This window comes from Pinus tabuliformis, chromosome 5_2 (genome assembly GCF_031772625.1).
Source record: "Pinus tabuliformis cultivar Carrire ecotype Pingquan chromosome 5_2, CPIR1, whole genome shotgun sequence".
NCBI classification, from domain to species: domain Eukaryota; kingdom Viridiplantae; phylum Streptophyta; class Pinopsida; order Pinales; family Pinaceae; genus Pinus; species Pinus tabuliformis.
The window spans coordinates 433867411-433939499 of record NC_142306.1 but is presented as its reverse complement, the minus strand read 5'-3'; the positions used below and the strand labels follow the sequence as shown (position 1 = coordinate 433939499).

The 72089-nt window shown below is 36.1% G+C and overlaps 2 protein-coding genes across 15 annotated transcripts; both read right to left on the bottom strand.

Moving 5' to 3' along the window:
• Positions 1-45106: 45106 nt before the first annotated feature.
• LOC149159515 (heparanase-like protein 3) lies at positions 45107-51051 on the bottom strand. Of its 14 annotated transcripts, XR_016261746.1 has the most exons (4): positions 50117-51051; positions 49731-49911; positions 48586-48777; positions 45107-48380 (listed from the first exon to the last, which is right to left on the bottom strand). XR_016261746.1 is itself a non-coding variant. In XM_089436484.1 (3 exons), exons 2-3 carry the CDS (start codon positions 48787-48789, stop codon positions 48021-48023), a joined length of 564 nt encoding a protein of 187 aa, XP_089292610.1. In that variant the 5' UTR covers positions 48790-49227; positions 49343-51051; the 3' UTR covers positions 45107-48020. The 14 variants fall into 14 exon arrangements, 12 of the variants coding, with proteins under 12 accessions (XP_089292610.1, XP_089292609.1, XP_089292612.1 ...); XR_016261745.1 differs by having other exon boundaries at positions 45107-47687; positions 47812-48380; positions 48586-51051; XM_089436484.1 differs by having other exon boundaries at positions 48586-49227; positions 49343-51051.
• LOC149159514 (uncharacterized) lies at positions 50786-56536 on the bottom strand. The gene is made up of 5 exons (XM_089434333.1): positions 56410-56536; positions 53822-56204; positions 52395-52485; positions 51475-51739; positions 50786-51391 (listed from the first exon to the last, which is right to left on the bottom strand). The coding sequence occupies exons 2-5, from the start codon at positions 53916-53918 to the stop codon at positions 50786-50788; spliced, it is 1059 nt and encodes a 352-aa protein (XP_089290459.1). The 5' UTR covers positions 53919-56204; positions 56410-56536.
• Between the last annotated feature and the right edge of the window lie 15553 nt (positions 56537-72089).

Genomic DNA, 72089 nt, shown 5'->3' with positions numbered 1-72089 from the left:
GTTTCCTTTATTTTCCTGCAGTAGTCTGGCAAACTTGGCATTTCCTTACGTGATTGTATGAGTCTTTGAACAGCGTGGGCCAATAATATCCTGCACGCAAGATTTTATGTGCAGTCGCATCTCCGGCATAGTGTCCACCTGCTGGTCCATCATGAAGTTCCTGCAAAACCTTTTCAGCTTCAGTTTTCTCAAGACACCTAAGAAGTACAGAATCATAATTCCTTTTAAACAGGACATCATTTATGAGCTGGTATTGTTTAGCTTTTAATCTCAGAGCTCTTTTCTTGGTATGATCCAGACGTGATGGAGCATACCCGTTCTTAAGAAAATAAATTGTGTCAGCATATAATGATTCCACGTCGTTTAGGCTTACCTCATACGTGTGTACCTCTTCAGACGAGTTCTCAGGAATTTGCGATGCTCCAGCTAACATCTTGCAGAAGCCTTGACCTCTTACGATGTGTGCCGGCTTGATCTCAAGGTCGTATTCTTGTAAGGCGGTGATCCAATTCGCTCTCTTCTCGCCCACATCCTTTTGTATCAGGAGGTTTCTTACCACTGGAAACAGTACTATGACTTTGGTATGGGTTTTTAGCAAGAAAGGTCTGAAATATTTGATTGCTTTGAAAACGGCATATGCCTGTTTCTCGACGTCGGAATAATTGAGTTCAGCACCTTGTAAGTTCGAGCTAAAGAATGCGATTGGGGCTTCTACCTTTTCTTGATTTGCTTGAGTTAAAATCGTAGCATAGGATTTTTCTGAGGCAAATGTGTATAAGATAAAAGACTCTGAAAATTTTGGGGTAGCCAAAGATGGAGCATTGATGATGGCTTGTTTAATTAAGTTTAATGCTTCGTGCTCGCCTAGACCCCATTTGAAATTTGAATTCTTTTTTATCATATTTTGTAAGGGAGAAATAATACGTGAAAAATCCGGGACAAATCTTTTGACAAAATTGATCTGTCCAAGGAAGGATTGCATGGCTTTCTTGTTATGAGGTATGGATTTTTCGGAAATTTCCTTGATTCTGTCGGGTTCTATGTGAATACCAGATTTCGACACTATGAATCCGAGCAATTTCCCTTCGCTTAATGGAAAGAAATATTTCTTTAGATTGAGTGAAATCCCATACCTCAAGCATCTTTGAAATATTTGCTTCAAATCTTTGAGATGGTTGTTTCGTTTTTTGGAGTACATTGTTATATCATCCAGGTAAATCACTACTGATTTATTGACTAACCCTTTAAACGCGATGTCCATGGCTCTCTGAAAGGTAGCTCCGGCGTTGATCAGACCAAATGGCATCTTTCGATATGCATAAGTGCCCCATTTGGTTCGGAATGTAGTCTTTAACTGATCATCGGGATGCACCAGTACTTGATTGTATCCTGAAAATCCGTCCAGGAATGACATTAATTCTGAGCCTGCTACTGCCTGTAGAATTTGCTCCATAGGTGGGAGGGGAAATTATCTTTCTGACAGGCTTTGTTGAGATTTCGGAAATCGATACAGATTCTAATGTCTCCGTTTTTCTTCCTAACGGGCACCATATTGGATACCCATTTGGAATTCCTGACGGGGAAGATTATTCTAGCTCTCAACAACTTATTAAGCTCAGTTTTTATCTAGTTTTCTAGTTTAGGGTGTATTTTTCTGAGCTTCTGCTGGACAGGTTTCTCGTTGTTAATCATAGGGATAGTGTGCTGAATGATAGAAGTGTTGTAAGTCTTCAGCTCATCGTAATTCTAGGCAAAAACGTTTTTGTACTATCTCAGAAGGCGGATATATGCTGATTTTTCTTCAGGGGCTAGGCCCTGGCCTAGATTAACGTTTTGCGGATTTTCGTCAGTTCCTAGGTTGATTGATTCATAGTTCAGAGTTGAACTGTAAAGCTTGGCATTAGCCGACCTTTTGAACCGACTTTTCAAGTCATATAAGTCTTCTAATTTGACCACCGATTTGGGTATAGCATTATCAGTGCTACTTTGTTGTATTTGGTGATCATGACAGTCTTCGTCAATTATCTGGTTTGTGTAGGATCCTTCAGAGGTGAGGAAACTTATGATGTTTGGATCATCGTTGAACACTCTCCAGTTGGTGATATTGTCAGGGATGGATGGTCTAAAGATTAATTCTATTGAAAACCTATCAGGACTAAAATCTTCGGAAGGGATAAGTCTAGAGGCTATGTTAGCTAACAGGTCTGCGCTTGCGTTTTCAATTCTTGGAATAGACGAGATGTTGAATGCTATGAAATGTGCAGTGAGATCTTGAACTAACGATTGATAATGCTTCAAATGACTTGACAGGCAATGTATGGTGTTAGTACCTGTTTTACGACGATCTCCGAATCTCCAAAGACTTGAAGATACTTAACATTCAATCCGGTTGCTTTGTATAGGCCTTGAACCAAGGCTTCGTACTCCGCTGTGTTGTTCGTGCAATCAAACTCAAGTCTGCATGTGAGCATAATCTTGTTCGCGTCTGGGTTAATCAAAACGCATCCTGCTCCTGTCCCCTCATTGGATTTAGATCCGTCAAAATATAATTTCCAAAATAAAGACGTATTTACAGAATTATCTAAAAAACTAAAACATTTTGAGTCATCAGTTTGGGAGAAGTTTTCAACTTGGGATAAAACTAAATTCTCTAAGTATGGTGAAAAATGAGCACTGAAATTGCCTAGGAAAGAATCTATCGCGTAATTGCCTACAATGCTTCTATTGTATGTGATGGCTTCATTTTCTCCTTCCAGTTCTGTCACTATGTATTTTTTGTGCAACTCTCGTTCAACCTTTATCTGATTTGGTTTACCATTGTATGGTAACCACATGTGTGACCAGCCGGTTGAGAAATATCCATGGAGTTTCTCCAACCAATCCCTGCTAAGAATCAAGCCATAGAACTCAGGGATATCAGCTACCAGAATGTCGATAACCTGACACACTTTTGGGTCAGACGACAATCTTATGGTCACCTGATTAAGTTCACCAATCACTTCGACTTGGGATCAATCAAGTTGAACTATACGTACTGCAGATTTTTGAGGTTGCACATTCAATTTGGCACATATTGACCTGGGTAAAATATTCGTTGAAGCACCAGAATCGACCAAGAAATTGTGCACGTTTTTGTTGAAGATTTCATATGTGAGAAGAAAAGGAGGAGTATGAGATCTTCATCTTCCTCCAATCAAGGCGATGTCATTTGGATCAATTTTATTGATCGTGTTGGTTGGAGGCTTTCCTAGATTGTGGGAAGCTACAGCTGTAGGTAAAGATGTAGTAGGCACAGCATGTAATTCTTTCATCATGATTTTATGCTGGTGTTTCAGTTTACTCAATTCATACAGAGTGATATTAGCCCTAGTCTTCTTCATGTCATCAATGATGTTATACTCCATTTCATCCGACACTATTAGTGTTCTTGATGGAGGTGTTTGATCAGATTGGACTGGGCTAAGCTGGGTCGCTTTAGCAGTTGTCTTTTTGGTTACGACCTTTTCTTTTGTTGCAGGGCTTGCGCCCTTTTGTTTTGGGGTAGTTTGGGGAGGATCAAGTTGATTTTTGCTTCTCGTGCTAACAGGAAATGCTTCTTGATCCTCTTCTTGTGGGAGGATGAAGTCCTACATTCCTTGAAGTTCTACAACTTCTTCCTCGTCGGTCTGCCCTTCAGTGGTATTCTCTTCTTCTTCGTCTTCTTCAGATTCAATGTTTGAGACAACACTGGGTGGTTTTACCTCCATGGGAGGATTTCTTTTAAAAGTCCTAAAGGGCTTTTTCGAAGAAGTCTCTGCTACTTGTTTCTTGATATCAATCATCTCATTGGACATGGCTTTCAACACTTTTTGTAATCCTTCCAAATCGAAAGGATCTTTCGTTTGCTTCTTCTTGGTGTCTTCTTTGAAAGAGATCTTCTTTGATTTGCGTTCTTCTATAGCAGATCTCTTTTCTAGGGCTATCACGTGTTTTTCCACTGCTAACGCTTCTGTCAAGTTGTCAACTAATGTGGTCTTGTTTGCCCTATCTACGAAGATAGCCAAGTTTGGAGGTAAAGCCGTGATGTACCATTCACATCTTACTTCCTCGCTGGGTTGTGAAGCAGCGGGGATTTTGTTGAGGATCTTATTGAACCGTAAGTTAAAATCTTTAATGGGTTCTCTAGCCTTAGCCTTAAGATTAGATAGGTCATTAATCAATGTCGTCGTGGATCGGTCATCACCAAACTTGGTAAGGAACTGACTTTGAAAAATGTCCCAGCTTGTGATGGATCCGGAAGGTAACGAAAACTACCATGACCCGGCTGTTCCTTGCATTGTATAAGGGAAAATCCTAACAACAGCGTCTTCATTAGTAACTCCGTTGAGATTAACAGAAAGCATGAAATTATTGATATGTTCTTCGGCTAGCATACCTGCTTCTGGATTGAATTTAGGTAGCCATTTCTCGGGATGGGCCGGTATAGGGCTCAAGGGTGGAGACATTAAAACTACCCCAAGATTATTCCATGGAGACTGGGCCATCATGGAGCTGCTAGCTAATGGAAGTGCAGAAACTGATCCCTGATGCTGAGAAGGTGAAGAAATTAAGATCTTTGATGTTTGAAGAGGAAGGTTTGTGGAAGATGGGTGAGTGAGTTGGAATGGAAAAGTGGGTGGTTGACTCTGCGGTGAGGGAGTTGATATGGACGAAGTGGATGAAGGAGTCTTACTGTCAGACTCTGGAGGTGTTTTCCTTGCTCTTTTTCTGTTAGGAAGAGGGAGTTCACTTGGTTTCATGCCAAAATTTTCACTCTTTAATCTGGTAAGGGGATGAGCAGGGTTGTACTGCGAAGTCACGCTGCTTTAGATTTATCAGACTTCTGGTTAAAAATGGAGAATCCCTGGAGTTTACGAATCAAAGTTTGAATTTCAGGGGGTTCAGTAATAGATTGGTCTGATATATTCGAATATGTAGCAGTGGTGGATACTCGAGCGACTTCAAATTCCGGGTTTAACCGTGTTGGAGAAGTCGAGGGAGTTGATGAGGGTGTATTACTCTCAGAATGGTATTCGGATATTGCCTTAGGTGCCATTCATAGTTCGTGCCCTCCTTCTAGCGCCAAATATGTTGAGGGCCCTTAAATCGGGTCAACAACAAGGGGGATACCCACCCGGTCAGGAACCTGGTTGGCGGCTCCGTGCCCGTTTGGTGTAGCGGGTCCGACTGGGGATGACGGGACTAGCTTCCCGTTCTAAAGGGTGTGTGTGCGTGTAGAAAATGGTGATGTGTGTGTGTAGAAAATGATAATAGAAAATCTGTAATTATTCCTTAACTAATCTAATTCTAAACTCTGAGATGATTTTATACTACTTTAATCTAACAAAAACAATACATCTAATCTACACTAACCCGGGGAAGAATTTTTCCATTATGCGATCTAGAAAGATTTCACACAATAACTGGTAATGAAGATTATTCAGCTATTATGAGAATATAAATCAATTAAGATGAACTATCTTGCGTAAAAAGTTAAGCAAAATGGTTGTGAACAGCATATCGCATAATCAGTTATTCATGTATTAAGCACAAATCAATGACTCCACCGTACAAAAGTGCCAAATGGTAGTCCACTCATTCATAAATTAACATATAAATAACATCAGCTGTATATTACTCTAAGAATGCAAGTAGAAATTAGTCAAGAGATAAAAGTATCATTTATGACTGATTTTAAAACTTATAGACCTTAAGCAATAATGATCTATTTCTACTTGATTCTAATGCCTACTAAGAGTATAGAAGTGCAACATCAGTAGCAGGTATTAAAATGCAAACATAAATAAATCTTGATCTGTCCATTCATCAAAAACCCCCTCCGAGGGTACAAAAGTGCATGTTCTGAGGACAAGTTTTTTCACAAAATTTCGGACCCTTCTCCAATGCAACGAGAAGGGTTAAATACTAGTAACCGACTAATTTTAATTTACACAAATTCAGGGAACGGCTTCAAATGACCGCCCTTTTACTAAAAACAAATTTATTTCTAAAAACTGAATCTAATTTCTAACCGTTTCTGTATCTACTCCTTAGTGCTCTAAGCAATGCGCTGTTCGCCCTGAAAGAGTCGGCTGGTTGTCCTTTCCTTTTGTTCGAGCTTGATAATTGGAAATGACAAGAGCTAGCACCTCTTTCTGACAGACTAGAAGATATTTTCGAAAACCTTTCTCTGGCTGGGTGTATTCGCTGTGCGCACACTTAGTACAACCCAGTTTCTTTTCGAACTGATTTTGCTGTTGCTATTTCGGTTTCCAGTCATGCGAATGACTCAATGAGTTAGAAGTCGTGCTGTATGGACAATCCCATGTTTCAAGAATTTTTTCCATTCTTTGTTCCAGGCTTTTCTGGAGCGTCTTCCTTCTCTTGCGCTTCTTTCTCTGCTTTACCAAGTCTAAGCTTCAGGATCTTTTGTAAACACGCTGCTTTTGTGCGTCTTTGACTCTGAGTCTTGGACAATCTATTTTCATCAGTGCCTATTGGGCGATACTCTGGAATCCATGGTTCTGCTGCATGCGGCATCCATTTGCGGAGGCATCTTCTCTCTGTTGTCTTATTGGCGCTCTTCCCTTTTCCTTAGATGTTTCCTGCATATAGATTTATATCAGTCGCATGTCTTGCAGTTTACGCAAAGAAGAAGGGAAATGACGAAAAGATTGACATGAAAGCATTAAATTCTAATGAATGCGTAATTCTGACATTTATCATGACTTGACCCTTCGATAAATGCGATGCAATCATTTCTGGATACTCAAGCATGTGGTCATTAATTTCCCTTAAGGCGCGCGTTCAAATTTGGGTCTAACGTGTATGTCGGAGAATTCTTGCGATGAGTCTTTTTTGCGATTGGTATCGTAGTATCTAAGGCTGCGACGTCATTAAGTGTTATCGCAGATCACTAATATCGCAGATTTGCATGGTCGCAGATCGCATATCGCAACATCTCAAGGTTTTCGCTTTGTCACTTTGCGCTGCTCATGCGACATTGCGACGTGCGACGTCGCATATCGGCCGTCGGCGATTCTTTAGGTTCTCCCTTTTCAAGCGCTTTTAATGCGCGCGATGCGATGGGTTCTCGCGTCGCTCCTTTTCAGTGCATTTATGCGCTTTGGGCAAGCGCTCCTTTTTCCATTGCGACGCGATATAGCTTTTAGGGAGTTGATACAAAAGATTTTTCAAACAAAAATATTTTTTGGATTTTTGGCTAAGGGTCCCCCTTTGCTTGATGTTATTACTAATATCAAATGAAGAGGGGGGTTGTTGATGACCACAACACAACCTAACCTCATCCAACATTCCTGAACTATGCACTTTGCATCTGCAACCCTCAAGATTTTCCCTTGTCTGTTGGAACTATTAAATGCACAGAAATAACAACATCCCTGGGCATCCAGAACTATGTAGTGGCTTGCTCCAGTGTCCTTCATTCAACTGAAACCCACTGTCTCCAAAAAGTGAAAAATTTTGTCCCTTAGGCATCTCAGCTTCCCAGTCTACCTTGCATCCTAAAACTGCACATATGTGTCACATCACGAGTGAATTGTAGGAACAGGTACACTTTTAGATCATGTTGAGTTGATGAAGAAGGAAAATAAGGATCGGACATGCTAGAAGAATCACGTGCAGCTAGATGGACAAAGAAGCCTATCAAGTACAAGCAAAGGGAAGAAATGCATGCAACCAACTCCCAAGACCAAAGATCATAGAAGAACCCACATCTTCAAGCTATGAAGAGGACAAGAAGAAGTGCATCCACGAGCACATCTATCATTCAACAGTAACAACTACTTGACATCACCACCTTAGCAAGTTAGTAATGTCAGCAGTGTCATGTCAAATCATGTCACGAGTTGTCAAAGGCCACATCACTATTATGGGCCATGTCTATTGTAAATAAAATGTAATGTAAAGTGGAAGTCCAATGGACACACATGAATATGAAAAGTCCTGTTAGTTGAAAAGTCATAGTAAGTTGAACAGTCATAAGGGTATTCAAATAGTCACAAGGGTCAAGCATCAAGCTTGGTTATATATACCCCCTCATTGTGTGAGCAAAGGACTTTTCACCTTGGCTCCTCCCATGAAGCATAGAGAGTTTCAGTCAGTTCTTTGAGGAGTGAGGAGTGGCTCCAACATCCCACTATTGGGGCTAGTGATGTATGATGTACATATGTGTCTTGGAACTTTTTCTTAACAGAGAAGCCTGTTTAGGCCAACACGTTTTCATGCATGTCTTGTGGATGTTTGTAAGACTATTCTTTCAGAATTTGTAATTCATGTTTGTTTCAGATGTGCTAAGATAGTTGAACTATTTCGGTTGTTTTAGTGCTTACCTTGTTGTGAATGTGTTGTATTTGTTATCACAAATTTCTCATCCTTGTGGACTACTCCATAGGATACTAGATAGACCTTCCTTTCTTACTAGCTATAACGACTGTCACATCTGTTGTGGACTACTCTATTGGATGGTGTATGAGTCTTCCATTGTACTTTGGTTTTAACGATTATTGTATCCATTGTGGACTATTTCGCTGGACGCTAGAGAAACCTTCCTGGTTCGCATGTGTCTCTTCCTGCATGGTACTATTACCTCTCACTTAGAGGCTCACTTTTCTCCCCCCTTTTCCAGTAAGAGAACCTTGAAACAGTTACATTACACACTCACCAAGTATGCCTACCTTGTTGTTTGAAGATAATATTGTAACACTCATCTGGTGATAGCTAGAGCCAAGGAATATCACTAAGTATATGGAAATCAATCCTTTATACTGGATGGGACTCCTACACCAAACAGTGTGAGGTCTAGTTGGGACTTCATATCGAGGAGATCCCCTTGGTTGACATATTTCCAGCACCGTCAACAAAATAGTGCTAGAAGGAGGGCTAGACGATAGACTGTTCCCATAGAGTCTAGTTTGAATCTCTTATTTAAAATGGCTCTTCCTGAAATCATAATCCCATGATGTTTTTCTAAAGAGCTTAATTGTACCATCCCTATAGAATTTATTCATGACCAATCCAAGTTGAAGTTCAATGGTGAGGGTGAATCATCATTTCGTGTACATCTTCTTCAAGTTATGACTTTTGTTCAGTTTCACCAAATAGAGTCCGAAGATGTATTGTCTATATTTCTCACCATCACATTCGAAGGTTGTGTTAAACAATGGTTTCATACATTACACATTTCTTCTATCACTTTATTCGGTTAGCTTGCTCAGATGATGGTTAAAGCTTTCAATAAGTATAGCTACCGAGATTTCTATGAAATAATCTTTCATTTAAGAATGGATCTTGATGAATCAGTTGAGGACTTTGTTGATCGCTTCCTTCGCCACTATTGTGAAATTCCTGGAAAAAAATTGAACCCGGAATTCTTGAGACAAGACTTTAAATGCTTGGTTCATGTCTCCCAATACATTGAACCTCCTGTTTTCCTTCCTCCCCAACTCTTGTGGATCATGAGGCACCTTAGATTGCATAGGAGGAGCCCACTAACTCGTTTGTTCCTTTTCCTCCTCCCTTTCCAGTCCCGATGTGGGTTCCTCCTTGCGGTGATCATGAAACTTGGAAATCTGCGAATCAAATCTCCAGCCCATCTTCTCATCTGTCTCCTGCTTCAATGGAGGAAATTCTAAAACAGCTCACGGAGCCTGTGATGAAGACTCACTCCTCCATTCCTCAAGTGGATTTCATTGTTCATAACTCTAATCTTAACATTGATCTAGATTTATGTTGTCCTCCATCTTCTTCACATCCTGACTCTTTGTACCATGACTAGCTTTATCAATCTGCTTCACCAGCCAGTTTTTCACATTCTCTTGATTCTCAAGCTTCTAGTTCAAATTTCGATCAAGTACAAAGCAGTCAAATCGTGAAGGTAAAGGATCTGAAAGATGAAGACACTTTCAATTTTTCCTCTCTATTTCAAAATTTTCCACATCAAAACAATGAGTTTCCATTCTCGAATGACTCTCAATCTTCTAATCTCCGTGGAAAATTCAGTACAATCAATTATTTCAATCAACCCCCAGCCTTAGGCAGTAATCATTCTAATGCTTCCATATGTCGTGATGGATGCCCAACCAGATCAGATGATCTTTTGGTTTCTCATGAAGATTCTAATTTAGATCTAGAATATGCTTCGATCAAAGAAGATGTCCATATTGAAACTTCCTCTTCACCTCACTTTCCCTTATGTCCTACCATTCACAACGCATCTACATATGCCAAGATAATCCATGCTCTCTTTTTTTTTTCATTTGATGAGGTATTTCCTGAATAGGCGGTGAGGCTACCCATGATGAAATTGAAAACAACCTAATCATAGAGTATCCTTCCCATTCCCTGTCATCTATTCTTTTGCATGAAGAGAACTCTTAAAATCAGATTTATCATGAGATATCACCAATGCATTTATCTTTGAATGTACTATCAGAAGAGCCTCTTCAGCTAAGTAATTTGATTGTTGTTGAAGTTGTAAATTATGGTGAAACTTGTGACAGAGATGGCTTCCATCTGAAGAAAAATTTTGAAATTAGCAACAACAACCACCCTCAAACCACGTATGATATGGTTCAAGCTTAAAAATGTGATTCTACAATTATGGAAAGCTTCCAAACTTGCCAGGGAGTCGGGGAAATTCAACTTCTGTTGATGGTTATGTTAGCACCTTGCGCCTCTGGTAAGCCCCCCGAACTAAATCAGATCTTCTTTCTCTCACACAATTCATCTATATTCATGGTTTCATTTGATGTGGATTCTCGTGTAAAAAATGTTTGGTATTCTGGATGTTATCTCTCAAATTTTGAAAATTTCACTTATGGTCGAATTAAATAATTTGTTACAGTTCATTCGTCTTCATGAAAATATCTCATATCAAACTCGGGTGGGGAATGTTTGTCTCGCATGAAGTCATGGAATTGTGAATTTGATAATCTCAAAAACTATCTTTTCCCGCAATAATCATACTTATTGAATTTCTCCCTTAATGGTTAGCTACTCAGTCTTCTTGCGAATATTGTATTACAATTTTTTCCTCTCATCGCACCATAAATCTCCTTGGATGATAATGAAGGTACAAGTTGTCACACAAATCAAGTTCTTCTCCATTCACTATGCCTCAACTAGTTTCATGTCTTCACAGTGCTTATACAAGTGGTCACCAATTGTAGGAAGGTGGTATGTCATATCTAGATCGCAACGAACTTTGTTCGATCATTCAGAGCATTCACAAGATTGTTCAATTGTATTTTCCTTCGTTTATTGCAAACTAGGAATCTAATGCTTCAACTAGCCCATCTGATCATTTCTCTATCTGGGGTGATTTTCATTCATCTTATCATTTTCCCATCATCATATCCAATGAAATTTTCTTCACGATCTTTGATTTTCATTGTTCAACATCTCTCTATTCATATTTCTGTCAAGCATGTGAGACACTTTAGCCTTTGCTAATGGTTATGGAAGGTTCTCACTGTCTTGGCATGACTGCTGAGAATGATCAGATCCATTTTTGCATACAAGATTCCCATCTTGATCCTAATTCTCGAATAAAAAATTTACCTTTTCAAATATCACAAGCTTTTCAAGATGGCCATCATGAATTTTAAGATCCAATCGTTGAATGTCTAGAACAATCTTACTTGGAAAGATTTGTTGTAGGCATTAAGTTTTAATCCTTCCCCGCACTTACTAAGAAGCTCTGTGCAGATGAGCACACACTTGCAAGAGGCTTTCGAGGTTTAATGAATAACGGTATTCATCAAAAAGGTAAGCATGTGGATTGGGTGAAAGTAGTGGTTGTGACCCATCTTTCTTCCCATAGGAAAGACCTTCCTTTCCATGTGCAAATGTTGCAAGTTTTTGTATCTTATGTTGCACATCACTTTTTATTTGTTTTAATCATTCAAATCTTTGTGGGTAAAGGTTGGGAGCATCTATGGTGGCTTCATTGGAAATTTTATTACACATAACCTAGACCCTCTAGCTATTAGGATAGGAGTAAGATTAGCTACATCTTAGTTTTCCTTCCTGGTACTCATTCATTGTAGTTTGTCAAGGTTTTCTTACTCTTCATCTACATCATGTTTTCTTATTCATTTTGTTGTCTTGTCTTTTGATTTTTTTGGTCCTAGTTCTGTGTCTTTTTTTTTCTTTGTTTCCTTCCTTGTTGAGTTTTCCTTTCTTTTTCACTACTCGAATAAGTGTTGTTCCTAGACTTGTTTTGGCTTCCTAGTGTGTATGTGGTTGAATTTCAAGGAGTCTTGTGACACTTCAACATTTGGTGGTCATGTGTTTGACTTCCTTGTAATTGGTTGTATCTTTCAACCGATGAAGTTCTAACGGAAAATACAATCTATTCATAAGGAGAGCTTTGGTCCAACCATGAACCTGTATCTAGCCTAGGAACCTCATGCCTATACTCATTTTTTTTGTTGTTGGTGTTTTCAAGTGTATCCAACTAGTAGAAATGGAGAAGGGGAAGAATCTAAATGAGAAAACCTAAATCAGAGGTCTTTATGTGCTTCTCTCAAGGAACAACCTCTCCTTCTCTCAATAAGTCAGGATCCCCCCTCATGGAGATTCACAGTTATCTTTCAAAAATAATTAAAGGCGAAATAAGAGAAAGGCTTCCTATGCAGAGAGTTAAAGCAGGAAACTCCAACGGGGTAATTTCTAGGCTCACTAGCAGCGGAGCAATGATTGTGTTCCTGCATGACTCTGTCGAGGTACTGTCCAAGCCTGCTGATAGTGGAGAAACACGAGAGATGAAAAAATATACTCTGAAAATCTTAAGCTTGCGAGATAAACTACCCTTCCCAATTCGAAACATTGTGATTTGGCTAAATATTATGTTGTATTCAACTTAGAAGGCACAAAGGGGACCATGTCTGCCCATGGGGTAAGTGGGAAGCCAAAGTAAACTACATGATGAATCAATACTCCCTAAAGGACCAAGGCCCTGGACTAAAATGAACCAAGACAGAGAAGCTGGTGTTGAACCAATGTGTCACCAAGTATTGTAGCGGGTGCAACACCCTCCAAAATTTTCACCTGCACCCAAATTTTAGAGCCTACTATGGATCTTGTGATCCATCATTCCCTAGTCACTTATTTATAAAATAACAATCTCAAGATCCCCTCTTCGATCTTAAGAGTAGTTCACGCTTTTATCTTTATATAGGATGTGTCATCTTTGGGCATGGGGATTATCGCTTGTCATTCAAAGGGATGTTTTTTTTACTTCAAGGGGAAATCTTTATGAGAATGGGTTTTCCTCACCACATAAACATGTCTTGCCCTCATTTCATACACTCTTGCACAAGTGTCTCCTTTATCCTCTCAAATTCTATCATCGAAGCCGCACTTGTCATAAGTTCCCACAAGAGTTGTTAAATTAGGCATAGTATGTTTATATGTTCTGGATGGTCTATGTTGTATCACTAATTTTTCAAGTGTGTGATTGTAGTTAAGTTCTATAATTGTTCACATAACTCCCATTGATCCCACACTTAACCAAATTCTGGAGTTCCCCTAAAAACCTAGCTTCATCTAGCGTTACTAAACTACGCACTTCACATCTGCAACCCTCAGGTTTTTCCCTTGCCTGTTGGAATTGCACAATCCACAAAATGTGCAGCCTCCCAAGGCATCAAAAACTATGCAGTGGCTTCATTCGATGTCCTACCCTCAACCAAAACCCACTATCTCATAAAAATGCGTAGTTTTTTCCCTCAGGCATCTTAGTTGCCCAGTCTACCTTGCATCTCGAAACTACGTAGACGTGTCCTCCCACGACCTCATCTCGTAGTAGTCACTACTCACTTAAACTACACAATTGTGTCACTTAATGGTCATGAAGAACGATAACATGCTAGAAGATTCTCAAGGAGATGAGGATAAAGATATGGAGACCAAGGAACCCAATGTATGATAGAAGATCAGGACTGCATGAAGCCTCCATCTGATGCATAACCCTTTGGAGGGTAGGTATGGAAAACAAAGAATATGTTTTGAGATACACCTCTTAGTGTAGCATGAAGGACTGCTTATCATTGTCATATCATTATGTCTTTAATGACATGCATGGTTGCAAGCACTGACAGTCATTCTGTGTGTTTCCTCTAAGTGTCTTGCCCCTTTTTGGTTGTTGGATCAATTGTCATATTTTAGCATGTGTGGTTGTTATGTCATGTTTGTGAACATTTCTGGTGAAATCAAAGGTTGATATTTGTGTATAAAAATTATCCTAGCCATGTAAAAACCTATTGCACTCATACATGAAGTCTTAAGAAATGTCGCACAAGTGTCATCACGGTCGTCCCAAGGCTTATCTCAAGTGTCACACTTGTCTCTTTTTGTTCTAGACAGTCTTAGAGAGGGTAATGCTTTATCTTTTTGTCCTGGTGGTCTATGTTATCATTTCATTGAAGTATGCTAAGTGTGTGATCACAATGTCAAGTTCCTCACAAGTTCACTTGCCTCCCATACTTAGCTATTTTCCTGAAAATCCTTTTGACCAGACAACTCCCTTTTACCGGATTCTGACTAAGATGCACACTACACAGTCTTATACCTTAGTGATGCTCCTCTACTTCTTGGAACTACACAGTGTGCAATCATTGTCCTCCAACAAATTTTCACTGCGCAATCCCAGAGTTGAGAAAAGATGATGGGTCCCTATAATACTAGTGATTACCCCATTACTATTGTAGTTATATCCCTTATTAATATTGTTGTGCCCTTATTTCCCCCATATTGTTATTACTGTGCCCCATAGAATCCCTCTATTGTTATTTTTGTGGCTTTATATTATTATTGTTAGGTCGGCTGGATTATATTGTGACTCCTTAGACTCCTATATATAGAAAGGAGGTTTTGTCATTTGAATCATCGAAGAATTGTTCATTTATGTAATGTAAAGGAGGTTTCCCCCTCGAAGTGTCTGAATTCTAAGGCGTTGATCTATCTTTTCTATCTTTTCTTGAGCTGGTTTCATAACATTTGGTATCAGAGCTTTGGATTCTAGGGTTTCGCTGCTCCAAACAGGTCATCGTGGAATTTTCACTATAACTTTTTTCTGTGACGTTTCAGAAGTCGCAAAAAAAACCCATTTGAGAAGAAATCGTGTTGAACCTTGGATCTGAATTTCAGATCTTTTCACGCTATATTTGCGGAGATATGATCTGAGGAACTTGGTCTTTTTGCAGACTCCTGAATTACATTCTAAACAGGTGACCTGGGGAAAATTGTCATAACTTTCTCTCTGAAGATCGGATTGAAATTTCGTAAGAAGGTACAGAAAGAGGATGGACTGTAGTTTCTTTTATGCATTTTTCAGATCCATAGGTCAAAACAGTGACTTGTGGCACGTCGTACAAGTTTGCTCTACTGAACTAGTATAAAATCAAGTCACTGTGGGAGATTTCGCATAACGCTTCCTTGGGGAATCCAATTTGGGTCAGACTTGTGGCATTGGGAAGAGGACATAGAAGGCTACTACAGATCACAATTTCATAACTGAATGATCCAAAATTACAGAGATACATCAGATTCAATATCAGTCTCCTACAAAGTGAAAAAATGTGTGTAGTTTTTTTTAAATTTTTGCGTAAGCTTGGTTTGAAGGAATTCAAAGGGCATAGTAAAGCATTATTATCGGTAATTGATGCCCCGAGGAAAGAAAATGCAAACACCGAGTAAGGAACCTAAAAGCTCTAGCATGACTCATGAAGAAGAGGAAGAAATGCTACATGATATATCAAAATTACAAGAACAAGTGCAACAAATGTCACACTCACAAAAGCTAACAGAAGCTAAGATAAATGGCGTGGAATCTAAGATAAAGGGCATGGAAGCTAAGATGGATGATTCGAAGAGAGATTTGAAGAGAGACATGGCAGATTTGAAGACAGACATGGACGAATTGAAGATAAATATGAATAAGTTGCTATAAGAAATGGGCACTAAGGGTGAAAGGGTACTAAAGAAAACTCATGATGAGAATAAAAGAAATGTTAATCATGATTCCATAGACGCTAATGTTGGATTAAAGACTCACCATATTCCAAAAATCGATATGAGGAATTTTGATGGCAAGGATCCTGCCACATGTATATTACAGATGGAGCAATTCTTCGATCTCAATAATGTGCAAAACACACAAAAGGTACGTATGACAACTTTATATTTGGAACCAAATCAATTTGTATGGTATCAATGGCTTTGATCTCGTAAACAATTTATCACTTGGGAAATTTTTACAGAAGAATTGATAGCACATTATGAGGATACAAAAAGCAACACTTTTTTTAGCCAATTGATAAGTCTCAAAAAAAAGGGTTCAATAATGGAGCACATTGAGGATTTCCAAAAATTGAACATAAGGGTAAAAGATATCCTAGACGAGCATAGGATTGATGTGTTCATAGGGTCTTTAAAGAATAATATCCAACATGATGTTTTCCTTTGGGAATCTGATTCATTAGAGAAGGAATTCAGGTTAGCAAGAAAAATGGAAAGCAAAATTATGGCAACTAGGAAGCATACCACTCACAACTATAAAGACGGAAGTGTTGTTGCCCCTAGTCTTCCACAACCTATAAGGTTGACACCAAAAAAATTGGAAGAAAAAAGAGCAAAAGGGCTTTGTTACAGTTGTGATAGCAAATACACTAAAGGTCATAAGTGTGCTGAGAAGAAATTATTCTACATAGATTGTGAAGAGGAAGAAGGAAGGGAGCAAGAAAGGTCAAAAGAAGAGGATATACTCTAGGAACAAAGCCTAGATGAAGAACAAATAAATCCAACCATATCTTGTAATGCATTAGTGGGAATTACCACTCCTCAAACCATCAAGATAAAAGGACAAATCAAGAAGAAAAAGGTAATAGTGTTGATTGATTCAGGAAGCACCCACAATTTTATTCATTGTAAGGTAGCAAAAGAATTGAATTGCTTCCTATATCCAGCACCAGAGTGTCAAGTGATGATTGCAAATGGAGGAACAATAAATTGCTCTAGAAAGTGCCATAATATCAAGCTATCCATGGGAGAATATGTATTGACTAGCCCAATGCTTTCCATTCCAATGGGAGGTGTTGATGTTGTACTAGGAGTCCAATGGCTACAATCCCTGGGTACAATAGCTTTTAATTTTCAAGAACTTTTCATGAAATTTTCTACGGAAGGAAAGGAAGTTGAATTAAGGGGTATTGCAGGGAAACCAGGAAAGATAATCAGCTCTAATGGTATGACAAAGCTTCTAAAAAAGGAGCAAAGAGGTGTAATTGCACAATTATGCTCGCTAGATGTTTCCACATCGGAATCATCTATTTCTCCAGATCTCCAAAAAGTCCTGGACAATCATTCCCAGGTATTTGAGACTCCCAAAGGTCTCCCACCTATGCGTGATCATGATCATGCTATTCATCTGATTCCAGGAAGTGTTCCTCCAAACATCAGGCCGTACAGATATCCCTATGTCCAAAAGAGTGAAATTGAACGTATGGTTGCAGAAATGCTAGAGGCTGGTATAATTCAACCGAGTCAAAGTTCTTTCTCTGCTCCAGTAGTATTGGTGCACAAGAAGGATGGATCATGGCGCATGTGTCTGAATTATAGGGAGCTCAACAAGCTCACTATTAAAGATAAGTTCCCCATTCCTGTCATTGATGAATTACTGGATGAATTGCATGGATCAATTTACTTCACCAAGTTGGATCTTCGTTCAGGATATCATCAAATCAGAATGAAGATTGAAGACATTCCGAAAACAACATTTAGAACTCATGAGGGTCATTATGAATTTTTGGTCATGCCTTTTGGCCTTACCAATGCACCTTCAACATTTCAAGGTTTGATGAATTCAATTTTCAAACCATTCCTTAGAAAATTTGTGTTAGTATTTTTTGATGATATACTAATCTACAGCAAGTCTTGGAAGGATCATGTTGAACATGTTGACAGGGTGCTACAACTATTGGAGGAGAAACAATTATATGCAAAAAGATCCAAATGTTTCTTTGGAGTCCAGGAGGTGGAATATTTGGGTCATATTGTATCTCATGAAGGAGTTAAGGTAGACCCTAGCAAAATTAAAGCCATTAAGGAATGGAAAATCCCCACATCCATAAAGCATCTGCGAGGATTTCTCGGGTTGACAGGGTATTATCGCAAGTTTGTTAAGAATTATGGGAGAATAGCAGCACCTCTAACAACATTATTGAAGAAAGATGCATTTTCATGGACTCCGGAAGCAACAAAGGCCTTTGAACATCTTAAAGAGGCAATGTGCCAAGCACCGGTCTTAGCTACACCGGACTTCACAAAAACCTTTATTGTGGAATGTGATGCTTCAGGAAATGGAATTGGTGTTGTTCTAATGCAAGATGAAAGACCCATTGCTTTTGAAAGTCGTCCAATCAAGGGAAAGTTTTTAAGCAAAGCTATTTATGAGAAGGAAATGTTGGCAATACTCCATGCACTTAAGAAATGGCGACCCTACCTAATGGGAAGACACTTCAAGGTAAAAACGGATCATGATAGCCTTAAATACTTTTTAGAACAAAGATTATCCTCTGAAGAGCAACAAAAGTGGGTCACAAAGATGTTGGGTTATGACTTTGAAATCATCTACAAAAAAGGGAAGCAAAATGTGGTGGCAGATGCACTCTCAAGAAAGGATGAGGATGTGGAAGCATTGTTGTGCGCCATTTCTATTATCCAACCAGATTGGATAAACGAAGCAAGGGAGGAATGGAAGAATGACGAAGAAGTGTGGGCACTTATTCGAAAGTTACAACAAGATTCCAGTACGTCTGATACATTTAGCTGGCAAAATGATTCATTATGGTACAAAGATCGCTTATACCTCTGTAAGAATTCCCAGCTAAAACAAAAGATTCTTATGGAATTGCACACTTCTCCCTTAGGAGGGCACTCAGGATTTTTAAAAACTTACCACAGGGTTAAGAAGGAATTTTTTTGGGATGGCCTTAAATCAGATATTCAAAAGTTTGTGGCAGAATGTTTGGTTTGCCAACAAAATAAAGTTGAAACAATTAAGACACCGGGTCTATTACAACCTTTATCCATTCCAAGCCAACGTTGGGAGGAGGTTTCAATGGATTTTATCACAGGTTTACCCAAGTCTGAGGGAAAGAGTGTCATCATGGTGGTAGTTGACAGACTTACCAAGTATGCACACTTTTGTGCATTATCACATCCATTTAAAGCCAGTACATTTTCTACTGCATTTATGGAAACAATTCAAAAGCTACATGGAAACCCAAAGATTATTGTAAGTGACAGAGATCCCATTTTCACTGGAAATTTTTGGACAGAATTATTTTCTTGTCTTGGTACTCAGTTAGCTCATAGCTCATCTTATCATCCTCAATCTGATGGGCAAACTGAGATAGTAAACAAATGTTTGGAAGGATATCTTCGTTGCTTTGTATCTGATAAACAGACACAATGGGTCAAATGGTTGCCTCTGGCTGAATGGTGGTATAACACTTCCTTCCATACAGCAACAAAAATGACCCCATTTATGGCACTTTATGGGTATCAACCACCATCCATCACATCATATTTAAGAGAAAATTCTAAGGTTCAGGCAGTGGAACATCACATCGAACATCAACAACAAGTCCTCCAACTCTTAAAGGATAACCTCGTGTTGGCACAAAATAGAATGAAACAACAGGCAGATCAACATCGCAGTGAAAGAAGTTTTGATGTAGGTGATTGGGTATTCCTACGGCTACAACCATATAAGCAAATGTCCCTCAAGCAAGCTAAGAAGGATAATAAATTATCACCAAAGTATTATGGTTCGTACAAGGTGTTGCAAAAGATTGGTACTATGGCATACAAATTGGAGCTTCCTGCAGCTTCTCGATTGCACCCAGTTTTCCATGTTTCATGTTTAAAAAAGGTTATAGGCGACAAGCTCCCAGTTCAAACAATATTGCCAGAACTTGACGAGGAAGGAAAAATTATATTGGAACCGGAAGCAGTCACAGAAACAAGAACTCGACAGCTACGAAATCGATCAATTTCAGAGTATCTTATCAAGTGGAAGAACTTATCCGCTGAAGATTCCACATGGGAGGATGAGAATTTTATGCAAAAGTATCCAGAACTACTCAAGTGTTGAGGACAACACTTTTTTGAAGGAGAGGGGCATGTTGGGTCCCTATAATACTAGTGATTACCCCATTACTATTGTAGTTATACCCCTTATTAATATTGTTGTGCCCCTATTGCCCCCATATTGTTATTATTGTTCCCCATAGAATCCCTCTATTGTTATTTTTGTGGCTTTATATTATTATTGTTAGGTCGGCTGGATTATATTGTGACTCCTTAGACTCCTATATATAGAAAGGAGGTTTTGTCATTTGAATCATCGAAGAATTGTTCATTTATGTAATGTAAAGGAGGTTTCCCCCTCGAAGAGGCTGAATTCTAAGGTGTTGATCTATATTTTCTATCTTTTCTTGAGTTGGTTCCATAACAAAATCCTTTTGACCAAAAAACTCTCTTTTACCGGATTATGACTAAGATGCACACTACACAGTCTTATACCTCAATGATGCTCCTCTACTTCTTGGAACTACACAGTGTGCAACCATTGTCCTCCAACAAATTTTCACTACGCAATCCCAGAGTTGAGAAACTTGCCTTCCTTCCCAAAATTGTGCAGAAGTTGCCTCAAGCCTAACCTGAACTACAAATTTCACAAGATCAGTCATCAAGCCTCCTTCCTTCTTGCTAGAACCCCACAATGTGTAGGGAACCTTGCCTACCCTTCCATCCAAAACTACACAGAAGTGCCCTTCCTCAGTCGAGACTTATTAATCTCAAAAACTATGCATATCTATCCTCTAGGCCCCTCTGTTGCCCAGTCTTTCCTTGCCTCTAAAAACTACACAGATTTTCCTCCCACAGTCCCATCTTGTAGCAACCACTCATGGTCTCAACTACACAATATTATCTCCTAGTGGTCTCTGTTAAATTTTTCCCGGTAGTGAAGACTATGCTCATGAGATTCCTAAGCCAAACCTGAGTTGTGCTCTATGCAATCTCAGTGACCAGTATCCCTCCCTGTCACCTAGAACTAGACAATGCATAGTTATTGGGCCCTATTTCCCAGCCTATAACCTATTCTAGGCTCAGTGCATGGATAACACTGCATCATCTTAGACACGAGAGTTCTTGGATTTGATGTCATCTCATCATGAGTGAATTGTAGGAATAGGTACACTATTATATCATAGCAAGATGATGAAGAGGAGAAGAAGGAGTGGACATGCTATAAGACTCATTTGCAGCCAGACAGACAAATAAACTTATTAGGTACAGAAAAAGGGAACACATGCATGCAACCACCTCCCAAGACCAAATATCATTGAAGACCCCACATCATCAAGCTATGTGGAGGAGAAGAGGAAGTGCATCCAAGAGCACATCTATCATTTAGTAGCAACAATGAATTGACATCGACACCTCAGGAACCTAGTAATGTTAGCAGTGTCATGTCAAGTTGTGTCATGGGTTTTCAAAGGCCACATCACTATTATGGGCTATGTCTATTTTAAATCAAATGTAATGTAAAGTGGAAATCCAATGGACACAAATGAATATGAAGAGTCATGTCAGTTGAAAAGTAATAGAAAGTTGAATAGTCATGAGGGTAGTTGAAGAGTCACAAGGGTCAAGCATCACCCTTGGTTATATAAACCCCCTTATTATATGAGCAAAGAACTTTTCACCTTGGCTCCTCCCACGAAGCATAGAGAGTTTTAGTCAGTTATTTGAGGAATGAGGAGTGGCTCCAATGTCCCACTACAGTGGCTAGTGATGTATGATTTACATATGTGTCTTGGAACTTTTTGTTAACATAGAAGCCTTTTCAGGCTATCACGTTTTCATGCATGTCTTGTGGATGTTTGTAATACTATTCTTTCGGCATTGATAATCCACGTTTGTTTCACATGTACTAAGATAGTTGAACTATTTCAGCTGTTTAAGTACTTACCTTATTGGGAATGTATTGTATTGGTTATGACTTCTATCTTATGCTTGTGGACTACTCCATGGGATACTAGACATACCTTCCTCTCTTACTGGTTATAATGACCATCACATCCACTGTGGACTACTCTGGTGGATGGTGTGTGAGTCTTTCCTTGTACTTTGGTTTTAACAATCGTCACGTCTGTTATGGACTATTCCCCTGGATGTTGGACAAACCTTCCTGATTCACGTGTGTCTCTTCCTGGGTGGTACAAGTACTTCTCACTTAGAGGCTCACTTTTCTTCCCCCTTTTACAGTAAGAGAACCTCGACATAGTTACATTACACGCTCACCAGGCACAATTACCTTTTTGTTTGAAGATACCAACGTAACACTCTCATGTTTTGATGGCTAGATCCAAGGAAAATCTCTAGGTATATGGAAATTGAACCTTTATACCAGATGGGACTTCTACACCAAACAATGTGAGGTCTAGTTGGGACTTCATATCAGGGATATCCCCTTGGTTGACAGATTTCCAGAGCCGCCAATAGTTTCCAAACTTGTTTTTGCAACTTTCCATTAACCTTATTGATGCACTATTGTCAATCATCTTCCTTTTGCTACTGACTAACTTTTTTACATCAATATTCCTTCTCTTAGGCACTTTCATTACAAATTTCTGTAGATTTTCAGCCTCATCATCCAATATAATTTTCAACTGAAATTTTCTATCTTCATACCTCCTTTGCATAAGAATATAAAAACTATTATTTTGTTCATTTTCAACTTAAGTTGTCTCATAGATTTTTAAGACATTTGAATGTCTTTTCCCTGTATTCCTTAGAACAGAAACATTGTTGTCTACTTTATAATTTTTCAATCTGATTTCCTCTTTTATCTCAACAATATTTGGTTGCATGAGATTTCAATGCCTTCGGTGAAAAATTATGCTGCTTCTATCCACGATTTGTTGCATTTGTTTCTCCTCTATGCCACTATTGTTTGGCACTTTATTATACTCCTATAAATAAACTAAGTCTAAAAACTCAATGTAGTTGTCACTACATGTATCCTTTTTCATCCATTCCTCTAAGTAACATATATCCTTCTCAAAATCTCAAAATATTTGCTTTGAATGTTGTACTTGAGGCTAAATTTAATCTTCAGGAAATAGTTCATATTATGTTTCTCTAATCACATATTCATGTTCATCAACCCTTCCTGCAACCTAATAATCAATATGAAATTTAAAATTTACCTCTGGTTCTTTAGATGTTGTAAGAATCCCTTCATTTCTAGACAGTTGGGAACATGTTTCACCTCTGTAGCTAATACCTTCTCTTGGTTCAAGTCCCCTTATCAAATTTTCCATCAACTCTAACTCGTCATCATACCTCTTAAGTATTTAATCCAAATGCATCTCCTTATTTGTTCTCCCTTTTCTTATCTCCATGAATCAAGTTTTTCATGTTCTCTTCACAAACAAATTCTTGTAATAGTCCTCCAATAATTACATTACACAACTTTGTGTGGGTCTCCATTTATTTACCCTTATGAAACAATGTGGTCTCATCCTCCTTCCTCTCTATGACAACTTCAAATTATTTTATCCCTTTTTCTAAACCTGCAATAATACACAAATCATCAGTTTAAAAAGCACAAGGATTTTCATCCCCATTTGATGTCTCTATAATCAAATCCTGAAGTTATTTTGAACTTTTCACAGAGTTCACGAGACTCTTAATAGGTCTCTTATTAGGATCATCTATAATGAATAAAGTTTACTCTAGTTCACAAAATTGAACTCTCTCTTTAGTCATTATCCTCTGCTTAAGCTTAATTCCTCTGAGCTTCTCATTCCTTAACCAAGTATTCATCCTTTGCTTCATCTTTACCTGCAACATATTCCTCTTCACCTTTTTCTGCATAATCCATCTACGCGTCTAGTCTTCCTTGCTTTCCTATAGCGATTACATCAACACATAAAGTTGTACCTTAATCATAGCTATATCTCTATAAAATTTATCATAACTTAACTCTCTATGGCTTTACTCTAAAACTTTACTATGACTATCACTAGTCATAATATGCCTTCCTATATGAGCCTCCTCTCACTTATTGTGAGCTGCAATCAAGCCTCTGTAACAAACTGACTCGATCAACTTGTTACCAAATACCTTACTAAGATTCCACATGTCTTAGTCTTCTGTTATTGTTATGTTTCTCTCACCTATAAATTCCTTCTTCTAATAACTCCTTACTCTTCTAGCTTCTACATTGATCTAGCTCACTTCTTCCGAGAAATTTTCCTTGTCCACTTATAGACTACATCCAAGCCTCTGTAATAAAAATTTACTTCTAGAACCCTGAGCTTCTATGCTCCTTTTAGGCTTCTACAGGTCTTCACTTCCAACTGTCCTCCTCCTTCCAACTATAGCTAGATCTAGTAAAGTTTCTTTCCAAAAAACTTCAAGAACTTCCTTTGTACTTCGTTAAAGTATTTATGTAATCATCCTCATCATTTCTATCTATAATCAACCAATACCTTTCACAAATTAGCTGAAAACAAAAGACAAATTTCACTTCTTGTTTGGCCTCATTGAACATGCATTGTTACTACAATTTTCTCCCAATATTTCTATTCGCTATATTGTTGCAACTATTCACTATTCTTCCTCATCCAAAGAACCTTCTTCTCCATATTTTCTTTTAAAGCCAAATCCATTCTACTTTCTTCCAAAATTAGTTATCGATTCTTTAACCTCAAAGAACTTCAATTTTCTTTATCAACCTTCCTTTAAGAGCTTAATCCATGCATTCATAAATTCTCTATCTCAATATAAATTTAAAATAAAAACATATTTACCTCAATAATATTTCCAAACATAAACTAGTGTGATCCCTAAACATCACCATTTCATTTGGGAAAAACATGCTTTGACTTCCTTTTCCAAAGAGAATAATTTCTTGTAAGTTGAATTAAGCTACTAGAAATGAATTACTTGTCAAATATCTTCCCTTCTTAACTATGAGAACTACAAATATTCATCTTCCAATTTAATACTTTGCTCGTAGTTCATTGCATATGCAACCATAAATTCTATAATGACCATTCTAACTAAGATATGGATATAATTCGTCAACTAAATTTATGATGTGTTGTAGCATCATCATATTGAAAATTTTAATACCAATAGTAAAAACTTCCACTATCCACATTCGATCTTTAGACGTATGAGATTCACATCAATTTATCACATTTAATGCATTGTCAAAAAGGGAAACTCACATATCTTATTAGTATCCTCTCCATGGAACATCAACTGGGTTTAAGCTTGCCAATGATATCTCTGCACCATTTCTCAAGAACTAATGTCTTCAATGGGATTTCGAAATAGATTACTATAGTTTGGATACACAACAAATTGAAATGTCAAATTTGACAAATAACCCAATCAATTTATTCATTAAACCTCATAAGGATAAGCTCCTTAACACAACTACAATGTTGATTCCTCATTTTTTATTTGACCATGACATGGGTGTAAATATGGTTGAGAAATGGCAACAAGAAATCCCAGTTTAATTTGTCCTTGAATTAAAATAAGAATTAAAATCGAATTATATTCTCATAGCAACTTGTAAATAGTTAATTAAGTTTAATTAACTTAATTAGCTTAGTAAATTCAAGTTGGAAGTCTTTTTGTAGTCATGTATATGTTCTCCCTAAATTTTAGGGGTCCAAGATTAGTTTATTTGAGTTGTAATTATATTAACTTAGTTTACTGAGTTATGGTTAGTTAAATTATTTCTAACTGTTTGTGGAAGTAATAGAGAACTAACAGTCATTTAGGGCATTGGTGCATCCACAAGTGTTACTCCAATTAACTGAAGATTCCCTCATGAGAAACTCATGCATGTCAGTTCAGAGAAAGACCCAGTTGAGACTAGAGTGCAGGGATAGTGTACTATCAAATGTATGATTTAATGAATTATAAATATCATGCATGAAATCAGAGAAGGACCTATGTTTGGATTGCGCAATTTTGGAAGCATGAATTCCCTTTAAATATAGGCTATTCATACTAGGAATTGCACAAGGAAATAGGGGCTTGGGAGGCAATGGAAATTGGCTAAGTGTTGGCTAATAGTGGGCTTGTAAGGTAGAGAGTTGAATATAATTGTGCAGAATTATTCTAGTTAGAAAAATATTTGTATTTTCACTCATATTTCTGATTAATACAATATAGAAAGGTGGGGTTTTGAGCAGTGGCTTTCCTCGGGAAAACTTACTGTGTTATATGTCATTGATTTATCTTCTTCTTTCTCATATTGTTCTCATCCATCTATTGTCTTCCGCTAGTTGAAAGTAGAAGTATATTCTTGTCCTATGCTTTAGTAAATTGCATGAGCTTGTGAATATATAGGAAATTCCACATGGTATCAAAACTCATTTCAATATACTAGAGGATATTTCAAAGTTTTGAGCTTGTGAATTTATAGGAAAATCTACGTGGTATCAAAGCTAGATTTGTAGAAATTTTCTACATGGTATCGGAGCTAAAGACAATATAGAAGAGAAGAATTTGAAGTTTTCCTTGCAGATTGATGGAGCTCTAGTTCAGGGCAGATCCATAGTACCCTACATCCAGACTTCTTAATGGAGCTAGAAGGTTGCTAGTGGGTATATTGAGCACAATTTTTTTGGGAGGTGTGTTTGCAGAGAAGATCTGAAATTTTTTATTGATATTTTTGAAAAAAAATAGAATATCTTGATTCCTTGCGACAAAATACCCAAATTCAAAAAAAAAATAGTCTGAGTCAGAGTTCAGATGAGGGAGATATCACTGATTTAAAATCAACTCTTATTTTCAAAACAAATTATGATGGCAGGAGAGATGAAATAGATTTGTGTGAGCCATATGCACTTGAGGTACAAGATACATGTAAATCCTTGAGGAGAAAGGAAGTGATTAGAGACTTGGTGGTTGAGGGGGAGAGTGAATTATCTTTCAACATGCAACCCTAGAAGAAGTCTCAGACAATTGTGGAGAAGCCATAATTGGAGAAGCAAAGAGGACACCGAGTGGAGACATCCACTCAAGCAAAGACCTCTAGTAGGGGGAAATGTCGATCCAATTGGGCAGAGGGAGCACATGCAGTGATACCTCCAGGTGTGAGGTGGGGTGATGTGAAGTGATAGTCCTAAGAGGGTTGAAATTGGGTAGGATCCAGTGTAGTCAAAGATTAGAATGACAAATGCTAGATCGGTTAGATACTAAAGAGCACATAGAAGAGTTAATAAAAGTGCAGAAAGGTAGAGTCAATAGAAGCGCTGTGTTTTTAGTCGAGTAGAGGCTATTTTAGACCGAGTCCATTAATATGTGTGTGGACCATTCTCAACAACATCCATGGCCAAACACAAGTATCATGCTATATTTGTTGATGAATTTTCTCGGGCTGGATATTTTTCATGCATAAAAATGATCAAACCTTCACAAAGTTTTGTGAGTTTAAAGCATTGGTGGAGAAAGAGTTGAGCAAGAAGGTTAAATCTCGATGGAGTAACAAAATTGGTGAGTATGTCTTAAATGAGTTTAAGGACTTATGTACAGTAGAAGGGATTAAACGAGAGTTGACAGCACCCTATAACCCTCAGCCAAATGCGGTGGCCGAGAAGAAGAACAAAAGAATAGTAGGGGTAGCGAGGGTGATTTTGCATGATCAGGGTCTCCCAGTACACTTGTGGGTTGAGGCATGCAACACAACGGTCTATGTTCAGAACCATAGCCCCCATCGAATACTTGGGATGGAGACACCAGAGGAGGCTTATTCTGGTAAGAGGTCAGATGTTGGTCACTTCAGGATTTTGGGTTCATTGGTATATTTCCATGTGATCAAAGATGCTCGTAAGAAGCTTGATCCAACAATACAATTGGGGATATTTTTGGGGTACACTAATACACCTCACAACTATTGGGTGTACTTGTCGACCAACAGGATGACAGTTGTTCGCAGAGATGTTAAATTCGATGAGGAGAAGGCCATGTAAGTTTCTCTTCAGAAGGAGTTTCAACCACATCTAGTTGAGGAGATTTTAGCTCCTAAGATTGAGGAGCCTCAGATTTATGTGGATAAGCCACATGTAGAGGATCCAGGAGTGGATACATCCACTTAGGAAGAGTCTTCCAGAGATAGGAGAAAGTTCACTAGAGAGGCAGATAGATTACAGTTGGATGCTAGAGAGAATGTGGGAGCACCCACATCATAGTGCAGATATAGGAGGTCACCTGATAGGTACACTAGATACATGGCTCTTATCAGTGGATGTGTTTTGACAGAGCCATCTTCCTTTGAGGAAGAAGTGCACCAACAAATTTGGCTTGATGCCACGGTGGAGGAGTATGACGCCATAGTTGGTAATAGTGTTTAGGATGTGGTCTCGAGACCGGAGGATAAGTCTGGGGTGAGCTCTCCTTGGATTTACAAGGTAAAGCAAGCTACATATGGTAGTGTGGAGAAGAATAAGGCTAGATTTGTGGCTCGTGGAATTTCAAAGATAGAGGGGATTGACTATGATGATAACTTTTCTCTTGTTGCAAGGCACTCATGGATCAGGTCTATATTATCACTATCAGCATAGATGGGGTGGAAGATACATCAGATGGATGTAAAGACAACCTTCCTTAATGGCATGATTTAGGAAGAGGTGTACATAGAGAATCTTGAAGGTTTTGAAACCTTCAACCATGAGCCACATATGTGCTGGCTTAACAAAGCATTGTATGGGCTAAAGCAAGCACCTCGTGTTTGGTACACTAGGATAGAAAACTACTTCACTGGGTTGGGCTTCAAGAAGAGTGAAGTAGGTATGAACCTGTACCACATAGTGGTTGATGGTAGATTGTTGATCATTGTACTTTATGTTGATGGTCTCATACTGATAGGTGATGATCAGCTGATCAAGTTTGGCAAAGAGGACCTTGCAAGAGAGTTTGAGATGAGGACTTGGGGCTCATGCATTAATTTCTAGGCATGGAAGTATGGAAGGGTGATGGGGAGATGTTTGTGTCTCAAAGCAAGTATGCCAATGAGATACGTAGGAGGTTTCACATGGAGAGCTGCAAGCCTATGGAGACTCCTCTAGCTGGTAACTAGAGGAAGGAAGATGCTACTTCAGAAAGGTAGTGGAAGTTACTATTTATAGGCATCTTGTGGGTTCACTCATGTACTTGATGAACACACTACCAGATTTATGATATGCAGTTAACTATCTTAGTCAAGTGATGGTTAGGCCTACCAAGCTGTTTTGTAAGGCGACAAAGCATGTATTGAGATACCTTAGGGGCACTTCTCATTATTGATTGTTGTACAGACTGACATAGGGAGTGAAGCTTCAAGGGTTCACTGATGCGAATTGGGCAGGGACTCCATCCAACTAGAAAATCACATGAGGAAGGATTTTCAATATCGGGTCAGCGAAAGTTTCATAGTACAGTAGGAAACAAATATTCCTTTCACTCATTTCGGCAGAGGCAGAGTACATCAGTACAAGTCAGGCAGCATGTGAGGCCATCTAGGTGAGGAAGATCTTGGTTGGTATATTTGGTGAGTAGATGGATCTGATAGTGATTTACTGTGATAATCATAGTTGTATTAAACTCTCTAAAAATCTAGCTTTTCATGATAGGTCCAAGCACATTGATATCATATATCATCATCTCAAAGATTGTGTATTGAGGCAGATCATGTTGTTAGAGTACATTACCACGAAGAAGCAAGATGCTAGTATTTTTACAATGACATTGTCAAGATTTAAATTAGAATTTCACAGAGACAGGATTGAGGTAGCATATAATCTCTTTCTTATTGAGAGGGAGTGTTGAGAAGTGGCAAGAGAAAATTGTAATTTAATTTGTCCTTGAATTAAACTAAGAGTTAAAATTGAATTCTATTCTCAAAGCAACTTATAAATAGTCAATTAAGTTTAATCAACTTAATTATCTTAGGAATTTCGAGTTTGAAGTCTTTCTGTAGTCATGTATATGTTCTCCCTAAATTTTACGGCTTCAAAGATGACTTTATTTGATTTTTAATTATATTAACTCAGTTTATTGAGTTATGGTCAATTAGATTAGTTCTAACTATTTGTTAAACTAATAGAGGACTAACAGTCGGTTGGTGCACTGGTGCATCCACAAGTGTTACTTTGCTAACTGAAGATTACCTCATGAGAAACTCATGCATGTTAGTTCATTGAAAGACCCAGTTGAGACTAGAGTGCAGGGACAATGTACTATCAGTTGTATGATTTACTGAGTTGTAAATATCATGCATGCAATCAGATAAGGACCTATGTTTGGATTGCATAGTTTTGGAAGCATCAATTCCCTTTAAATACGAGCTATTCATCCTAGGGGCTTGGCAAGCAATGGAAAAGTGCTAAGTGTTGGCTAATAGCAGGCTTGTGAGGTAGAGAGTTGAATATACTTGTGCAGAATTGTTGTAGTGAGAACAAGCTTTGTATCTTCACTAATATTTCTTATTAATGCAATACAGATAGGCGGGGTTTTTAGCAGTCGCTTTCCCTAGGAAAATTTATTGTGTTATGTGTCATTGATTTAACTTCTTCTTGTTCATATTTTTTTCATCGATCTATTGGTTTCTGTTGGTTTAAAGTAGAAGTAGATTCTTGTCCTATGCTTTTGTAAATTGCATGAGCCTATAAATCTACAGGAAATTCTACAAATACTTCTATAGTTTTCTTTTGTAGGTTTGACTCACCACAATCTAAATAAAATCCCATGATTTGGTCAAAATTTGACCATAACTTGTTCAATGGTTTTGTTGAGTGTTTTCACCTTAAAGTGAAATCTCTATATCTTGTCACAATTACATTATAAATAATTAGCTTCAATTGATTGCCAATATTAGTCCATGCCATAATAAAAATTTCAAGTTGGGCGGATTTGCATTTAATGCCAATTTCAAATAGACAGAGATATTGAAATTGTATCAATTCTAATTTTCACATAGGTATGGTGTTAGGTCCCTATAATACTAGTGATTCCCCCATTACTATTGTCATTGTAGCCCTTATTTTTATTATTCTGCCCCTATTTTCCCCATATTGTTATTAGTTTGCCCCATAGATACCCATTATTGATATTGTTGTACCCTTATATTATTATTGTTATGTCAACTTTGACTATATTTTGGCCCCTTAGACTCCTATATATAGAAAGTAGGTTTAGTCATTTGTATCATCCAAGAATTGTTCATTTGCATAAGGTAAAGGAGATTTACCCTTTGGAGGCTGATATTGAAGTCGTTGATCTATCTTTTCTATTTTTTTGTGAGTTGGTTCATAACATTTGGTATCAGAGCTTTCGATTCTAGGGTTTCGCTACTCCAAACATGTCATTGTGAAATTTTTTCTATAACTTGTTTTCTATGACATTTTAGAAGCTAAATCAAAAACCCATTTGATCTGAAATCTCGATGATCCTCGGGTCCAAATTTCAGATATTTTATCGCTACATTTTTTGAAGATATGATCTAAGGAAGTTAGGGTTTTTGCAGGCTCTCGAATTACATCCCAAAAAGGTGACCTTGGGAAAATCGTCATAACTTTCTCTCTGAGTATCAAATTGAAATTTTGTAATAATTTAAAGAAAAATGACGGACTGTAGTTTTTTCTCATAATGTTTAGGTCCGAAGGTTGAAACAGTGACACATGGCACTTCTTACAAGTTAGCTCTTCTGAAAAAGTGTATAATCAGGTCATATTGGCATATTGGGAATAACTCTTTATTTGAGAATCCAATTTCAATTAGGATAGTGGCATTGAAAAGGGGACTCAGAGGGCTACGATAGTTCAGAATTTCAGACCTTGGAGATCTGAAATTTCAGAGATACATCAGATTCAATATCGAGCTCCTACAAAATGAAAAACGTTGTGTAGTTTTTTTAAAATTTTGCATAAGTTTGGTTTGAAAAATTAGTTTGGAGGAATTAAAATGGCATAGTGAAGCATAATTATCATTAATTGATGCTCCGTAGAAATAAAATGGAAACACATAGTAAGAAACCTGAAATATCTAGCATGACTCATGAAGAAAAGGAAGAAATGCAAAATTTGATATATCAAAGTTACGAGACCAAGTGCAACAAAATTCACTCTCACAAAAAGTAACAGAAGCTAAGATGGATGGTTTAAATAAAGACATGGAAGCTAATATGGATGGAGTGGAAGAGAAGTTGGATGATTTAAAGAAAGGCATGGAAGCTAAGATGGATGGTTTAAAGAAGGGCATCGAAGCTAAGATGAATGACATGGAAGCTGAGATGGAAGGAAAAATGGAAGATTTGAAGACAAATTTGAGAGAGTTGCTACAAGAAATGTTTAGTAATGGTGAAAGGGTAGTAAATGAAACTCATGATCAGAACAAAAGAAATGTTAATCATGATTTCATAGACTCTAACATTGGATTGAAGACCCATCATGTTCCAAAGATTGATATGAGGAAGTTTGATGGCAAGGATCCCGTAAGATGGATACTATAGATGGAGCAATATTTCGATCTCCATAATGTGCAAAACAAACAAAAGGTATGCATTACAGCTTTATATTTGGAACCAAATTAGTTTATATGGTATCGATGGCTTTGCTCTCATAAACAAATTGCCACTTGGGAAATTTTTACTGAAGAAATGATAGCACATTATGAGGATACAAAAAGAAACACCTTTTTTAGCCAATTGATAAATCTCAAACAAAAGGGTTCAATGATGGAGCACATTGAGGACTTCCAAAAATTGAATATAAGGGTAAAATATATTCCAGAGGAGCATAGGATTGATGTGTTCATAGGGACTTTAAATGATAATATCCAACATGAGATTCACCTTTGGGAACCTGATTCATTCGAGAAGGCATTTAGGTTGGCAAGAAAACTGGAAAGAAAAATTATGGCCACTAGGAAGCCTACCACTCATAACTATAAAGATGGAAGTGTTGTTGCCCCTAGCCTTCTATAACCTACAAGGTTGACACCACAACAATTGGAAGAAAAAAGAGAAAAATGACTTTGTTACAATTGTGATAGAAAATATATTAAAGGTCATAAGTGTGCTCAGAAAAAATTATTTTACATAGATTGTGAAGATGAGGAAGAAAAGGAATAAGAAACATCAAAAAGAAGAGGATATACACCAGGAATAAACCCTAGCGAAAGAAGAAATGAATCCGACCATATCTTCTAATGCATTGGTTGGAATTACCACTCCTCAAACTATCGAGATAGAAGGACATATCAAGAATAAAAAGGTAATAGTGTTGATTGATTCGGGAAATACCCATATTTTTATTCATTGTAAGATAGCCAAAGAATTGAATTACTTCCTATATCCAGCACCAGAGTGTCAAGTGATTGTTGCAAGTGGAGGAACCATAAATTGCTCTAAAAAGTGCCATAATATCAAGCTATCCATGGGAGAATATGTATTGAATAGCTCAATTATTTCCATTCAAATGGTTGGTGCAAATGTTGTACTAGGAGTCCAATGGCTACAATCCTTGGGTACAATAGCTTTTAATTTTCAGGAACTTTTCATGAAATTTTGTTCGAAAAGAAGGGAAGTTGAATTAAGGGGTATCATAGGGAAACTAGGAAAGATAATCAACTCTAACGGAATGACAAAGCTTCTAAAGAAAGAACAACGAGCTGTAATTTCACAATTATTTTTGCCAGAGGTTCCTAAATCGAAATCATCTATTTCTCCGGATCTCCAAAATGTCTTTGACAATCATTCCAAGCTATTCAAGACACCTAATGGCCTCCCACCTATTTGTGATCATGATCATGCTATTGATTTGATTCTAGGAAGGCTTCCTCCAAACATCAGGCCTTACAGATATCCCTATGCCCAAAAGAGTAAAATTGAGAATATGGTTGTAGAAATTCTAGAGGCTGGTATAATTAAACCTAGTCAAAGTTCTTTCTCTGCGCTGGTAGTATTGGTCCACAAGAAGGATGGATCATGGCACATGTGTCCAGATTATAGGGAGCTCAACAAGCTCACTATTAAAGATAAATTTCCCATTCCTGTCATTGATGAATTATTGGATGAATTTCATGGATCAATTTACTTCCCCAAGTTGAATCTTCATTCAAGATATCATCAAATCAGATTGAAGATTGAAGACATTTCGAAAATAGAATTTAGAACTCATGAGGTTCATTATGAATTTTTGGTCATGCCTTTTGGCCTTACCAATTCACCTTCTACGTTTCAAGGTTTGATGAATTCCATTTTCAAACCCTTCCTTAGAAAATTTTTGTTCGTATTTTTTGATGATATACTAATCTACAACAAGTCTTAGAGGGATCATGTTCAACATGTTGACATGTTGCTCAAACTATTGGAGGAGAAAGAATTATATGAAAAAAACTCCAAATGTTTTTTTGGAGTACAACAGGTGGAATATCTGGGTCATATTGTATCTCATGAAGGTGTTAAGGTAGACCCTAGAAAAATTAAAGCCATTAAGGAATGAAACATCCCCACATCCATAAAGCATGTGTGAGGATTTCTCGGGTTGACAGGGTATTATTGCAAGTTTGTTAACAATTATGGGAGAATAGGAGCACCTATAACAACATTATTGAAGAAAGATACATTTTCATGGACTCTAGAAGCAACAAAGGCCTTTAAACATCTTATAGAGGAAATGTGCCAAGCACCTGTGTTAGCTATGCCAAACTTCACAAAAACCTTTATTGTGGAATGTGATGCCCCATAAAATGGAATTGATGTTGTTTTAATGCAAGAAGAAAGACTCATTTCTTTAGAAAGTCATCCAATCAAAGGAAAGTATTTACATAAGGGCTATTTATGTGAAGGAAAGTTTGGAAATACTACATGCACTTAATAAAGGACGACCATACTTAATGGGAAGACACTTCAAGGTAAAAACAGATCATGATAGTCTCTAATAATTTTGAGAACAAAGATTATCTTCATAAGAGTAGCAAAAATGGGTTACAAAGATCTTGGGTTATGACTTTGAAATAATCTACAAAAAAGGGAACAAAAATGTTGTGGCAGATGCACTCTCAAGAAAGGATGAGGATGTGGAAGCATTGTTTTGTGTCATTTCTATTATCCAACCAGATTGGATAAACGAAGCAAGGGATGAGTGGAAGAATGATGAAGAAGTTTGGGAACTTATTCAAAAGTTACAACAAGATCCTAGTACATATGATACATTCAGCTAGAAAAATGATTCATTACGGTACAAAGATTGCTTATACCTATATAATAATTCACAACTAAAACAAATGATTATTATAGAATTGCACACTTCCCCCTTAGGAGGGCACTCGGGATTTTTAAAAACTTAGCATAGGGTTAAGAAGGAAATTTTTTGGGATGGCCTTAAATCCGATATTCAAAAGTTTGTGGCAAAATGTTTGGTTTTCCAACAAAATAAAGTTGAAACAATTAAGACTCCAAGTCTATTACAACCTTTATTCATTGAAATCCAATGTTGGGAGGAGGTTTCAATGGATTTTATCACAGGTTTACCCAATTCCGAAAGAAAGAGTGTCATCATGGTGATAGTTGACAGACTTACCAAGTGTGCACACTTTTTTGCATTATCTGATCCATTAAAGCTAGTACAGTTTCTACTACATTTCTGGAAACAATTCAAAAGCTACATGGAAACCCAAAGATTATTATAAGTGACAAAGATCCCATTTTCACTGGAAATTTTTGGACAAAATCGTTTTCTTGTCTCGGTACTGAGTTAGCTCATAGCTCATCTTATCATCCTCAATCTGATGGGAAAATTGAGATAGTAAACAAATGTTCAGAAGGATATATTCGTTGCTTTGTCTTTCATAAATAGACACAATGGGTCAAATGGTTGCCTCTGGCTGAATGGTGGTATAACACTTCCTTCCATACTGCAGCAAAAATGACCCCATTTATGGCACTTTATGGATATCATCCACCATCCTTCACGTCATATTTAAGAGAAAATTCAAACATTGAAGTAGTGGAAGATCACATCCAGCATAAAGAACAAGTTCTACAACTCTTAAAGGATCACCTCACTTTAGCGCAAAATATAATGAAACAAAAAGCATATCGACATCGCAGCGAAAGAAGTTTTGATGTAGTGACTCAATATTCCTACGACTACAACCATATAAATAGATGTCCCTCAAGCAAGCTAAGAAGGATAATAAATTACTACCAAAGTATTATGGTCCATACAAGGTGTTGCAAAAGATTGGTACTATGGCATACAAATTGGAGTTTCCTGTAGCTTCCTGAGTGCACCTAGTTTTCCATGTTTCATGGTTAAAAAAGGTTATAGGTGGAAAGCTCCCAGTTCAAACAATATTTCCAGAGCTTGATGAGGAAGGAAAAATCATATTGGAACCTAAAGTAATCACAGAAACAAGAACTCAACAGCTACAAAATCAATCAATTTTGGAGTATCTCATCAAGTGGAAGAACTTACCCACTGAAGATTCCACATGGGAGGATAAGAATTTTATATAGAAGAATCCATAACTACTCAAGCATTGAGGACGACACTTTTTGAAGGAGAGGGGAATGCTAGGTCCCTATAATATTAGTGATTCCCCTATTACTATTGTCATTGTAGCCCTTGTTGTTATTATTGTGCCCTTATATTATTATTGTTATGTCGGCTTTGATTATATTGTGATCCCTTAGACTCCTATATATAGAAAGTAGTTTTAGACATTTGTGTCATCTAAAAATTGTTCATTTGCATAATGTAAAGGAGGTTTCCCCCTCGAAGATGCTGATTTTGAAGTCGTTGATCTATCTTTTCTATCTTTTTGTGAGTTGGCTCATAACATATGGATTCTTCAATGGTCATGCACATAGATAATGCATACCAAGAAGAGATGAAACTTTATTTCATTTAACATAATTTTTACATACATAAACTCGTAAACAAGCACTCTTCTCTATGGTATGGTTCACATTCCTTTTGACCATCCCATGCCCTTAGGCTTACAATGATAAATAACAATTAGAAGCAAAACATACTTAAATTCTAGATCCTAAAATCACTCCAATAATTTCTAAGATCTCTGATATATTTCCTATCATAACAACTCATCCCTATTCATAGTTCATTTTGAACTATGACTCATACTTTCTATGATAAGTAAATAAACTAAAATTATTTACAATAAGGAATTATAATTCCTTCTAAAATGTCAAAACCACCTATTTGTATCTTTATCTTCTAAAAGGTTGATTTGCTAAAAATGACTTGGAAGTTGGGATTCTCTTCCATCATATTTTCCCACTAAGGCTAATCTTCTTTTTCTAAAATAAGCCCATATAGCTTGGCTAAAATGTGGCTAATTATAATGGTCCCATAACTAGAGGGAATTATTTTATCCCCACTCTTAAAGATAAGCACAATAAGGCTCCACATCCAAGTTTTAGGGAATCCTTGCTTCACTACTAAATTAAAGATCTTGTGTATATGTGGGATGAGGATAGAGTCTCCCATTAGAAAAGTTTCAACTTGGTAGACTTCAATTTTCTTAGCCTTCTCACTAGCAAACACTTTAACACCAAACTCAATATCTTCCAAACAAAACATGTCACCCTTTGTAGGGGCACTCAAAATGGTGACCATGTTGTTAAGGGATTCATTAAGTTTTTAAAGGTAAATATTCTAGTTCTTCAAAGGAATCAAATGTTTTTTTTGGACTTACAAATAATAATTCCCTTTAGAACTTTTTAGGATCAAACATAGAGAGGTGTAGTAACTTTTCTCTTTTTCTACTTGTATAATATATTTTCTTTATTTTAATAAGAGATTTGTAGGTATTTATCTTATAGGAGCATCCCTGATAGTTTTTCTAGCAATTTTGCTATCATTATCATACCAAGGGCTTGTAGTTCTATTATTCTTTTTTTTATGACACATTGGTAGAGAACTTGCTAATGGAAGTAGAGAGACTTGTTGTGAAATTACCATAGAGGTTTTCAATGCTATCCTTATAAGATGAGAGAGGTGTAAATATGTATGTAAATCTTTTAAGAAGAGATAAATATTTACTCTTGTCAAAAAAACATGTGCCTTTGACTCTCTCCATTCTCATGCATGTGCTTGTTTTGCATTGAAACATTTTGAGTTAGGGTTAGAGGTCTATTATGAGAGTCAAGATCAGAGTCATCTAGTAGGTGAAAGTTTACAATTGGCCATTTAATAAGTCAAAGTTTACAATTTCGTTGGAAATAGGGATATCAAATATTACATAATCTCCAACACTAATTCTGAGCCCATGAATGCAAATCATTTACTTAGAATTTGGCCACTTAATTATACCATTATAAATTATAAAATCTTGAAATCTATGAAATTTAACTAACTCTCTTCCGAATAAAATTTCAACTAAATATACAAAATTTCTATTAAATATACCCGCCACTTAAAATTCATAAATAATTAAAAATATTAAAACACAAATATTACAACCATAACAAGAAAATTTACTATAATTCATATATATAAATATAAATTTGTCATTCATATATATAAACCTAAACCTTCATTCATAAAAATATATATTTATATTCACATATACATCGTTATATTCAAATAAAATTTAGTCAAATGCCTTGCATAAAAGTTTGTGTTGTTCACTTGCATACACGAGATCTAATTTTTACATATATATGTGCTTGTGCGAGGGTGAAGTACAGTTTGTGTTAGAGTGAAGTGATGCATCGAGTTTATGGTATATTTTATGTTTAAAAGATAGATTAAAATAAGATTAAATATATTAAAATAATAAAAAAACAAATTTATTAATATAAAATTAATTATAACTAATTTATTATTAATTATAATAGGTAATGTTATGAATAAACGTGGATAATCTAATTATTATTAATGCGATGGTTCTGTAAATTAATTTGAAACAAGATAACAATCGTAGAAGCATGAAATCTAACATGTTTATCCTTTCATTTTAAGTAATTCCACCTTCATGAAATTGATTAAATGGTTAACATTATTAAATTATTTTTTATTTAATTTTAATTAAATTTAAATTTATAAAATAAATTTAATCTTGAATTTCTATGTGAAATATATATGTTAAGTTTCATCTTAATTTCATATTAAACGTGGATTGCAACTTATCACATGTAAAAATAATGTTGTCAAAATAGTGTGACATGAATATCAGTGGTAAGTGGTAATTTCTAATTTGTAAGTGGTAATTTGTATTTTTTTCTATGATGTAATTATTTTATTATTATTTCTATTTATATTTTTGTAAGTTTGGTAAGATTACATTTTTCATTCGGTCTAATTTTTCATGGTGATTGGGGGACTACCACAAGATTTGAAACCAAGACTTCCCGCTGGGTGAAACCTCATTTCCACGGCCATTGCCAATTGATCTACCCTAAACCCGTGATTTATTATAACTGATATAATAAATAAATTGTTTGAGAAAAAAATAAAAAAGAAAACTAGTTATTAGAATATTTGGAAAAAATTGTTATTGGTGAAGTCTACAGGATGGACCTTCCGTAAAATTGCTTAAAACTCTCTACAAGAAAATAATTAAAAATAAATTGATTTAACATGAGTAAGAAAAAATTTGTTAAATCACTTAATCGGAGAAAAATACTAAATAAAATGGAATAAAGTACTATGGGAGACAAATAAACACTTTGAAAAGAATGATTTTCGAAAAAAGAAAAACATACCTTAAAGCAAGACTCTACTGCAATCAAAGGAGTTGTTGATTCTTCAAGGCAATAATCTTATGAGGAAGTTCATAATCGGGAAGAACGTGCTCAATTCCAGAGTATTTTTCCGAAGCTACAATTACGGTTAGGATTCTGGTTACGTTCTTTTAGTGAGATTGAAGGATAGCTGACATGTAATATTTTTAAGCTTTATTATCGGTACGGAGTATTAACTGATGTGTAGATGTTGATTAATGAAAGATGTACATGTCGTATATATGGTTATGTGATTCAGTTATGTATGCTTGGTATGGATATATTCTTTAATATACTACTAATGTTGGTATGAACTTCTCTTTGGGCCTGCAGGAAGATAGACTATATAACTTAGTGAGTATATATGGACTCCTTTATGTATGTATGCATATAAGTTTCGATGATCAATCATTTTTTTCCGTATGATTTGAAAAATGACATTCTTCTAATGATAAACTTATATAAAGAGGTTAATTCACGTGTATATAGTGGACCCTATAGATTTGGTACTATACACGCGGATATGGGAATCAAAATAAGTGTATAGAGTACATGCATGTGAGATGCACTCCAGAGAAGATCGAATCGAGTTAATTAAGGATTGTTGGTAATTATTCGCATAGGTGTATTCAAGAACGAGATGGAAGTAAAACAAGAATTTGTTCCCTCTTGCTTTTATTAAACTAAATATTTAATCATTTTTTTCGAATACTTGGGGGGTGATTTTTGAGGTGTAAAGTTGTTGAATAAATAAGTTATCCTAATGGTAAAAATCTTTAGATCATCAAAAAACATGCAAAGGAAAAATAAACTAGGGCATGGTGCCTAGATCATAATTAGAAATGCAGAGAGTAGGATTGAATTCCTATCTTAATATAAATTCACTTTTCAGCTTGGTGTTGATTGATATATGTATAAATCATCTTTGTGGTAAATTTAGTTTGTCTTTGGTGTTGGCTCCCCGTTAATGGCGGTGTAGAAGGATAATTCCAATGTTCCATGTGTGTTTCGTGGCATGTGCTTAAATCTAGCAATTTGTCTGTTTACTAACACCTGTGGGTTTTGGTGTAACGGCAATCGTGACTCCAACAAGTGGTATCAAAGCCAGAGGTCTCGAGTTCAAAACACACTGGACTCGCGTTGTTGGGGGGGGGAGGAGGAGATTGTTGGCTCCTTGTTAATGGTGGTGTAGAAGGATAATCCAATGCTCCCCATGTGTTTGGTGGCATGTGCTTAAATCTAGCAATGTGTCTCTTTACTAACACCTGTGGGTTTTGGTGTAACGGTAATCGTGACTCCAACACTTGGACATACTTTTGATTTGTATTCAAGTTTGTGTTGAACCACGGGAAAATATGTAATTAAAGACTAATCCCAGTGTAACTGACATTATGTAAAATGATAAATTAGATAGTTTAACTTAGTATGGAAGAGAGATCACCACATCGAAAGCGATGAAAGTGATGAATAAGAATAATCATTTTTGTTAAATGGAAGAGGCAGATTGTGTACCTAATAACTAAAAAATCATTATTATGCCCATTATTTATATAAATGATAAGACCGGTAATCATTGAGAAATACCCTAAAATAGAATGGAATAGTACCTGACCAAACTCCTATAGAAAGAGATATTGTTAAAACAAAGTGATATTTAACTACGTAGTTACATAGTTAATTGAAGTACTGAGTTCAGTACAATATCATTACACTATGATACACAACCACAAAAGCATATATATATTTCCACCAAGATAGTCCAACCGTAATTATTTAACAATTTTAAGTAGTAAATGACATAGTAAGATAAGGGACACATGGACATACTTTTGATTTGTATTTAAGTTTGTGTTGAACCACCGGAAAACTAATCCCAGTGTAACTGACATTATGTAAAATGATAAATTAGATAGTTTAACTTAGTATGGAAGAGAGATCACCACATCGAAAGCGATGAAAGTGATGAATAAGAATAATCATTTTTGTTAAATGGAAGAGGCAGATTGAGTACCTAATAACTAAAAAATCATTATTATGCCCATTATTTATATAAATCATAAGACCGGTAATCATTGAGAAATGCCCTAAAATAGAATGGAATAGTATCTGACCAAACTCCTATAGAAAGAGATATTGTTAAAACAAAGTGATATTTAACTACGTAGTTACATAGTTAATTGAAGTACTGAGTTCAGTACAATATCATTACACTATGATACATAACCACAAAAGCATATATATATTTCCACCAAGATAGTCCAACCATAATTATTTAACAATTTTAAGTAGTAAATGACATAGTAAGATAAGGGAACGAGAATCATTTTTTCAGTATGAAAAAAGCTTGATAGTATTAAAAATCAAATAAACCTATAAATATATGAGTATAGACTGAGATGAGAGAATAACTTGGCTGTACAGTCAGAATGGGAATAATGTCGAGCAAAATTGCCTAAAAGCCTAAAATTCCCAAGGGTACCATAGCAAGAGAGATTCTATGTGCAAATAAAATAGAGGGAAAACAGTGCTTTTACCAGATTGATGCCTAGATAGGAAAAAATCCCCAAATGAGGTCGAAATCTGCCCGCTGGGCGAAAGTATGCCTTATGTACAAAAAAAACAGTTGCTTTGAAACATACCTGGGAGATGATATGAAACAGAAGATTTATGAGTCAGGTAGACAAAAGTCCTAAATCAAATATGTTTCAGCTTCCATTTTTATGTCCATTTTCCATTTGCCCATTTGAGTTAGGAGCCCTTTCTTTGACAAGTCATCTACTTGCGTATTCTGGGATCTTTTGACATGATGAATGGAATAATCCTTCCTCCTTCTCCGTAGTGTGTCAATTTTGTTCATCCATCCAGAAAGGTGTTGATTTTTTTATAATACTCTTTGCTGTGACATGATCTATAATTATTTGAGAGTCTCCAAAGATCTGTAAAAACTGAATATTTAGGAATAAGCTAAAGTAAAGTAGCCCTAATAGCGCCATAGCCTCGGCCTTGTTGTTAGTTCCTTTTCCCCATTCCAGTATATAGAAAAATGTTGATATGCTGAAAATCATTATCGTTCTACCAATAATAAGAAATCACAATGATGAGAAAATTTTCTTTAAATCATAAAGGAACAAAATAATTACAGGAATAGTCACGGCACTCAAAAAGATCAGGGCCAATGGTGTTCTACCCACAATGACCTTGAGTCACTTTCCTTTGAATGTTGAAAACAAGTACAATAAAAGTAGAGGCAACATCCCAAGGAAACGACAGACACCATGAATCATATTTTAATAAAACCATTACATCTTGAGCTATAATAAATGAGAAATGTTTACACTGCAAAGACAATCGAAACCACCGATAAGTTCTGAGGTGGCTGACGAGGGAAGAATTCACCCAAATATACAAACAACAGATTATAGAGGCTCCTTCCAACTGAAGGGGGCAGAGAAAAGTCATTAAAATGATAAGAAACTTTAAAGACACTAATCTTTAAGCCTGGGCTCTGCAAATTCAGCCATGTGATGCTAGAGAAATCCTGATTTCATCTCTTAATGGTCCTATGTCCATATAAGAAATCCACGCGAGTAGAAGAAGTTCAAAATTGAAAAAAGAAACTAGCACAGAAGAAAGGCCAAGACACATGTTCGCGGCCGACAGTTCCCGGAGGACTAGACACCATGAGTATAAGCTTTTTCCTCTGCAACCAGAGGTTCCACCTACAAATCACAAGCATTAATTCAGATAAATTAGAAATTTCATATGTGTGACCTACGATTTAAATCTAGAAACTCCAAAAACACACTAAATTCGAATCACAGAAACGAAGCTAGCGAAAAATTTTCGAACCCTCCTCCTGATTCACTTCAACCATGGAATCCTAGGTCCGAAAGTCTAATTATAATATTCCACTAGAAGAAGAATTAACCCAAAATAGTTTTAACTAGTTGTAGCGTGACACTTAGCCGCCTTACTAACGGTAAAATGAAAAAACAACATGAAAGGAGGGAAGTGAAAAAGGGTTAGGATTAACATGGAATGAATCTCCACTGTCCAACACCCAAAAAATGGATCTCAACTGTCCTTACAAATTGTACAAATGGAATGTGACAGTAACGTGAGGTTGGCCATGTGGCTATTGCTCATTAGGCCAGGTGGCTAGGAGGATAGATCGTTAAGCTACCCAGAGATAAATCCCTCATAGAAACCAAAGGAAATGTTTACATGACATATAAAAGACATACGAGAGTTATACAATTAATGTTATAAGACAGTAAAGTATGTTAACCCTTAGGCTTTTAATGATACGTGCTGGAAAATCTTATGGAACAATGATAAGTCATTGGGTATTAATCTTATGTAGAGTTTCAGGAGTACATAATCATAAATGGTTATCCAAAATTCCACGAATAAAATATATAAAATGGAGTACATAATCATAAATAGTTAGAATAGGAGTACATAAAATATTACTCCATAATCATGGAGAACCAAAATTCCACGAATAAAATATATAAAATTGAGTACATAATCATATATAAAATAGAGTACATAATCATAAATAGTTAGAATAGAAGTACATAAGAGTACATAAAATATTACTCCATAATCATATATAAAATGGAGACCAAAATTCCACGAATAAAATATATAAAATTGAGTACATAATCATATATAAAATGGAGTACATAATCATAAATAGTTAGAATAGAAATACATAATTTAAGAGTAAATAATCATAAATGGTTAGAAAATAATAAAAAATAGTTAGAATAGAAAAAATACACAATTATAAATAAAAATCTCAATAATATAATTCAAGAGTACACTACATAAATGGTTAGAAAATAATCATAGGAGACCAAAATTCCACCAATAAAATATATAAAATTGAGTACATAATCATATATAAAATGGAGTACATAATCATAAATAGTTAGAATAGAAGTACATAATTTAAGAGTAAATAATCATAAATGGTTAGAAAATAATAAAAAATAGTTAGAATAGAAAAAATACATAATTATAAATAAAAACCTCAATAATATAATTCAAGAGTACACTACATAAATGGTTAGAAAATAATCATAAATAGTTAGAATAGAAAATGTACATAATCATAAATAAAAACCTAAATAATATAATTCAAGAGTACACTACATAAATAGTTAGAATATAAAAAATAATCATAACTAGCATTTGCAACATCACATGTTGCAAAGGAAACGCCGTAAGGCAATGGCATAAGAAATAATAGCATAGAAGAAAGAAGTCAAAATTCACGCCACATTGAAGGGCTTGGCTAGGCAGATGAAAGAGGGAGGATATGTGCCTAAGACAAATTTTGTGTTGCAAGATGTTGAGGAGGAAGGTAAGGCAATGGCATAAGAAATAATAGCATAGAAGAAAGAAGTCAAAATTCACGCCACATTGGAGGGCATGGCTAGGCAGATGAAAGAGGGAGGATATGTGCCTAAGAAAAACTTTGTGTTGCAAGATGTTGAGGAGGAAGAGAAAGAATACATTCTCTGTGGACACAGCGAGAAGTTGGTCATTGCTTTTGGGCTTATCAATACAACCCCTGGTACATCAATCCAGATAATAAAAAATCTTCACATATGTGGTGATTGCCATGATGCCACCAAATTTATCTCTAAAATTGTTGGGCGAGAAATCATTGTTAGAGATATAAGTCGTTTCCATCATTTCAAGGATAGCTTGTGTTCTTATGGAGACTACTGGTGATATTGAGTGAAGAGGATTAAGAATCACAATGGCCCATTGATAAACAATACCTTGCACTTAATTGAAGTAATTTAAAATCACAACAATCAAGAAGTGCTTGTGAAAAAGCATCCAATAGACGAAAAATTAGAAGAACCGATATTTGATCCTTTGTGAATTCATTTTCCTAATAAAGATTACTAACATCAGATAATTTGACATAGACATTCTTAAATCTTTTCACCAAGAAAGAACGTATCTTGTTCTTAAATCTTTTCACCATCTTGTTCTTAAATCTTTTCACCAAGAAAGAACGTATCTTGTTCTTAAATTTTTTCACCAAGAAAGAACGTATCTTGTATCTTCTTCGATAACCAATTCACCTATGCCACACAACAAAACAACCTTTCTATGGGTTTTGCTTTGAACACTTCCCTTATTTGCTACCTTACAAAGGTTTTGAGATAAAGCGTAAGTTATTAAATTTCTTCCTTTAGTTTTTTTGCTTGTTTCATAAACCAATAAATCTGCAAGTTATCATTTGTAATCTGCCAGATTCTAGGATCAGATAATTTGACATAGAAGTTCTTAAATCTTTTCACCAAGAAAGAACGTATCTTGTATCTTCTTCGATAACCAATTCACCTGTGCCACACAACAAAACAACCTTTCTATGAGTTTTTCTTTGAACACTTCCCTTATTTGCTACCTTACAAAGGTTTTGAGATAAAGCGTAAGTTATTAAATTTCTTCCTTTAGTTTTTGCTTGGTTCATAATCCAATAAATCTGCAAGTAAGTTATCATTTGTAATCTGCCGGATTCTAGGCAATTTTGACCAGAAAAGGTGCAGGGAAGCTCTCCAATAAGTCTGATTCTGGTCAATTTTGACTAGAAAAGGTGCAAGAAAACCCTCCAAAAAGTCCAACAGATAGCCTACAGCATTTCCTTTGAAGGGCTTCCATCCAAAGGACACTCGTTATTGATAACCAGGAATCAGCCTTTGATATATCAAGGTGTATATACCTGGCAATATTAGCAGGCCTAGAAAACACTGGTTCGTGCCTATATTCAACAAATAATTGTCTATTCTAATGTAAAGATAAAAGCATCGATATAGTAACAGTTGATTCGCATGAGATGGTGGGATATTCGTATGAGATGGTGGGATATCCAGGCAAATTTTTCCAAATTAATCAAAAACTCCTTAAAAAGGGTACCTTTTTTCTACTTAAATAAGGATTTCCCATTTTAAACATTTTTTATTGTTTCAATCCATAAAAGCATCTTGTAGGAGAATTTTTAACCATGAACTGTTAATTATATGTCACCAGATATGGTACGATATTGTATTCAACAAATAATTGTCTATTCTAATCTAAAGATAAAAGCATCAATATATTAACAGTTGATTCGCATGAGATGGTGGGATATCCAGGCAGTTTTTTCCAAATTAATCAAAAGCTCCTTAAACTGGGTACCGTTTTTCTACTTAAACAAGGCTTTGCCATAAAAGCATCTCGTAGGAGAGCGTTTAGCCATGAACTGTTAATTATGTCACCAGAAATGGTATGATATTGTAATGATTCTCAGGAAATTGTCAGGAAACAGAAAGATTGCTTGTTCACAACATAACTTTAACTTAATCTGAATAAACATTGCAGGAAACTTGAAGCCCGATTTCTGTGAACAATGCTTTAGCATTGCCTCAAACTGATGAAGAAAACTCAGAACATAACAACTTTAACTTAATCCTAAAAAACATTGCAGAAAAAATCATGTATTATACACAGCGAATATATATTTATTGTTTGTTTCCATCCCATGTCTAAACGGTGTCTTTGAGGCCGGGCTTTAGATCCTCACTGTAGAACTTATTGTATTCCAACGAATCCCCTTCAGTTTTTCGAAGCTCCACCACGAAGAGCTAGGGTGTGACTTCGAAAATCTCTGCATCAATGGAGAATACCCAGACCTTTCTCTGCAAAATGCACTCCATTATAGGAGTACAGAGTGCTTCTGTTGATGCTCGACCTCTGCTCTTTGCATGGGATTTGTGCTAGAGCTGGGTGGATCAACGGCCTGATCCACGACCTACACAATCTGCAAGCTCCCTTAATCTAATACAGTCACAGAAGCAAAAGCAAGGTACCTAAACCTGAACATGTAATGCCAGAAATGTAGTCTCGAGGTCACTATGCGAGGAAGAAAATCAGACCTATTTAAATCTTAAGCAGGCCTGTATCAATGCCGATGAATTGCGACAAGTCCACACCCACATTTTTCTCAGAGAGCTTGACGGAAACTGTTTTCTAAATTCCAAACATGTGAGCGTGTATTCTCACAATCTGCGAGCTCATCTTACATCATTCACTCAGCATTCTCTGTATATGCCCAATATTTATGTGAACATATACACATAAATCCCTAATTGCTGCATGCTGGCAATTGAACATCGGGAAGAGACACAAATGCAATAGAGAGAGGTGCTACAAAAATACGTTTGTCAGCATCAACAGTCATCACTTCTAAAGAAGGTATCTCACCCTTAGGGGTCACATAAAGAATTTTCCCATTGAGAAGCATAGTTTGGTTGTTGAGATTACCATCTTTAGCTATCAAATGATACTTCAGTCTCGATCTTGCAATCAAATTCCTCAGCTCCTTGGCATTTGAAAACTTCAAGACTGTATCCATTTCTTTTGCGAAAATTCCTAAAATGGTAGAGAGTTGCACAGAGGTACGAGTGTCCCTACTAAAGTTGATCAACATTAAAGTGATTCCTCTCTGGTTGTGAAAAAATGACCACACAGAACGATTAGATGGAGTCTTTAAAAGAAAGAAAGAAAAGGGGGTTTCATATTAATACCTTAATTCGTTTTACCACATCCATACTGTTGCTAAGTATGCATTCAATGAGCAAATGATTGGGCAGAATATCGAATGCAACAAATAATAAACTAACTAAAACCCTGGTTTCTGTCCTCTTTACCGAAGTGAGTGGTTTCTTTTGAAAATCCTTGTAAATCTGTTTCAGAATCTTATCACGCTGAATTACATCAGCTGCATACTGCTTCAAACTGATGCTCAGCATTCTCTGTATATGCCCAATATTTCTGTGAACATATACACAGCAGAGAACACAAGTGTGATGGCCAGCATTCTCTGTATATGCCCAATATTTCTGTGAACACATACACAGCAGAGAACACAAGTGCGATGGCGTCAAGATGCAGTGATGGTTGCCCCATTTCACAAGCAGTAGAATAACAACTTTAACTTAATCCTAAAAAACATTGCAGAAAACATCATGTAGTATACACAACGAATATATATTTATTGTTTGTTTCCATCCCATGTCTAAACGGTGTCTTTGAGGCCAGGCTTTAGATCCTCACTGTAGAACTTATTGTATTCCAACGAATCCCCTTCAGTTTTTCGAAGCTCCACCACGAAGAGCTAGGGCGTGACTTCGAAAATCTCTGCATCAATGGAGAATACCCAGACCTTTCTCTGAGAAATGCACTCCATTATAGGAGTACAGAGTGCTTCTGTTGATGCTCGACCTCTGCTCTTTGCATGGGATTTGTGCTAGAGCAGGGTGATCAACGGCCTGATCCACAACCTGCACAATCTGCAAGCTCCCTTAATCTAATACAGTCACAGAAGCAAAAGCAAGGTACCTAAACCTGAACATGTAATGCCAGAAATGTAGTCTCGAGGCCACTATGCGAGGAAGAAAATCATACCTATTTAAATCTTTTGCAAGCCTGTATCAATGCCAATGAATTGTGACAAGTCCACGCCAACATTTTTCTCAGAGGGCTTGACGGAAACTGTTTTCTAAGTTCCAAACTTGTGAGCGTGTATTCTCACAATCTGCGAGCTCATCTTACAGCATTCTCTCACCATTCTCTGTATATGCCCAATACTTCTGTGAACATATACACATAAATCCCTAATTGCTGCATGCTGGCAATTGAACATCTGGAAGAGACACAAATGCAATAGAGAGAGGTGCTACAGAAATACATTTGTCGGCATCAACAGTCATCAACTCTAAAGAAGGTATCTCACCCTCAGGGGTCACATAAAGAATTTTCCCATTGAGAAGCATAGTTTGGCTGTTGAGATTACCATCTTTAGCTGTCAAATGATACTTCAGTCTCGATCTTGCAATCAAATTCCTCAGCTCCTTGGCATTTGAAAACTTCAAGACTGTATCAATTTCTTCTGCGAAAATTCCTAAAATGGTAGAGAGTTGCACAGAGGTACGAGTGTCCCTACTAAAGTTGATCAACAGTAAAGTGATTCCTCTCTGGTTGTGAAAAAATGACCACACAGAAAGATTAGATGGAGTCGTTAAAAGAAAGAAAGAAAAGGGGGTTTCATATTAATACCCTAATTCGTTTTACCACATCCATACTGTTGCTAAGTATGCATTCAATGAGCAAATGATTGGACAGAATATCGAATGCAACAAATAATAAACTAACTAAAACCCTGGTTTCTGTCCTCTTTACCGAAGTGAGTGGTTTCTTTTGAAAATCCTTGTAAATCTGTTTCAGAATCTTATCACGCTGAATTACATCAGCTGCATACTGCTTCGAACTGATGCTCAGCATTCTCTGTATATGCCCAATATTTCTGTGAACATATACACAGCAGAGAACACAAGTGCGATGGCCAGCATTCTCTGTATATGCCCAATATTTCTGTGAACATATACACAGCAGAGAACACAAGTGCGATGGCGTCGAGACGCAGTGATGGTTGCCCCATTTCGCAAGCAGTAGAAAGAGACACAAATGCAATAGAGAGAGGTGCTACAGAAATACGTTTGTCGGCATCAACAGTCATCAACTCTAAAGAAGGTATCTCACCCTCAGGGGTCACATAAAGAATTTTCCCATTGAGAAGCATAGTTTGGCTGTTGAGATTACCATCTTTAGCTGTCAAATGATACTTCAGTCTCAATCTTGCAATCAAATTCCTCAGCTCCTTGGCATTTGAAAACTTCAAGACTATCCATTTCTTCTCCGAAAATTCCTAAAATGGTAGAGAGTTGCACAGAGGTACGAGTGTCCCTACTAAAGTTGATCAACAGTAAAGTGATTCCTCTCTGGTTGTGAAAAAATGACCACACAGAAAGATTAGATGGAGTCGTTAAAAGAAGGAAAGAAAAGGGGGTTTCATATTAATACCCTAATTCGTTTTACCACATCCATACTGCTGCTAAGTATGCATTCAATGAGCAAATGATTGGACAGAATATCAAATGCAACAAATAATAAACTAACTAAAAGCCTGGTTTCTGTCCTCTTTACCGGAGTGAGTGGTTTCTTTTGAAAATCCTTGTAAATCTGTTTCAGAATCTTATCACACTGAATTACATCAGCTGCATACTGCTTCGAACGGATGCTCAGCATTCTCTGTATATGCCCAATATTTCTGTGAACATATAGTGCGATGGCCAACATTCTCTGTATATGCCCAATATTTCTGTGAACATATACACAGCGGAGAACACAAGCGCGATGGCGTCGAGATGCAGTGATGGTTGCCCACACCAAGATGCAGTGATGGTTGCCCACACCAAGGTGCAGTACATTGCCACTGGAAGGGACTGCTGGTAGACTAGGCTGATCAAAACCATTGTTTGTCGTTGCTGCTACTTCATGAGAGGAATTCACACTCATACAAGCATTTTTATCCTGAGAAATGCTCTTATCATCATAAAGAGCCTGAAGAACCTCAGACAACGGTGGAGCTGACATCATCGCCTTGAGATCTTCAATCTGTATATGCCAAACATTTTAGCAAGCTCAATATTCACAACATCAATAAACCTAACAAATGAGTAGACTTCACTACACAATACCTTATCTGAAAGATCTAACATTAGACCTTTAAGCGCATCAACTTCATCATCCACGGCACTTGTAGCCAGTGTACCATTATGAAGATCTCCCTCGGGAACATTATTTGTCTGTGCATCTTTGCCAGAACTTTCACCTTTGGATGTCTCAGCTTCATTTGTAAGTTTTTGCATACGTGATGCACATAATAAATATGCCCGTTGGCAGTAACTTAGTGCATCTGGGATCTTGTTCTGCATCTGTAGAGCCAAACATATCTTAAAACATCTATCGATAAATTAAGGTTGTGAACAAACAAACACTGCATATATATATTACAACCAAGCAGCACCACAGTGAAGAGTCGGACATATAGGAAAAGCACAAACTATCCAAACAACACATTCATTAGCTTATTTTATCCCAGTTAAGTCCATGCACTCTTTCCTAAGTTCAAATGGCAAACTATCCATTATTGTAGCTAATACTGATAAGAACCTTAGCTATATATATTACAGCCTAGTACCACGGTGAAGAGAGCATACTAGGAAAAGCACAAACCAAGGATTGAAGTAGGTTCAACTATTACCATACACCACATTTATAAGCTTCTAATATCCCTATATATATATATATATATATGGTTTTGAATATTACAGTCTAGTAACGCAGTGAAAAGAGCATACTAGGAAAAGCACAATCCAAGGATTGGAGTAGGTTCAACTATTACCATACACCACATTTATTAGCTTCTAATATACCCGTATTAGTTTTATGCACTCTTTCCTAAGTTCAAATAGTAGACTATCCATAATCGTAGCTAATATTGATAAGCAATGTAGTTCTATAATTTTGCATGCTTTTTGGACATATCAGCATCTTGACCTAAAGAAAGCCTATGAAGAATAAATTATAAGTACAGAATATAAATAGAAAAGGATACAGTTGTGAAATATGACAACTGTTGGGTTCTTCCAAGCGTTCTAATATAGAAAGAGCTCTCAAGTAATCACTTGCAGAAGTCTGAAAATCCTCTGCAACCAAACAACCAGGTTTAAAAAAGAGCATTGTAACATTCCCTGCTTGTACAAAATTTTAGCTTTATCAACCTACATCTTTCCAATGATACATCTCCTAAGGCACTTATAACATCCACTTTTTCAACAGTATCTTCTTGTTTATCCAGAACCACTCTTGCAGATTCAAGCATCTTCCATGCCATATCCAGATCAGAATCCTCCTCATCTTCACCTTCCACATCAACATCCTCACCAGCATCTTCCTCATCTGAAAGATCTGACATTAGACCTTTAAGCACATCAACCTCATCATCCACGGCACTTGTAGCCAGTGTACCATTATGGAGATCTCCCTCGGGAACATTATTTGTCTGTGCATCGTTGCCAGAACTTTCACCTTTGGATGTCTCAGCTTCATTTGTAAGTTTCTGCATACGTGATGCACATAATAAATATGTCTGTTGGCAGTAACTTAGTGCATCTGGGATCTTGTTCTGCATCTGTAGAGCCAAACATATCTTAAAACATCTATCGATAAATTAAGGTTGTGAACAAACAAACACTGCATATATATTTTACAACCAAGTAGCACCACAGTGAAGAGTCGGACGTATAGGAAAAGCACAAACTATCCAAAGTTCAAACAACACATTCATTAACTTATTTTATCCCAGTTAAGTCCATGCACTCTTTCCTAAGTTCAAATGGCAAACTATCCATTATTGTAGCTAATACTGATAAGAACCTTAGCTATATATATTACAGCCTAGTACCACGGTGAAGAGAGCATACTAGGAAAAGCACAAACCAAGGATTGAAGTAGGTTCAACTATTACCATACACCACATTTATAAGCTTCTCATATCCCTATATATATATATGGTTTTGAATATTACAGTCTAGTACCGCAATGAAAAGAGCATACTAGGAAAAGCACAATCCAAGGATTGGAGTAGGTTCAACTATTACCATACACCACATTTATTAGCTTCTAATATCCCCATATTAGTTTTATGCACTCTTTCCTAAGTTCAAATAGTAGACTATCCATAATCGTAGCTAATATTGATAAGCAATGTAGTTCTATAATTTTGCATGCTTTTTGGACATATCAGCATCCTGACCTAAAGAAAGCCTATGAAGAATAAATTATAAGTACAGAATATAAATAGAAAAGGATACAGTTGTGAAATATGATGACTGTTGGGTTCTTCCAAGCGTTCTAATATAGAAAGAGCTCTCAAGTAATCACTTGCAGAAGTCTGAAATCCTCTGCAACCAAACAACCAGGTTTTAAAAAGAGCATTGTAGCATTCCCTGCTTGTACAAAATTTTAGCTTTATCAACCTACCTCTTTCCAATGATACATCTCCTAAGGCATTTATAACATCCACTTTTTCAACAGTATCTTCTTGTTTATCCAGAACCACTCTTGCAGATTCAAGCATCTTCCATGGCAAATCCAGATCAGAATCTTCCTCATCTTCACCTTCCACATCAACATCCTCACCAGCATCTTCCTCATCACTTTCTTCTCCTTCAGCACCTTCCTCTATATCATATGCACCATTACAGAACTTTAGGAACCTTTCTATGAGTTTTGCTTTGAACACTTCCCTTATTTGCTACCTTACAAAGGTTTTGAGATAAAGCGTAAGTTATTAAATTTCTTCCTTTAGTTTTTGCTTGGTTCATAATCCAATAAATCTGCAAGTAAGTTATCATTTGTAATCTGCCGGATTCTAGGCAATTTTGACCAGAAAAGGTGCAGGGAAGCTCTCCAATAAGTCTGATTCTGGTCAATTTTGACTAGAAAAGGTGCAAGAAAACCCTCCAAAAAGTCCAACAGATAGCCTACAGCATTTCCTTTGAAGGGCTTCCATCCAAAGGACACTCGTTATTGATAACCAGGAATCAGCCTTTGATATATCAAGGTGTATATACCTGGCAATATTAGCAGGCCTAGAAAACACTGGTTCGTGCCTATATTCAACAAATAATTGTCTACTCTAATCTGAAGATAAAAGCATCAATATATTAACAGTTGATTCGCATGAGATGGTGGGATATCCAGGCAATTTTTTCCAAATTAATCAAAAGCTCCTTAAACTGGGTACCTATTTTCTACTTAAACAAGGATTTGCCATTTTAAACATGTTCGATTGTTTCAATCCATAAAAGCATCTTGTAGGAGAGTTTTTAGCCATGAACTGTTAATTATATGTCACCAGAAATGGTACGATATTGTATTCAACAAATAATTGTCTATTCTAATCTAAAGATAAAAGCATCGATATATTAACAGTTGATTCGCATGAGATGGTGGGATATTCGCATGAGATGGTGGGATATCCAGGCAGTTTTTTCCAAATTAATCAAAAGCTCCTTAAACTGGGTACCGTTTTTCTACTTAAACAAGGCTTTGCCATTTTAAACATGTTCGATTGTTTCAATCCATAAAAGCATCTTGTAGGAGAGTGTTTAGCCATGAACTGTTAATTATGTCACCAGAAATGGTATGATATTGTAATGATTCTCAGGAAATTGTCAGGAAACAGAAAGATTGCTTGTTCACAACATAACTTTAACTTAATCTGAATAAACATTGCAGGAAACTTGCAGCCCGATTTCTGTGAACAATGCTTTAGCATTGCCTCAAACTGATGAAGAAAACTCAGAACATAACAACTTTAACTTAATCCTAAAAAACATTGCAGAAAAAATCATGTATTATACCACAGCGAATATATATTTATTGTTTGTTTCCATCCCATGTCTAAACGGTGTCTTTGAGGCCGGGCTTTAGATCCTCACTGTAGAACTTATTGTATTCCAACGAATCCCCTTCAGTTTTTCGAAGCTCCACCACGAAGAGCTAGGGCGTGACTTCGAAAATCTCTGCATCAATGGAGAATACCCAGACCTTTCTCTGCGAAATGCACTCCATTATAGGAGTACAAAGTGCTTCTGTTGATGCTCGACCTCTGCTCTTTGCATAGGATTTGTGCTAGAGCTGGGTGATCAACGGCCTGATCCACGACCTGCACAATCTGCAAGCTCCCTTAATCTAATACGGTCACAGAAGCAAAAGCAAGGTACCTAAACCTGAACATGTAATGCCAGAAATGTAGTCTCGAGGCCACTATGCGAGGAAGAAAATCATACCTATTTAAATCTTTTGCAGGCCTGTATCAATGCCGATGAATTGCGACAAGTCCACGCCCACATTTTTCTCAAAGAGCTTGACGGAAACTGTTTTCTAAGTTCCAAACTTGTGAGCGTGTATTCTCACAATCTGCGAGCTCATCTTACAGCATTCTCTCAGCATTCTCTGTATATGCCCAATATTTCTGTGAACATATACACATAAATCCCTAATTGTTGCATGCTGGCAATTGAACATCTGGAAGAGACACAAATGCAATAGAGAGAGGTGCTACAGAAATACGTTTGTCGGCATCAACAATCATCAACTCTAAAGAAGGTATCTCACCCTCAGGGGTCACATAAAGAATTTTCCCATTGAGAAGCATAGTTTGGCTGTTGAGATTACCATCTTTAGCTGTCAAATGATACTTCAGTGTCGATCTTGCAATCAAATTCCTCAGCTCCTTCGCATTTGAAAACTTCAAGACTGTATCAATTTCTTCTGCGAAAATTCCTAAAATGGTAGAGAGTTGCACAGAGGTACGAGTGTCCCTACTAAAGTTGATCAACAGTAAAGTGATTCCTCTCTGGTTGTGAAAAAATGACCACACAGAAAGATTAGATGGAGTCGTTAAAAGAAAGAAAGAAAAGTGGGTTTCATATTAATACCCTAATTCGTTTTAGCACATCCATACTGCTGCTAAGTATGCATTCAATGAGCAAATGATTAGACAGAATATCGAATGCAACAAATAATAAACTAACTAAAACCCTCGTTTCTGTCCTCTTTACCGGAGTGAGCGGTTTCTTGTGAAAATCCTTGTAAATCTGTTTCAGAATCTTATCACGCTGAATTACATCAGCTACATACTACTTCGAACTAATGCTCAGCATTCTCTGTATATGCCCAATATTTCTATGGACATATACACAGTAGAGAACACAAGTGCGATGGCCAGCATTCTCTGTAAGCGGCTGACTGTGTACCATGGCTTTTGTGTCACCTTCTTCACCGCCGAATGGATGGATGGCTCTCCTCACCACACCCTGCCATCTTCGACAAGGGACATGATCTGCTTCTCCCTGATGTTCAGATCAAGGGGATCGAGGTGCCTCACATTGCTGTCCTCTCTCATCCATCCACAGACGGTTGGCCTCTCTTGGCCTCTCTCATCCATGCATAGACGGTTGGCCTCTCTTGGCCTCTCTTTACTGACGCTTGGTTTCTAAAAAGGCCGATGATCTAATGGCTGAAGTTTATTCCATCGTCTAACAATCAATCTAAGGGCCGATAACGAGACACCGCGGCACGGAGGGGAGTTCCTCTCAGAGGGAACGCCTTACGGCGTAAATAGTTAGAATAAAAAAAGTACATAATCATAAATAAAAACCTAAATAATATAATTCAAGAGTACAATACATAAATAGTTAGAATATAAAAAAAAAACTTAGATAATATAATTCAAGAGTAAACAAATAGTAAGAATATTTCAATATATGTGGAAAATGGAGTACATAATCATAAATGGTTAGAATAGAAAAAAAAATTGTATGAGACCTATAACTCCAAAAATTTCACAAATATTAAGAATAAAAAGATATATGTGGAAAATGGAGTACATAATCATAAATGGTTAGAATAGAAAAAAATTGTATGAGACCTATAACTCTAGAAATTCCACAAATAGTAACAATAAAAGAATATATGTGGGAAATGGGTATGTGCCATATGGTATGTAGATTCAAAACTAGGCCTAGGGAAAACCACCATAAGATAATAACATGTATATAATTATATATAATATTATATGATGTGAATGCCAAAATAATTGGTCTTTTTGTTGGTAATAAGGTACATAACTAAGTCAGCGTCGCAAGACAAGATAGAAGAAGCTTCAAACCCACCTCCTTTGGAAGGATAGTGAATTTATGTGGAGTTGGGAGGAGAGAGTACTCCTCCAACAACTCAATTCTTTGAGATTATGAGAAGTTTGCAGCAAGAATTGGCCAATATCAAAACTAATCATGAATGGTTGTTGAAGGCCAGTGAGGAACAAGAAACTTTGATAGTAGACTTGATTGAAAATTCTAGTCATAAACTTACGGACGAAGAAGGGAATAGAGATAAGGTAGACCCTATGAAGAGGAAATGCACTAAGACAGAAACATAAAAGTATGAGACTGATAATGAACTTGATAAAAATTATCCAAAGACACCCAAAAAAAAAATTTGGAGTTACAGGGAAAGTTTAAAAAACTTAAACCTCCTACATTTGATGGTGAAAAGGAAGAGGATGCAAAAGCGTGGATACTCAACATGATAAAGTATTTTCAAGTCTATGAGTATGATATTTATTTGAAGGCCAGATTAACATGTTATTGATTGTAGGGAAAAGAAGATCTCTAGAGGGATGAGATCAAAATAGTGAATAGCCTAGTGGAGAAGATAGTTTCATGGGAAGAATTCCATAAACAATTTAAGTCTAAATGTTTAAGTGAATGGTACTATGATGATGGGGAAAAATAGTTCCACGATTTAAGATTGGGGCAACTAACTATGGATGAATTCAATTCCAAATTCACTAATCTATTACGTTATGTCTCCTACATCAAGGAAGAGAAGGCCAAAGTACAAAGATCTTTAAACTACTTGCCAGTCTCTTATAGAGAAAGGATTGAGTTCGACAATCCTAAGATGATGGATGAACCAGTGAGGAAGGTAAGATTGTGTTATCAACAATTTAAAAATATAGGAGAAGGTTCAAAATCTTAGTAAAGAAAGGATACAAATAAATCTACAGGTGGGTTGAAAACACAAAAAACTGCATTTCTAAAGAATTTTGTAAGGGACCACTAGTGGAAAAGGTTCAATAGAAGAAATCCACCCCAACCTGTCCAATCTCAAATGGGGTCAAAGCTAATGGACCTGAATAATAAAAGGGTAAGTCGGTTAAGGAAAGAGAACCTTTGAGGTTTTGGCGATGTTGAGAACCCCACTTGTTGACAGACTATCCACAAAACCTGAGATCCATTCAGAACATATAAGTTGTGCATGTAGAAACAACAGTAAATGATATTGGAAGGAACATTCCAAAGATAAGTGCGGCATTAGAATATATACATGGGGAGCACCAATCCATCGTGATCGAGATTGAAGGTAACATACTAAACCATCATGTGTCTGTATTAATTGACCCAAGGGCTAACCTTAGCTATATTAGTCCATAGATAATGGAAAATTTGAAATTAAAGGATGAAAAATTTAAGAATGCATGGTTAGTACAATTAGCTATGGGGACAAAGAGAAAAGTAAGCAATTATGTAAAATAGTTTCCAGTGAATTTAAATGGTTTTCCAACTAAATTAAATTTAAATATACTTCCTCTAGGATAGTATGATTTTTTGATAGGGATGGATTAGCTAGAAAAACACATAGTTATAGTAACTTATTTACAAAATATAGTGAGTTGTGTTAATGAAGAAGGAATGACACAACTGCTAAAAGGCATAGAAAAACCAATATCAGTCAGAAAAATTTCAGCATTGCAGCTTAAAAGAAGTGCTATAATGGGCTCTCAACGTTTTGTCGTCCATATTTAATAAAATAATCAGCATATAGAAAGCCAAAACTTAGATGAACTGTTGGTGATCAGGGAGTTTAAATATGTATTCCCAGATGAAATTCCAGGACTACCTCCCCATAGATACATATATTTCTCTATTGATTTGGTAGCAAGAACTACTCCATTGTCTAGAGCGTCTTACAAAATGAGTATTCTAGAGTTATTAGAGTTGAAAATGTAGTTATAGAAATTACTCAATAATGCTTGCATTAGACCCAATGTCTCACCTTGGGGATCCTTGATGTTATTTGTGAAAAAAGAAAGATGGTACCTTTATAATGTGCATAAGTTACAAGAAATTGAACAAGGGGGGAAACCATATTCTCAAAAATTGATTTGAGAACAAGGTATCATCACCAAAGAAAAAATACAAAGACATATACAAAACATCTTTTTGAACCAAATATGGCCACTACTGATTTGTCGTGTTACCATTTGGTATTACAAATTCACCTACAACATTTATGTGTTTAATGAACAATGTTCTTAGTAAATACCTAGATAAATTTGTGTTGGTTTGTATACATGACATTTTAGTGTATTTCAAGAATGAAGAAGAACATGAAAAACACCTGAGGATGGTACTACAAACTTTGACAGATCATCAATTACATGAAAAATTTAGTAAATGTGAGTTTTACAAGGACAAAATACAATATTTTATTCATGTCATTTCAAAGGAGGGATTGGATGTTGATATTGAAAAGGTTAAAGCCATTTTAAGATAGCCCATACCTAAGGATATGTCAGACGTCATATCCTTCATGGGAATTACAAGGTACTACAGAAGATTCATTGAAGGATTTTCAAGGTTTAGCTATCCAATTAATTCCTTATAGCATAAGGGATAAAAAATTGAGTGGAAAGGGAAGTGCCAATAAAGATTTGACAAGTTAAAACATCTATTAATAGTAACAACTAATTTTGAAGATTGCAAACCCAAAATGGAGTTTGTAGTATGTATTGATGTATGTCTAGAAGGACTAGGTGGTGCTCTGATGCATGACAATTGTGTAGTGGCCTATGAGTTGAGGAAAATGAGAATATGACTTATAGATGGTTGTTGCCATACATTCTTTAACAATATTGAGACATTATTTTGTGGGAAAAAAATTTCACACTTATTACTGACCACATTAACTTGTAATAGCTTTTCAACCAATCAGATCTAAACGCTAGACAAGATAGGTGGATGACCTTTCTTAGTGAATTTGAATTTGATATAAGGAACATTAAGGGTAAAGAAATTGATTTGGCAGATGATTTAAGTAGACATGCAAATTCACTAATTAAAATTTCTATTAGCAGTGTTAAAATAATATTTTTTTAAACAGATCATAAATTCAATACAAGAAAATGATATTTATTAGAAAATTCAGCAAAAAATGCAGCAAAGAGAGGTCCCTAGTTATGCAAAAAATGTAGAAAATCCACCTCTCAGTTGGATTAAACCGTAGGATAGGCTAACCCTAGGACCCTATGCTTTATAGGAAATGGAACGGGTGGTGAAAAAGATCAAACAAAATCTAAGAACTGCATAGGATAGACAAAGGAGTTATGCTAATAAAAAGAGAACACAAAGATTTTAAATTAAGAGAACATGTGTATGTCAAATTTAAACCCAAGAAGAGTACTCTAAGATTAGGAAATTGTGCTAAGTTAACACGAAGGTTCTGTCTTCCTTTTGAAATCCTAGAGATAGTTGGCCCAATGGCATATTAGCTGGCATTTCCTAGTCCTATAAAAGTACATAATATTTTTCATGTATCTTTGTTAAAGAAATATTTTCATGATAACTCTCATGTGGTTCATTGGAATTTGATACAAGTGCAACTCGAATGACATTTCTAGGTATATCCATATGAAATATTACATTGGAGAGAAATCTTACTCCGAAATCAAGCCATCACCCAGGCTAAAGTGAAATGGAAGCACTTTACCCCAAAGGGAGGCACATTGAAAATGGAGGAAAAAATGCAATAAGCATTTCTAGCCGTGTTTCAAAAAGAAAATAGCTGAAGGAAAAACATCAAGGATGATGTTTAATTCAAATGTGTGGGGGGGGGGGGGGGGGGGGTGTGGTGGGTGGCGGAGATGCAACACCTTATATTTCTTCTTTTAAATATTGACTATTTTTTGGCATGGAACTATTATTGGATTAAATGGGTATGGGAGACATGTTTCAAATTTTGTGATGATGCAATTATTTTATTATTACCGATATAATAAATCAATTATTTGGAAAAAAATTAGGAAAGAGAACTAGAGTTTAGAAAATTTCTTTCCAACTTGGGAGAAGTTGTTGGCAGTCAAGTCCACATGATGGACCTTCCCTAAAATCTCCTAAAATTCACTAGGAGAAAATAATTAGAAATAAATTGATTTAAAATGATGGGAGAAAAACATTATGTTAAATCACTTGGAGAAAAATACTAATTAGGCTAGAATAAAGTGTTATGGGAGAAAAAGGAAGGCTTTAAAAAAATGAAAGGATCTTTTTCAAAAACCAAAAAACAAAAACAAAAGGTTTAGGCATAAATCTTGGAAAACCTTAATGCAGGACATTGATGGAAAAATATGTTGGGAAGAAAAATCTATAAGGTAAACCACTTAGGAGGCAAAGGGGTTATTGATTCTGCAAGGCAAGAACATATTAGCTCAGGTAGAATTGGTTGAGGTAGTTCATGGTCGGGAGGAATGTGCTTGGTTCTTGAGTATTTTTCCCAAGCGAAAATTACGGTTAGGACTTTGGTTATGTTATTTTATTGAGACTGAAGGGTAATTGAAATGTGATCTTGTTTAAGTTTTATTGTTGATAAGGAATATTAGCTTATGTGTAGATGATAATTAATGAAAGATATGCATGTGGTATATATGTTTATGTGATTCATTTATGTATGCTCGATAAGGATATATTCGTTAATGTATTATTGATGTTGGTAAGAGCTTATCGTTAGGCATGCAGGGAGATAAACTATATAAATTAGTGATCATATATGGATTCCCTTATGTATGAAAGAATATAAGTTTCGATTATCAATTCATTTTTTCCATAGGATTTCAAAAGAAGTAAATGAAAATTGATTATCTTCAAATGGTAAACTTATATAAAAGGTTAAATAATGTATATATAGTGGACCCTATAGATTCATTATTGTACACGCACGTATTGGAATCAAAATAAGTGTATATAGTGCATGCATGTGAGATGCACTCCAACTAATTTAAAATATGACAAGAAGAAGATTGAATTCAGTTAAGTGAGGACCGTTGGTAATTATTCACATAGGAGTATTCAAGAACTATGTAGGAAGTAAAACAATATTTCTTCTCTCTTGTTATTATTAAATGAAATATTTAATTCATTTTCTCCAATACTTGAAGGGTGTGATTATTGAGGCTTAAATTCATTGAACAAATAAGTTATCCTATAGGTAAAAATGCTTATATCATGAAAAAAATGCAAAGGAAAAATAGAGGGGGGCATGTCACCAAGAACATAATTCAAAATGCAGAGAGTAGGATTGAATTTCTACTTGAATTTAAATTCACTTGTGAGCATGGTGATGACTAATATATGTATAAATTGTCCCCCTGATCAATTTGATCATCCATGGGTATATTCGAGAATTGTATTTAAATTTGTGTTAGACCATAGGAAATGTGTAATTAAAGAATCATACTAGTGTAACTGACAATGTGTAAAATGAAAAATTAAATAGTTTAACTTAGTATGGAAGAGAGATCACCACATCAGAAGAAATGAATCAAAATAATCATTTATGTCATATGGAAGAGTCATATTGTGTACCTAATAACTGAAAAATGATTATGAATACCAATTATTTATATAACTCGTATGTCAGGTAACCATGGAGAAAATCTGTGATAATAGAATGGAATAATACCTGACCAAACTCTTGTAGAGAGAGATATTGTTAAAATTAAGTGATATTTAACTACGTAGTTTAGTACAATACCATTACGGTTAGATGATACACAACCACATATATATATATATATATATATATATATATATATATATATATATATATATATATATATATATATATATATATATATATATATATATATATATATATAGATATATATATATATATATATATATATATATATATATATATATATATTTCCACCAAGATAGTCCAACTAGAATTATTTAACAATTTTAATTACTAAACGATGTGGTAAGATAAGGGAACAAGAATCAGTATCATGCTACCAATAATAAGAAATCATAATGATCATAAAAAACTTATTTAAATCATGAAGGAATGAAATAATTCCAGGAATATTCATGACACTGAGAAATATCAAGGTCAAGGGTGTTATAGCCATAGTGATCTTGAGTCACTTTCCTATGAATTTTTAGGTAGTATGTTAAATAAAGACTAGTACAGTAAAATTAGAGGAAAAATCCCAAGGACACCGCAGACACCAAGAATCATATTTTAATAGAACCATTCTATCTTGAGCTATAATAAGTAAGAAAATGTTAGGTTGCAAAGACAAGCGAACCCACTGCTAAGTTCTCATGTGACTGGCAAGGGCACAATTAACATAAAATATACAAGTAACAATTTATAGAGGCTCCTTCCAACTAAAGGAGGCAAAGAAAAGTCATTAAAGTGATAAGGAACCCTAAAGACATCAATATTTAGTCTTGGGATCTACAAATTCAACCATGCAAAAGGAAGGAGGATTGTTGACTTATGATACAATAACTGAAGTCAAAGTGTTGAAAACTTCCAACTATGAATGATCGAAAAAGCTTCCTAGTGGGTTACCCAAATCACTAATAATACTTGCATTGAAAGTAGACGAACCTGTGAGGGTTTAGAAAGAAAAATCAATCTGAAAAATTGTTTTTGGTGTGATACAAAAATCTAAAAAAGAGAGAAAAATATAATAAACACTTACCTTGAGAGAGACCACCCCATTTTCCCAAAAATCTCCCTAACACATCTACACAAGAAAAATCCCATGAAACTATTGTAGTGGCTACGACACCCTCCAAAATTTTGGCCTATGCTCAATTTTAGATCCTTCCTTGGTCTTGTACATTGTTGTCGCAAACACTAAGATTCATTTCATGTATTCGTTTGAACTGTTTTGGTCCCATTTGCTACTTAGTATAATTGTTGTATTTTCGCACGTAGGATGTTGTATCAATTGTAAAAGCTCATTATTGTGGTTTTAAGGGTTCATATCTATGTTTATGAGTTGTCCTAACTTTGTAAACACCTGTTGCACTCATTCATAGAGTTTTGAGCACTATCGCACAATTTTCAGCGCAGTCGTTGTAAGGTGTAACTTAGGTGTCATACTTGTCTTAACTGGTCATAAAACAGTCACACACAAGAAGATATTTTTTTCTTGTGTCATGCGTGATCAATGTTTTTGAGTCGTCAAGTATTCCAAGTGCTAGATAATAGTCAAAGTCTTATCACTTCACATAATAGTGTCATTGATCTATCACTTAACCATTTCCGAAGAGGCTTCATGACCCTTCAACTTGACTTCAAACAACCTAGAATTAACTATGAATTGTGTAAGCACAAGTCACAAGCTCCCCCCTTAGCTCTTGGACTCCGCAATCCTGTAGTGGACCAGCCTTCCTTCTTTACACAGAAATATCTTGCAGTGGTCATTCCCTCAGCCTCGCCCGCTGACATCCAAAACTATGCAGACATTGTCCCTCAGCCTAGCCTAAACTGCACATTACGCAGTCTCAGGCCTCAACTCTTAGCCCTGGATGTTGGAACTATGGAATGTGCATTCATTGAGCCCCCCTTTCCACCCTGCTACCTAGTTTTGGCTCAGTCCATCAATCAAAATGCATCATCTTAGGCTAGGAGGTTTTTCGGGTTGATGTTGTCTTGTCATGAGTGAATTGCAGATACAAGTATCTTATCATACGATGGTGGGATGATGAAGAAGGGGATGAAGGAGGAGTACATGAAAAATCCATTCTTGTAGCTAAGTGTGCAAGCTAATCTATCAAGGAAAAGCAAAGGGACACCAACTCGCGACAACAACTCAAGACTCGAGATCATTGAAGATTACTATCACCAAGCCATGAGGAGTTTGAAGACAAGGGCATTCTCAAGCAAACATCATTTACAGTAGCGGTAGTGGCTTGACATTGACACGTTATTTAATCAGTTCATATTAGTAGTGCCATGTCATTTCTTGTCATGAGTTGTCATATACCACATCATCATTGTAGGCCATGTATATTGTATTCATTATAAGGTGGAAGTCCAAAGGACACATATGTAATATGGAGATTCATATAAGCTAAAAATTCATAAGAATTCAAACAGTCATGAGGGTAGTCAAAGAGTCATAAGGAGGGGACTAATCACCCCTTAGTTATATATACTCCCTCATTGTATGAGAAAAGTACTTTTCACCTTGGCTCCTCCCGCATGGCATTAGAGAGATAATCTAGTTCTTTTAGGAGCAAGGAGTGGCTCCAATGTTCCACTACTGGAGCTAGTGATGTACATTGTAAACGTGTATTGGAACTTTTACTTAATAATAGAAGCCCTCAAGGCCAGCACACTCTTCATGCATGAATTATGAATGTTTGTAAGACTATTCTGTGGATGTTTGTATTTAATGTTTGCTTTCATATGTGCTAATATAGTTGAACTATTTCGGTTATTTTAGTACTTAACTTATTGACAACATGTTGTAATGGTTGTTATTACTCTCCCATACTTGTGGGTTATTTTGCAGGATATTAGACAAATATTTCTTCATTTGTTGGTTGTAATGACGTCACATCATCTATGGACTATTATGTTGGATGTTAGATAGATCCTTCTGGTTCCTATGTGTCTCTTCTTTGGTGGAACTCTATCTCCCACTTAGAGGCTCACTTTTCTCCCCTTTCCATAGTAGAAGAACCTTAACACATTTAAAACTCAACACTCACCAGGCCTACCTTCAGTTTTTGAATACAGTATTGCATCCCTCTCTCGTGCTAACAGTTAGAGTCAAGGAATATCTTTGACATATATGGCAACAGTTGCAACATTATGGATGGGATTCCTACACCAAATGGCGCGAGGTCTAATTGGGACTTCACATCTGGGAGACTGCTTGGTTGATGGAATTGCAATACCGTCAACAATGGTGCTAGAAGGAGGGTCAGCTGAAAAGTTGAACCCATTGTATCTCGTTTGAATCTTTTATATAAAATGGCTTATACACAAATGTTACTTGCAAGGTGTTTCTCCTATTTTTACCTTTACTAATTTTCAATCGTCGATGAGTCACTCAATCACTTTTTCCAATTAAAGTTTGATGTTGAGGATGGAACATCCATAACCAAGCACATTTATGAATTTCTTAAATTTTGTGAATCTTACAATATTAGTGATGAAGAGTTTACTTGTGTGCTTTTCTTCCACACCCTTCAAGGTCGTGCTATTTGATGGTGCCATACCTTGCCAACTACTTCCTTCCAATCCCTTCATCATTTCCCCAAGGATCTCCATCAAACCTTTGCCGGGTATAATTACCAAGATATTGTAAAAGAATTGATATCTTAAGAATGAAGCCTAATGAATCAGTTTAGGATTTTTCTGATCAATTCCTTCACCTTTGTTGTGAAATTTCTGAAGAAGACATGAATCGGGATTTCTTTAAACAAGATTTTGAGCACTTGGTTCTTATCTCTTTACAAGGTGAACCTGAACACCCTAATTTTTCGACTTCCCCAACTCTTTTGAATCATGAGACACCTCTAATTTTAGTGGAGGAATTTACTATTCCTTTTGTTCTTTTTCCTCATCATTTTCCAGTTCCAATAGGGGTGCCTCTCTGCGATGGTAAAAAAGTTGAAAAATATGCAAATCAAATTCCTAATCCATCTTATCATTCTTCCTTCATTTCTCATGACTCAAATTGAATGGAGGAAATCCCAAAATGACTCATGAAGCCCATGGGGAATACTAACTTCCCCATTCTACAACAAGATGTCATCATTCATAACTCTATCGTCCAATCTGATCAGGATTTCTATGATCCTCTATCATCTACATGCCTTGACTCTTTGTACTGGGATCATCTTAATCAATCTTCTCCACTGGCTGGTCTTTCACACTCTCTTGATTTTCATGTTCCTAGTTCAAATTAAGTTCAGGTACAAGGAAGTCAAGAGAAAGAAGGTGAATTTGCTCTCAGTATTTATTAATTTTTTCAAGATCCTTCATGTCAAGATTATGAACTTCCATTCTTGGATGATTCTCAACCTACTAATCTTGGTAGTGAATCAAATGAAATCAACTCTTTCAATCAATCTGTAGCCTTCGGAAACAATCATTCCCATGATGATGATTGCGATCATGAATTCCCAGGTACATCATCTGATATTTTGGATCTCTAGAACATGTTGATCTGACTAAATTAGATCTGGAATCTGTTCTAGCCAAATAAAATGTTTGTATCAAAACTTCCTCATCATCTCATAATCCCTTATGCTCTATTGTTTTTAATGTACCTACTTGCAACAGAGATACTCCATTCTCTTCAGTTTCTTCATTCGATGAGTTAACTTATCAGTTAACACAAGGTGGTGAGATGATCTATGATGTAAGTGAACACAATCAAATCATTGAGTACTCTTCATGTCCCTCATCATCCTTTCTCTTGCATGAAGACAACTCTCCAAGCCAGAATTCTAATGACATTTTTCTGTTTCATACATCTTCGGATTTGTGATCATATGAATCTTTTAATCTGGTTGTTGAAGTTGAAAAATATGATCAAATCAATGACAGGGATGATTTCCACCTGGCTTATAGCGTTCTCATCAATATTATTGAAATTAGCTATCCTCACTCTGTATGCAATCTTCTTCAATCTTCAGTATGCGATTTTACAATTTTGGAAAGTTCTGGGACATTCCAGGGAGTTAGGATCTTGCGGCTCCAGTAAGACCACTCACTTAAGTCAGATCTGGTTTTCTTTACAAAACACTTATTTCCACATGGTTCCACTCGATATAAATTCTTTCTTGAAATATATTTGGGATTGTAGATATGATCTCTCGAATTTTCAAGATCCAATTTCCATCGAATTCAAGATGTTTTATATTCATGCAGCTCTCTTGTAACCAACTCAATTTCAAAATGCATATCTCTCATAAAATCATTGGATTTCAAATTTTACTATCCTAAAGATTATATTTGGCCAAAGGAGTCATACCTATCACACTCTTTTGAAAACAATCATCTCCTCATTCTTCTTGTAAATATTTTGATGTTGATCCTTTTCATCATCACACTAGAAATCCTCTTGGGCATCAATGAACGCATGGGTTATTTGATGAATCACATTCTTCTTCACTTGTTTTACCCTGACTGGTTTGATGTGTTTGTTATACTAGCATCCATGTTCACTTCTCTTGTGATTACGATTCTAGTATAGTGTGAAATCAGTCACAAGAAAATTGTTTGTTACACCCATCACGTGAGGAAGTCAATTCTACTATGCGGAGCATTTCTGAAAATGTTTCAATTGATTTCCCTTTGTTAATTACAAGTTGGGGATCTTATGATTTAATCAGTTCATCTAATTATTATTATTATTATTATTATTATGTGTGTGTCTATATATATATATATATATATATATATATATATATATATATATACATGTATGTATATATATATATATATATATATATATATATATATATATACATATATGTATTATATATATATATATATATATCTATATATATCTACATATATATATATATATATATATATACATATATGTATATATATATATATATATATATATATATATATATATATATATATATATATATATATATATATATATATATATATATATATATATATATATATATATATATATATATATATATATAGTTATTGTCATTTGTTTTATCATTTTCTCACCAGTATATCCAATGACAATTGTTTTACATCCTTTGATCTTCATCGTTCAACATCTTACTATTCGGATTTTTGCCGAGCGGTTGAGGGACATCAGGCTTCGCTGATGGTTATTTTAGGTCCTCACTGTCTTGAAATGACTGTTGAATATGATCATATTTATTCCCCCCACAAGGTTCTCATTATAATCCCACACCTCTAATTAAAAATCTATTTTTCCAAAAATTTTGGGGTTTTCAAGACGACCATCATTAATTTTATGATCCTATCATTGAATGGCTAGAATCTTCCTTGAAAATCTCCATTTCAATAAATAGGTTTCAACCTTTTCTCATGCTTTCTAAGCATGATGACACGGAAGAAGGTGCATTCACAATAAGTCTTATGGTTTCTGTCGAAAAGGTGAGAATGTGAATTGGATGAAAGTAGTGGTGATACATCTTTCCACCCACAGGAAATATCTTTAAAATTATTTGCAAGATCTTTAAGATCTCATCTTTTCTATTGCACATTACTTTATATCCATTTTAATTGTTCGTATCTTTATGGATGTAGGTTAGGAACAATTATGCTGGCTTCACTGGAAATTTCATTACACATGACCCTGACCTACTAGTTGTTAGGTTAGGAGTAGGATTAGCTGCATTCTAGTTTTTCCTCTTGCACCCATCCCTTTTGTTCTCTTTAGCCTCTATTGTATTTTCTCACTTTCCTCTGGAATTATCCTTTGGTTTAGTTTCCTTTTTCTTGGCTTTTGTTTTCTATCCTTGTTGTGTGTTGTCTTTCCTTTCGTCTTGTTTTTATTTCTTGTTGAGTTTCACCTTTTGTTTTCATCATGTGAATAAGTGTTGTGCCTAGACCTATTTTGGCTTATTAGTTTGTGTGAGACTAAAGTCTAAAGAGTCTTGTGACACTTCAACATTTAGCTGAACCCCTAACTTTTCTTCTTTGTGTTGATTTTGTATTTTGGTCAATGAAGTTATGATGGAAAATACGATCCATCTGTAAGGAGATTTTTGGTCCAACCATGAACTTGTGTCTATCTAGGAAACCTTATACCTACATTCGATCCTTATGTTCTGGTTTCTCATGCCTATCCAATTAGTAGAGAAGGAGAAGGGGGAAAATATAAATGAGCAAACCTAAATCAAAGGTCTTTATATACTTCTCTGAAGGAACAACCTCTTCTTCTCTCAATAAGTCAGGGTCCCTCTTCCACCCAAAATGATTAAACATCAATGCACAATCCTCTTTAAAAAAAAAAATAAATAAAGGTGAAAAAAGAGAAAGGCTTCTTTCGTAGAGAGGTGAAGCAAGAAACTCTGTCGGGGTATTGTCCAGCCTTGCTAGCAGCAGAGAAATGTTTTTGTTCCTACGTGACTTTGTAGGGGTACTTTCCAGGCCTTCTGGAAGTGGAGCAACACCAAATATGAAAACTTAGACTCTAGAAATATTAAGTTCACGAGCTACACTACCCTTCCCAACTCAAAACATTGTCATATCTCTAACTCTTATGTTGTATTCAACTAACAGGGTACAAAGGGGACCACGTCTAGTCATGGGGTAAGTGGAAATGCCAAAGTAATCTACATGATGAATTGTTTCTCCTTGAAGTACCAAGGCCTTACACGAATGAGTTAACCAAAATAGAGAAACTATAATTCTACCAGTGTGTCACCAACTGTTGTAGTGGCTGCAACAACCTCGAGAATTTTATCCTATGCTCAATTTCAGAGCCTTCCTTGGTCTTGTACATTGTTGTCACAAACACTAAGGCTCATTTCATATACCCTTTTGAAGTGTTTTGGTCCCATTTGCTACTTAGAAAAAATGTCGCATTTTCATATGTAGGTTGTTGTATCAAGTGTAAAAGCTCATTTTGGTGGTTTCAAGGATCCATCTTTGTGCTTATGAATTATCTTGACTATGTAAACACCTATCGCACTCATTCAAAAAAATTTGAGCACTATCACTCAAGTGTCAGCACAGCTGTCGTAAAGTTTGCCTTAGGTGTCACTATTATCGTAACTGGTCATAAAGTAGTCATCCACAAGCAGATGTATTTTTCATGTGTCATAGGTGATAAATTTTATTAAGTTTTCAAGTATTCCAAGTGTTAGATCATAATTGAAACCTTATCACTTCACATATCAGTCTCACTGGTCTGGCACTTTACCATTTCTGAAGAGGCTTCATGACCCTTAAATTTGACTTCACCTGGCCTTCCTAGGTTGTGCATTATGTAGTTCCAGTACTCTAGTAGTGACCTTAACCCTTGAAACTATGGAATGCATAGTTCCTGCACCCAGGATTGTTGCACTACATAATTCCTGAACCGAAGACCCGACTTTCACCTCGACAATTACATAATCCTCTCAGACAGCCTAGTCATAACTATGCATTATGCAAGAAAAATCCTCAATATCCCTCCCTAATCTCTTGGACTACATTATCCCGTAGTGGACCATCCTTCCTTCCCTCTTAGAACTGTGCAGAAATCTCCCCCAGTGGTCATTCCCTCAGCCTGACCCACTAACTACCAAAACTACATAGACATTGTCCATCAGCCTAGCCTAAATTGTGCATTACATAGTCTGAGGCCTCAAGCCTCAGCGGTAGCTACTGGAACTATGCAATTTCAAGCCACTAAGAACCCTTTTCCACCCTTCTACCCAGTTCTGACTCACTCCATCAATCATAATGCATCATCTTAGGCTAGGAAGAATTTCGGGCTTATGTTGTCTTGTCATGAGCAAATTGCAGATACAAGTATGTTATCATACAATGAAGGGATGGTTAAGAATGGGATGAAGGAGTATGACATGTAAAATACATTCTTTTAGCTAAGCATGCAACATGACCTATCAGGGCAAAGAAAAGGGACACCAAC

Coding starts and splice junctions, on each gene's coding strand:
- LOC149159515 (XM_089436484.1), bottom strand. CDS start 48,789: ATGTGTTCACAGAAATATTGGGCATATACAGAGAATGCTGGCCATCAC. Junction 48,381..48,585: donor AAAAGAAACCACTCACTTCG/GTAAAGAGGACA, acceptor TTTCACAACCAG/AGAGGAATCACTTTAATGTT.
- LOC149159514 (XM_089434333.1), bottom strand. CDS start 53,918: ATGCTTGAATCTGCAAGAGTGGTTCTGGATAAACAAGAAGATACTGTT. Junction 52,486..53,821: donor AGATGTATCATTGGAAAGAG/GTAGGTTGATAA, acceptor GTTTGGTTGCAG/AGGATTTTCAGACTTCTGCA. Junction 51,392..51,474: donor TGTTAGATCTTTCAGATAAG/GTATTGTGTAGT, acceptor TGGCATATACAG/ATTGAAGATCTCAAGGCGAT.